Source organism: Peromyscus californicus, unplaced genomic scaffold (assembly GCF_007827085.1).
Source record: "Peromyscus californicus insignis strain IS unplaced genomic scaffold, ASM782708v3 Scaffold_4__1_contigs__length_199733344, whole genome shotgun sequence".
NCBI classification, from domain to species: domain Eukaryota; kingdom Metazoa; phylum Chordata; class Mammalia; order Rodentia; family Cricetidae; genus Peromyscus; species Peromyscus californicus.
In genome coordinates this window covers 123,080,759-123,151,395 of record NW_026294562.1, presented here as the reverse complement: position 1 = coordinate 123,151,395, position 70,637 = coordinate 123,080,759, and the positions used below count along the sequence as shown (strand labels likewise).

Genomic DNA, 70,637 nt, shown 5'->3' with positions numbered 1-70,637 from the left:
ATCCGGCCACCTTATCTAATGGTTGGAATGTTTGGGATGTCAGGTACTTCCTCACCCCTTGGGTGGATCCCTGGGTGGTATCAGCTTAAGGCTTTTCCTGGATTACCTGCCAGTAAGCCTGTCACAGAAGCTGTGTCTAGGCCCCTAAGCCTGTCATGGCTGCTGTGTGGTCAAGCTATTTTGGGGCCCTCCACACCCATGCCTGGTCTAGGAGCCCCTAGAGCCTGGACCTGTCTTGGGGGCAGGAGGCTAACTAGAGTGGCTAGGCTAGAACTAACATCCTTTCCATGTGTAGGCTGCAGGACACCAGAGGCCCTGGGAGGAACCAGGAGACACTATGACATTTCCTCCTGATCTGTCTGTTTGGGTGGGAGCTCCACCCCAACCCCTGGCACCCTGGCATCCTATACCCAAAGAGTCTGGAATGTTCTGGTGGAAGATCCACCTCAACTCCCCTCCCCCATCTCTTTCCCCAAACCCACCCCTTCAAAGCCCTCCAAACACAGCTCCTCCCCCAGAAAGGCTCAAGACCACTCCCACAGGGTATATAAGCTGCATCCCAGAAAACAGACACATGGTTTTCAGGTCTCCTCTCTGTGGGGCCAGAGAACTGCCCAGGAACACTTCACCCATTAAACCAGGGCTTTTCTGATTCGGTCTGATTTGGTCTGATTTGGATTGCTGTGTTGGCGGAGGGGCTTATCGGAGTGCAAAACACTTATCTTCTTTTTCTCTTACTGAACATATAGTCGTGAGTAACTGACACCATAAAACAGATGGAAATACAGAGAGTGTCAGTTAAGAAGCACAGGGCGGTGTGAGCATGCATCTGACACCATAAAACAGATGGAAATACAAAGAGTGTGTGTCAGTTAAGAAGCACAGGGCAGTGTGAGCATGCAGCAGGGACAGCTCATCCATGCGGTCCTCAGCTGTGGCAAGTGTTCAAGAAGAGAGGTCTCAAGTCGGGTCTGATGTGCACTTTGTGTGTGGGATAACGAGGGGGCCCTTAAGCGGGAAAGCACAAGATACGAGACACCTTCTAGAAAATGTAGCAGACTCTGAGGGGCAGATTTGGAAAGACATTGCTGAAGCGACACGGAATCAGCTTGAGGAAAGGCATCACCGACTGTCTAGAATCACAGGTTCGATTCTAAGTGGGTGGAACTATGGGTGCCAAATTTAGAGTATAAACCAAACGTCTTACAGCAGGAAAAGGCACATCCAAGACCCAGCAAAGCCAATGACGCCGAATTTTATTTTAAGTGTTAATGGTATACACACTGGGTCTAAAATGCTTTAACAGAAAATGTATAGGAAGGTCTGTCATGGTGCCATATGCCTATAATCTAAGCACTGGGAATATAGAAGCAGGAAGAAGATCAGGAGTTCAAGGTCATCCTTGACTACATAGCAAATTGGAGGCCAGCCTGGGCTACATGAGACCCTGTCTCTAAAAACAGTAATAACAAAGCTGTATACGAAGTGTTAATCCCACCATTTGGGAATAAGTAAGACCACTACCACAGTTTAAAGTCAAATTTGAAACAAGCTTTAATTAAATATTGGCCAGGTTGATGGACTCTCTGGCCAGGTCCATCTCTGGTTTCCCAGAAAATGGCCCCAAATCAAGTTTTGCAGGGGCTTAAGAAGGCAAAACCAACAGTTCACTGCATTTCCCATGAAGTCCAATCAGGAGCATGCATGCATCCTGATGTACTTCCTGCCTGCATACCTCCCGCCTACACCCAATCAGGGGCAAGGGTACATCCTGATGCATTTCCTGCCCAAGTACCTCCTGCCCACATGTGATCAAGCACATCTGGTGCAGATGCGTCAAACAAACTTGTTTAGGGGAGTGAAAACATGTGGCTTGTCATCTCCCATAAGCCATAGCCTCCAGGATTTCAGGAACTATCTGTCCTTGGGCAAGTGGCTTGCAGATCAGAGGCACTTTTGTTTCATGGATCTCTTAGGCATAGTGATTAAAACTTAAAATGTAACTTTGCCTCTCAGAAGAAAACAAATTAATTTAAAAGTGTAACTGGATGTGGTGGAAGCAGGAATAGGGAATGTTGGCTCTCTGAAGTCTTTCTCCTTTCCAGCTTTTATTCTCTCTGGGCCTCTAGCCCACAGAATGGTGCTGCCCACATTCAAGGTGAGTCTTCCCCTCTAAAAACGGAAAAGACACAGCCAGAGTCACGTCTCACCAGTGAAAGGGTTCTGTAGCACAAGAGTATCTTGGCAATTAGGGCTAAGGAATACCACACAAATCGTACCATGCCGCAGACTTCACGCAAGAGATTTATTTGGGGCGGGAGGGCACACAATGGCCCCCGCTGAGAGGGGATGGAGACAACAGGCGGAGCAGGTCCTGATGGCGGGCTGTATAGGGGGTACGGAGCATAGGGGAAATGCGGAGGAACCGTGGTGCATTGGCGCCAGCGCTGGCACTGAGTCACTGAGGGTGGGGTGGGGGAGCACCTGGTTCTGGAATGTGGGGGAGCACCTGGTTCTGGAATGTGGGGGAGCACCTGGTTCTGGAATGTGGGGGAGCACCTGGTTCTGGAATGTGGGGGAGCACCTGGTTCTGGAATGTGGGCAGTTGACTTAACAGCCAGTCTCCTCAGGGTTTTTTAACCTGGTTGACAATGAGAGGAAAACACCACAAGTCAAATGAAGAAGGCAGTACATGGAGTGTGTGGGGTAGAATCCACTGATGGTCTTAGTGAACTTTCTACAAGATAAAATAGGCAAGGTAGTAGCTTAAACTTATTATTTTTTTAAAAAAGATTTATTTATTTATTATGTATACAGCACGTATGAATGCAGGCCAGAAGAGGGCATCAGATCTCGTTACAGATAGTTGTGAGCCACCATGTGGTTGCTGGGAATTGAACTCAGAACCTCTGGAAGAGCAGTCAGTGCTCTTAACCTCTGAGCCATCTCTCCAGCCCCTTAAACTTATTTTTTTTAATGATTTATTTATTTATTATGTATACAACATTAGAAGAGGGCATCAGATCCCACTATAGATGGTTGTGAGCCACCATGTGGTTGCTGGGAATTGAACTCAGGACCTCTGGAAAATCAAGCAATGCTTTTAACCACTGAACCATCTCCCCAACCTCTCAAACTTATTTCCTATAGTTTATTAACTTTTATTTCTCATAGTTTTGGAGACTAGGAAGACTGAAATCAAAATCAAGGCCAAGGTCCTGTTTGTGGTAGGGATCTGTGAGAGACAAAGTTACATATTAAGCTTTAATTACTATGCCTAAGAGATCCATGAAACAAAAATGCCTCTGATCTGCAAGCCCCATGCCCAAGAACAGATGGTTCCTGAAATTTGAAAAGCTATTATTGATGGGAGATGACAAGTCACATGTTTTCACTCACCTAAACAAGTTAGTTTGACCCATCTGCACCGGATGTGCTTGATCACATGTGGGCAGGAGGCTCACAGGCAGAAAATACGTCAGGATGTACACTTGCCCCTGATTGGATGTAGGCTAGAGGTATATCAGGATGTATGCTTGCCCCTAATTGGACCTGATGGAAAATGCAATGAATTATGGATTTTCCTTCTTAAGCCATTGCAAACTGATTCTGGGACACTTCCCAAGAACCTGGGTATGGACGTGGCTAGAGCCCATCCACCTGGCCAATATTTAATTAAAGCTTGCTTTAAATTTGGCTTTAAACTGTGGTAGTGGTCTTATTCTCTATCAGTGGGATTAATATATCCTCCTTCTGATTATTGTTACATTATTTTTTAAGTTAACTGTAGAGAGAGGATGGAAAAAAAGAGGCTTGGTCTGACCTTAGGTGGGACCATGTTTATTCACAGCAAAGGGACATCTTTGTCATCCATGTGTGTGGAGGCCAATGGGCCGGAATAACTTCCGTAGTCCACAAGGGAAGCTAGGAAGTGTAGTCATTTAGCTGAAAATTATCAGTTATGGCTTAGCATCACTAGGGCAGGGAGGGGATTGGAGTGTTCCTGTCTCTACTTACAAGGGTACCGCTACGATCCTGCAGGCACTGCCTTTGTGGCCTGATTACCTCCAACCACCAGTGTATTGGACATTAAGGTCTAAGCAAATAGAGTTGAGAGGTCATACAAATATTGCTACCCAGCACACGGGTCATAAAATGTCAGCACGCTTAGACTAGACACAGTTCTGTTGACTGGTTATGGCTGGTGGGTAGAGGAGTGAGAGTCACTTCCCTTGACAGATAGCTCTGTCTTTTCAGGTGCACATGTGCACAGATGCGTGTGTGTTTGTGAGGAGGGTACATGTGTGCACCTGTGTGGACAGCCTCAGGTGTCCTTCCTCAGGAGCCACCCACCTTATTTTTTGAGGCAGAGCCCCACACTGGTCTGGAGCTCTCTGATTAGGCTAGGCTTGCCGCCAGAGAGCCCTTGGTATCTTCCTGCTTCTGCCTTCCTAGCACTGGGATTATAAACGTGAGCCACCATGCTCAGTGTTGATATGGCTTATGGGGATCATGCTTGCATGGCAAGTATGTGCTGACTGAGCCATCTCCCTGATTGCAGATCTCTCTGTCTAAGAAAGAAAGAAAGAAGGAAGGAAAGAAAGAAAGCGAGAGAGAATCAGCTGGGTGTGGTGGCACACACCTCTAATCCCAGCATTTGGGAGGCAGAGGCAGGCAGATCTCTGTGAGTTCAAGGCCAGCCTGGCCTGCAGAGTGAGTTCCAGGACAGCTAGGACTATATAGAGCAATGATTCTCAACCTTCCTAGTGCTGTGACCTTTTAATATAGTTTATCATGTTGTGGTGACCCTCCCCAACCATAAAATTATTTCATTGTTACTTCGTAACTGCAATTTTGCTACTGTTATAAATTGTAATGTAACTATCTGAAATATGGGATATATGATATGTGACCCCTATGAAAGGGTTGTTCAACACCCAAGGGGGTTGTGACCCACAGGTTAAGAATTGCTGACGTAGAGAGACACTGTCTCAAAAATAATTTAATTGGGGGCTGGAGAGATGGCTCAGAGGTTAAGAGCACTGACTGCTCTTCCAGAGGTCCTGAGTTCAATTCCCAGCAACCACATGGTGGCTCACAACCATCTGTAACGAGATCTGGTGCCCTCTTCTGGCCTGCAGGCCTACATGCAGACAGAACACTGTATACATAATAAATAAATAAATGTTTAAAAAAATAAATAATTTGGCTGGAGAGATGGCTCAGTAGTTAAGAGCACTGGTTGCTCTTCCAGAGGACCAGGGTTCAATTCCCCGTACCCACATGGCAGCTCACAACTGTCTATAACTCCAGTTTCAGGAGATCTGACACCTTTTCACCAATGCTCATAAAATAAAGTTAAATAATTTTTTTTTTTTTGGTTTTTTTTTCGAGACAGGGTTTCTCTGTGTAGCTTTGCGCCTTTCCTGGAACTAGCTTTGGAGACCAGGCTGGCCTCGAACTCACAGAGATCCGCCTGGCTCTGCCTCCCGAGTGCTGGGATTAAAGGCGTGCGCCACCACCGCCCGGCTAAATAATATTTTAAAAATTAAAAATTAATTAATTAATCAAAAAATTTTACGTGTATTTATTTAATTTTTATGTGTATGAGTTCTTTTTTCTGAAATATATGTGTGTGCCTGGTGCCTGTGGAAATTGGTCAAAAGAGGACACTGGATTCCCCAGAACTGGAGTTACATATGGTTGTGAGCCACCATGTGGATGCCGGAAAACAAACCCAAGTCGTCTATGGCAAGTGCTCTTAATCACGGAGCCATCTCTCCAACCTCCATATATCTATATATATCTTAGGGTCGGGGAGACATGAGCATGTTTGATTTCAATAATCAGTAAAATGATTACAGATATTCTTAGAATGCTTTTAAACAGGAAAAGGCTGTATATTTGGAGAAACCCTGAGCTGACTCCACATTTATTTTCTCTTTTCTCTTTAGGACAATGCCAGTCATGGACACAGTGTCTCAGCAAGGACAGATCTTTGCTTTCACTCTGTAATCCAGGAACATTGTGCTAGGCTAAGCACCGAGTCATCTGGTTGGATATGACTACAGAGGTGGGAATGGGGAGGGGGTACTGTACAACCAAGAGGGTCCCACATCCAGTTGAACTGACATACAGGATAGGGAGGGGAATTTGGTTATAAAAAACATGTGAGCATGGCAGAAGATTGTCCTTGCTAGGATTTGGACTGCAGGCAATGAAGGGACCTGAGTGGTAGGATCAGAGCTGGTCCTCCGGAAGAGTATGGGGTGTTGGCGGGGTGGGGAGATTCGGGGTCCCTGGAGAAACACTAAAATATCCAGTACATGTACTTCTTCTTCTCCCTCAGGACAGCACTGTTCATGGAGAGGAGGGAGCCAAGGGTGTCCTTCATCCTAGCCCACGTTGGAGGCAGGGGGGTTTGGGAGGGAGGTATCCTAGCAACCTCCACGATTACCTAGGAGGCTTCCCTTAGGGCATCAGGCAGGGAGCTGGCTGATTCATCCCATTCCTGGGTGCTGGCAAGAAGAATTTGTGCGAGGGTGGTACTTCCCAATCTTGGCTGACCAAAGGACTCAACAGAAGAATTTTAAAAAATACTGAGTCCTAGCTGGAACTGTAACGCAGTGGTAAAGGGCCTGCTTAACATGCATGAATCATCAGGTTAGATACCTAGCACAGAATAAAATCAGGCATGGTGGCAAATGCCTGTAATCCCAGCACTCAGGAGGTGGAGGCAGGAGGATCATGCTCAGCTGCATACTGAATTGAAGAGCAGCCTGGTATACGTGTGACTCCAGCTCAAAAAGAAAAACACAAATAAATGAGGGAAAGATAAGCAGCCCAAGTTCTAGCCCCCACCCCAGGCCAGGGCACATTGAAGACCTTTCCACGTTTTCCATGGCTTCTCATGGGCAGCTTTTGAGCCACTGCCTCAGTAGACTGTCAGACACACCAGGATCCCACGGTTTTGTCTCAGATGAGCTCCTCCACCTCTTCATGGAGTAGACACCAGGTCGTGGGATGCTCTTTAAGCTGACCCCGAGTTTGGAACATTTTAGGGGAAGTGACAAGGCTCAGTGCCGCATTCACAGGGCTCAGCTGCTTCTGCCCAGTATTGCCCTGTACTTTCTGCCTTCTCTTCCTGTTCCCCCCTCCCCACCTCACCACATCTACCTTTTGCATGCTTCTCCCTTTACAATAGGACTGGAGTGGGGAAGGGGAAAACATGTATGTTCACAGGGCTGCCTAACTAGTTTGTGGAAGTTGGGGCGCTGGGAAGGATTGCAACCCTGGGATCCAGGTGAATGTCTGCATATGTAAAAAAGACATCATTTTTGGTATATCTGCCAAGAAGCTGGGCTCTGTCCCAACACTGTTGGGTAAGTGTGAACCATAGAGAGCCGATATTTGTGATACGTATCCAGTAGCTACAATAATTAATTGGACATAAAACACGGTCCCCCTCCTAAAAGTGAGGCCACCTACGATTGCTCTCCTTTCCACCCCACTCAACACCTTCGAGTGACAAAGGAAAAGTCAGAGGCCCTGTCTAGCACACGAGAACAGAGAAGTGAAAGGACAGAAGTTTGAGCGTGCTAAAGCCATACAGTGTGACCTTAATGAGACCAGTCACTCCGAAGACCCAAACAGGATTCTGTCATTTCTCCCCAGCCTCGTTTTCCTGCCAGTTTGTGAGTGGCGAGTTTAGGAGACCACCAAAGTTCTTCTAGGGACCAAGGAGGGATGAGGAAAGGGTGACAGCAAAGAGTTGAGAACCACCTGGATGGCCCCCTGCTCAGCACTGAGCTGGTTGAAGAGCCAGGAGGAGGGGAGGGAGGAGGGGATGCTTTCCCCCTTCACAAATCAGGATTGCGTGTGGGGGCTGGGTCCTGCATGCATCTGATAAGATTGTTATGTCAGCAGGCACACCTGCCTGGCCATCTGGCACTTCCATTCTGCAGACAAACTACCCTGGGCCTCCTTTGCCCACCTTCTCAAAGGTCAGGGCTACAGGGGTCCCCAAACACCTGCTGGGGAAAAGAGAGGGGGCCTCTCTAAGCCCCAGTTTGCAAGGCAACCTTCTAGGTCCCCAGGTAACACTTTGGGATGACTTTGCTTTGTCATATGCATGTCCCTAGCTGTGACGTCTTAGGGCAGAGCCTTTGTAAGGCACCCTCCCCGCCCCCCCCAATAGTTTAAATGTAGATTGATTCTGGCCTTGCTGAGATAACAGTGTGAGCCTGGAACAGGGATAGTTTAAACAAGACTCCCCTCTCTTCTCTCCATATCAGACCGAATCAGAGCAGCAGCCCAAGGACCATTAATCATCTCGAAAGCTGGGCTTCTGAGGCTTATCTATGGTACAATCACCACATCCCCTCTTCTGGGCTCTGGAAACCATAGCATTTAGGAAGAGAGCATGGCACCTATGTTAGCAAATCATGTTAAGTTCTGTCCAGCTGCACATGAGCCGTTAATGTATACTTTTAACTGTTTCAGTAAAGATCTGATTTGTGTTACAAAAAAACCCAGAGGGTCTGCTGTATATGTGCCATGTCCCAGCACAGATAATGGCTCTGTAGATTTGTGGGTAGAGAGCTTAGGAGGCAGCCAAGTCATCAGTGAGCAGCTGAGAACATCACAAACATCACTACACTATATGTTGTATGTAATTTATTATTATTTTTTCAGTACTGGGGATCAAACCTAAAGGCTTCATACATGTTAGGCAAGCACTCTACCACTGAGCTACATCCTCAGTCATTTGAACTATATGCTTAAGAATCATTTTGAGATAGGGTCATACGTAGCCTAGGCTGGCCTCAAACTTGCTAGGTAGCCAAGAATAAGCCAAGTAGGGAAACTCCTTCCTCTACTTCTCAAGTGCTGGGATTATGGATGTGTGCCACCATGGACAGTTTTACATGGTGCTGCAGACAGAATCCACCGTTTCTAGTATGCAAGGCAAGCATCCTATCAGTCGAGCTACATCGAAGTCCCAGGCCAGACAGAGCTAGCTCACTCGACCCCTCTGCCATATAAGGATACTGTGATGGAGGAAGCTGCCTAAGAACCAGGAAGCAGATCTCACCAGACACCAGGGCAGCCAGCCCTTGCTTGGATCATGGATTCCCCTGCCTGGAGAACTGTGAGAAACAAGTTTCTACTGTTGCTCAGTCACCTAGTTTCGGGGTATTTTATCATAGCTGCCCAAAGAAACTGGGAGAATGGGGGAGATCCTGTGCTCCCACACTGACTTATTCATGCCCATTCAGGAATGGAGGCCCGTCAGAAGTGGGGTATCCCAGAGCCTGCTCGCACTTGATGGATGCATCAAAAGCATCGGGCCCATCAACGGCCACTCTTCTCAGGCTCATAGGCCTGTGCTGTGTGGACTCCATAAGCTCCCCAAGACAGACACTTCCATTAGGAGCCATCTGCATTTCCACACACCCGTGGGCTGGGGATGAAGCTCACTTGGTTGAGCTCTTGCCTGGTACGCACGAGGCCCTTGAGTTCAATCTCCAGCTGTAGTGGGTAGCCATTCCAGCTTTGATCTGGAAGTTCCAACCCCCATTAAGGCTTCGGTAACTGTCACGCCTACAAGGCGGGGCCAAGAGAGGACCCTGAAGACCCGAGATCGGGATGCGCTGGCATTCTTGGTTCCTGGACCCAGGACATTGGAGGTAGACCGAGCAGAGTTCTCCAGAGAACACCGCCGGACTGCGACACACCTTTCCCAGACCCTGCAACCTATCCCTTCACTTGTAAGTTACCCCACAAAATAAACCTCCCTTTTAACTACATGGAGTGAGTGACCTTAATAATTTCACCAATATCCAGCAACATGTAAACTGAGTGTTATGACACATGTTGGTAATCCCAGTGCTCAGGGGGGTGGCAGGAGGCTCAGAAGTTCAAGGTTATCCTCAAGTGCATATGAAGTCCAAGGCCATTGTTGCCGTGGCCGAAGAAACCTTTTGTAAAAATAGAACACCATCCCTCCTTCTGAGCCTGCATTTCCTTCCCCCCAGTTCTCCATGTTGCGCTTTTAACTTCCAAACATTTGAAGCCAATCATGGCTCCCAACCTCACCAGGAGCCTTGTCCAGGTTACAGACCCTATATCCTTTTCATGGCAATTCAGCCGTGAGCCTCAAAAGCTCCCCCCCACCCCCACTTGCTGGGGCCCTGCACTACGATAGTTCTATCATGGAGGCAGTATGAAGAGAATTCCGATTTTATCTGTGGGTGATTCTATGCACAGACCCTTAAAAAATCATGGCCATTATCATGCCAGCTCCCAAGTGCCCATCTCAGGACCTTCTTCTGTGCTCTTCACACCTTTGTCGAGATCCTGCATCCCTCCCTCCCTCAGCATTGATTCTGGTTCACACTAATTAGGCCCTTCTTGGACTGTAACAGGAAGGAGAGCTTTGCCATACTCTTTAAAGAAACCTTGTGAGAGCCAGACCTGCTGGTGGTTGCCAGGCAACCTTGATGATCCTACAGTAAAGACAAACTCTTGAGTCAGTGTGACAGGGCCAGAAAGCCTAGATAACAGCGATTGAATATGAGTCTCTACTCCACTAAGAGGTTCGAGAAAGTTCTGCATGGTATTGGCTCCCACTGCTCCACTGTCTTTTCTTTTTTTGTTGTTTTTTGTTTTAAAGATAGGGTCACGCAGCTCTAGCTGGACTTGAACTTCAAATCTAAGATTACAGGGTGTACAACACATTCAGAATTCCACTGTCTTTTTATGTTACTTTTCCTTTGTGGTGTGTGTGTGTGTGTGTGTGTGTGTGTGTGTGTGTGTGTGTGTGTGTGTGTACAAGTACCCTCAGAGACCAGAAGGGGGTGTTGGATCCCCTGGAACTGGAGTTACAGGCAGTTGTGAAATGCCCAGTGTGGGTGCTGGGAGCCAAACTCGGGCTCTGTGGAAGAGCAGCGGGCACTGGTAACAGCCGAGCATCTCCTCAGCCCCGTGTCCTGAAATTCTTTACTGCAGTGTAGGGAAGGGTCAGTGTTGTCTGACTGAAGGTATCAGGGTCAGGAAAACTGCTCAGGCTGCTTCTAGCAGTGCTGGGCTGCATCTTCCTAACATTAGCATTTCTAACTCCAGGAATTTACCACAAAAATAAGATGTGTAAGCTAGGCATGTATACACACACACACACACACACACACACACACACACACACACACACACCCCTGTAATCCCTACATTCAAGAAGTTGGGGCAGGAGAGTCATGACTTGGAGGCAGCCTGGGTGGAATAGTGAGATTTTTGGGGGGGACAGGGTTTCTCTGTGTAGCCCTGGCTGTCCTGGAACTCACCTGTAGACCAGGCCGGCCTCGAACTCACAGAGATCCTCCGACCTTCGCCTCCTGAGTGCTGGGATTAAAGGCATGTGCCACCATCACCTACCATCAAAATAACACTCTCATTGGTAGTAGCACTTGCACTTCTATGAGCAGAGACTGCCATCTACCATGATGGTCATGTGTCTAATGTTTTCCTTTAGGAGGATACAAGAAGGATAGCCATTCAACAGAAACCACACTTCAACCCCCTGAGTGTGGTCATGCATGTGAATAATCCCAGTTCCTGGGAGGTGGAGGCTCAGGAGTTCAAAGTCATCCTCAGCTATGCTGTGAGGGTGAAGCCAACCTGAGCTTTGTGAAATTCTGCCCACCCCCACCCCAAGACATCAGACTCTGAGTTTTAGATTTTGATCTTTCCCTAGGCTGGTAACATGAAATATGATAATCTCCTGTGATGCTGAGAAGCTGCAGGAAGCCACATGCAGTCAGGCACAGGGAACCACAGTGAGTCCTCCTATTTGCTGTTCCACTGAGCTTAGGTGCTTTTTTGACCTCTAACATTTTCAACTTAAAGATGGTTTTATCAGAACGTAATCTATCATAGCCCAGGAAATCTGTGTAATGTATTACCACACCACTGACACCAAAAGATTGAAAGCTAAGTAAACACCTTCCAAGAGGAAACTAATAACTGTTCCAGCGGGGTCTGTAGGGAAAGGGGGCTGGCTAGAGAAACCCACCCTGACCCTAGAGCCCAGAATTAGGGAAGGATGGCTCAGATAAAGCTAATGAGAGAAACACAGTTTAACTCAGATCAGAGCCATCTCTGCCCCTGTCCAACTGACTTGTGAAATCAACCAATCACGGAGCAGGACAGCAGAATCCTGGCCCTAGGGCCCAGGACCAGGGAAAGAAACACAGCCTGTGTTTGGGACCTGGGCCAGAGAAATGAACCAAGGAAACATGCTCTGACTCTGAAACCAGTACCAAAGAAACACTCTTGGCCCCTAGAATCAGTCAGTGAATGAAATGTGCCCTGGCCTTAGAGGTAGTGACAGAAAGCTAAGTAAGGCCAGTGAGAGAAACACAGTTTAGCTCAGATCAGAGCCATCTCTGCCCCTGTCCAACTGACTTGTGAAATCAACCAATCACAGAGCAGGACAGTAGAATCCTGGCCCTAGGGCCCAGGACCAGGGAAAGAAACACAGCCTGTGTTTGGGACCTGAGCCAGAGAAGTGAACACTTTATCACCAAAACCAGAACCAAGGAAACATGCCCTGACTCTGAGACTAGTACCAAAATATCACTCTTGGCCCCTAGAATCAGAGTCAGTGAAAGAAATGTGCGCTGGCCTTAGAGGTAGTGTCAAAAAGCCAAGAAAGGCCAGTGAAAGAAACACAGTTTGGCCCTGAAATCAGGGCTATCTCTGCCCCTTGCTCGCAAAACTGGCCAATCCCTGGGCAGAAAATAAACTAACCAATCACAGTTGACTCCGCCCCCTAGACATCCTATATAAACCACCCTGCCGGGTCAGTTGTGAGCTGTTCTCTCCACCCTGGTAGAGGCAGTTACTCTCCTGGACTCCTCCTTCCCAAATAAACCTCTTTCTCAAAAGAGTATTGGGTGAAGACCTTCATTGACTGCTGAACAGAAGAGCCTTGCTGGGAAGTCCCATAGTGGACTGAGCAAGGGGGAGCTGAACAGAAAAACCTTGCTGGGACGTCCTATAGTGGACTGAGCAAGGGGGAGCTGAACAGAAGAACCTTACTGGGATGTCCCATAGTGGACTGAGCGAGAAAGAGTTGGTAACACTGAGCCAGAGATTGTGGCTCTCCAGGAGAGGAGCAGGATTGCTGTGTCCTGCAGGGAAACCATCCCCCATCATACCATCATACCAGGTATATCCTGACCTTCCCGAAGAGTCAGGATACCCTTCCTTGCTGAAGCAGTTCCAGGCCTGACACTCCCAAGAAGTCAGAAAACCTTCCTTCCCAAGGTTGGGCTGTTTCTTTACAGTCTCAGCCATCAGAGCTGTGCTAAACAGCTTCAGGTGTTCAGGACACCTTCAGGGCAGAGCTCTTGTCCTAAGTAGCTCTGCGGTGGCTGGGATACCTCGCCCTCAAGGGCTGAACTGTCTCCTCGCAGTTTCAGCCATCAATTTACTAACATTTTGGTGCCAAAACCCAGGACACCAAACCCAGAGTTTTTGCATTTTACTAACATTTGGTGCCGAAACCCGGGACACCAAACCCAGAGCTTTTGCAGTTTACTTACAGGGTCCTTACTAGAAAAGGCTCTGCCACCATTAGCTTCCATGAGGACATGCCCCATGTAACACAGAATGATTTCCAAGGTGTACTTTATACAAAAGCATAAATTATAGAAATAGATGTAAGTCATACTACCAGTGACATAAAAAGGAAAATATCAACACTGGTTATAGGTGCCATAAATATTCCTGAATAATAGAATGTATTCTGTTGTCTACGGAGAGAACAAGTGACCTCTGAGGAACAGGAACTGGATGGAGACTTCCTGATATATATAGAAATCATGCTGGAGCGACACCATTGAGCAGATGGTGCCTCTGCGCTGGAAGTGATCCTGTGTGGCAAGAGTAAAAAGGACTTCACAGTTGTCCTCTGCAAACTGAGCCTGAGATTATATTTATACAGTACCTATAACTTAAAAACTAATTAATTAAAAAGATTTAAAAAACCTTAAGAACTCAGATGTCTCCTATAGAGCTTGTCTTATAGACAATAGCGTAGGTAAAATCAGGAGACAGAAGTCTGATGAGAATTCAGGATAGTATAACCTCAGAGTATCTCTCCAAGGGGCTGGTGAGATGGCTCAGCAGTTAGAGGGTGCTTGCCACTACATCTGAAGACCTAAGTTTGGTCTCTCCTTCCATTTCCCCATTCCCTACCCCAAGATACACATGGTAGGAGAAAACCAACCCCAGCAAATTGTCTCCTGACCTCCATACATGCACCAGAGTCCAGAAACATAAACGCCCCCCACCACAAACAAATAAATAAATGAAATTTTTAAGAGTATCTACCCAACATATTTATCAACCACAAAGGTGGCAATGATTTTCTAGCAAAGAAACATGTAAGGGCCACCTTAACTCAAGTGTTCAAGGTAAACAATATCCAGACTAAGAAGATATCAAAATGATAGAGTCTCTGAAATGATGGGCTGAAGAGGACACACTATCTTGTGTAGGACCCACACGTCCTCTGTAGGACACACCATCTCTTCCTGATAGTATTTGTCACCAGCTTCATCGATGAGAGGACATCAACTCAAACTAAGAGATGCTGCACAAACAACTGACCAACCCTTTCTTCTCCTTCGAACTCCAACTGGAAGATAAGGAAAGAAAGAACTGCCATAGATTAGAGACTAGTGTGAGATCATGGAATAAATAAATGGGCTAGAGATGGAACAGGAGGAAAAATGGTGAGAGGGTTCTGGCCATGAATATTGACATGTGGTTATGTTGACAATCTGGGAAGAGAAATAGACACTAATTCTTTATACTATTCTTTTTTGTTTGTTTGTTTGTTTGTTTTGTTTTTTTGAGACAGGGTTTCTCTGTATAGCTTTGTGCCTTTCCTGGAACTCACTTGATAGCCCAGGCTGGCCTCGAACTCACAGAGACCTGCCTGGCTCTGCCTCCCGAGTGCTGGGATTTTATACTATTCTTGCAATAATTCTTTAAATATAAAATTGTTTTGAAATAAAGGAGGAATGGACCAAGATAGAGTCAGCAGAAGAGAAGTTGATCAAAAAAAATTTAAAGCAAGTAGAGTCAGAAAAGCCAAATTTGATAGTGCCTTGGGTAACCCTTGTTTGCTGAGCAGTATCCTCACTCTAGGAAATGACTCAGCCACTTCAAAGTCTTATCCTATTGAGGAGATAGATGTCCAGGCTACCTGGTGTTGACTTCTTTAAGAAAAGCTACAGATCTCTCTTAAAACTTGTTAAACAACCACATGGGGCTGTATATAGGAAGAAAGCATACTAACTGGACCTCCACATCCAATCTTTTTGGAAGAGTTTTTGTTCATAAATATTCATTTTCTTTCTTTCATATGGTTTTTTAGTGTGTGTGTGTGTGTGTGTGTGTGTGTGTGTGTGTGTGTGTGTGAGAGAGAGAGAGAGAGAGAGAGAGAGAGAGAGAGAGAGAGAGAGAGAGAGAGAGAGTCATGTAGCCCAGGCTGGCCTCAGATTTGCTCTATGCTTGAGGATGACCTTGAATTCCTGCTCCTCCTGCCTCCATCTCCCAAGTGCTGGGATCACAGGCATGCACCACCATGCCTGGTTCACAAGCATACATTTACAACAGCATCTAGGAGCTCAGTCATTGTGTGACGGCACCTGAGATCTGTGTGGTTCTGACTCCACCATCACCAACACCATGGCTGTGTTTCCGGGAAGGACTTGACAGAGCTCCCTGCCCTGCTCATCCAGCAGTAAACAAACATCTGTCAACAGGAATGCATACCAGGTATGGTCATGGGCTGGTAATGCATCGAACAAAGAAGACGGAGTTCCCAGATCAGCTGGGGGCACAGACAGTGAACTAGAAATTAAACACCATGTGACCCACTTGAGGAAAAGACCATGGCACCATGGACATAGGTGACTAGAAGACCTAACTTTGACAGAGGGCAAGTCAACCTTACTACAAACTTTCCTCCTTCCCTCCCTCCCTCCCTTCCTTCCTTCCATTCTTTCTTTCTTTTTTCTTTCTTTCTTCCCTCCTTCCTTCCTTCCTTCCTTCCTTCCTTCCTTCCTTCCTTCTTTCCTTCCTTCCTTTCTTTGTTTTTTGTGTATGTTTCTCAACCTCCATATCAGATATTTACATTATGATTCATAACAATAGCAAAATTACAGTCATGAAGTAGCAACAAAATAATTTTATGGTTGGGAGTCACCACCACACGAGAACCTGTATTTAAGGGTTGCAGCATTAGGAAGGTTGGGAACACAGTGTATGTGTGTTTATGTGTACATACATACTGGCGAATATGTACATGTGTGTTTGGAGGTCAGAGGTTATGTCCAATGTCTTCCATTATTTCTCTTCACTTTATTTTTTGACTCAGGGTCTTTCGTTGAAGCCAAAGCTCACCAACTGATAGTGTGGCTGGCCAGCAAGTTCTGAGGATGTTTCTCAGACTTATAGTGTAAAGTCTACTGATTACATGGGTCTCTGTTTTGGTGGGTTGTCTGTTCAAGTCTTTGTCCTGGTTTTAAAGGAGTTTTAATGCAGGTGTATGTGTGTATGCCACGTGTGTTTACATTTCTTTGGAAGCTAGAAATGGGTGTTAGATACCCTAGAGCTAGAGTTACAGACAGGTGTGAGCCACTCAACATGGGTGCTGGGAATCAAACCTGGGTCCTCTGGAAGAGTAGTCCATGCTCTCAGTTAACTGCTGAGCCATCTCTTCAGCCTCTTTTCTGAGTTTTAAGTTAAGTTGTTTGACATATAAGTTGATTTAAAAGCTGGAATTCCAGCTGGGCACGGATGCACGCATCTGTGGTTCACAACTGCTTGGGAAGCTAAGACCAGAGAATGGCTTTGGCTCAGGAGCTCAAGGCCAGCTTGGACAACACAGACTTCATCTCCAGAATTAATAGAAGTCCCCCTTTGCTAGCTCTCTTTCTCTCTCCTTCCTTCTCTTCCTCCTGTGTCTCTCTTTCTTCCTCTTTCCCTTCCTAATCCTTCTTTTTTTCTCTCTCCCTTGGTCTTCAAAACTTCTTGACATAGCCCAGGGTGTCCTGGTGTTCTCAATCCTCTTCCATCAGCTTCCTGAGTGCTGAGATTACAAGTGCGGACTGCCATGCCTAGCTGATAGAGAATGAATTATAAATAAGACACAAACAAAAACATAAATTCAATAACCATCACCGCCCGGCCAGAATATTGATTTTTTAAAAAAGTTTTATTACATATATTGGGAGGGTGGGGTACGTGTACGTGAGTGCAGGTGCCCATAGAGTTCAGCATAGAGTGTTGTATCCTCTGGAGCTGAAGTTATAGACAGTTGAGAGCTGCCTGACATGGGTTCTAGGAACCAAATCTGGGTCCTGACAATCAGAGTAATAGACACTTTTAATTGCTAATTCATCTTTCCAGCCCCAAGAGTATTGAAAATTCAATAAAGGTTACAACCAATCAGTTCATAGCAGAAGGTACTCAAAAGGACAACAAAAGTATAAGAGTCCCAGGGCACCTAAAGATGTAGCTCATTTGGTAAAGTACTTGCCTAGTATGCACAAAGCCCTGGGTTCGATCCCTAACATCACATAAAAACAGGCTTGGAGATGAATATCTGTAATCCCCGTACTTGGGAGGAAAAGGTAGGAGGATCAGGAGCTCAAGGTCATCCTCTGCTACATAGTATGATTGAGGATATATGACCCCGTCTCATAAATAAATAAATAAATAAATAAATAAATAAATAAATAAATAAATAAATAATAAAAAGTAACTAGTACCCAGACTGACTCATCATGGAGGCAATGCAAGTTAAAACATTGTAACGGGCTGGAAGGATGGTTCTGCAGTTCAGAGCAGTGTGTTCAGTTCTCAGCATCCACACAGCAGCTCACAACAGTAACTCCAGCTCCAGGTGATCCAACTTCTTCTGACCTCCAAGGGCACCAGGTACACCAAATGGTACACAGGCATGCGTTCAGGCAAAACACCTATGTACATAAAATAAAAAATAAAAGCAATTACAACAAATTACGCTCATCAACTTTGAAAAATGAACAGGAATGATGCTTGCAAATGTTTGTGAAAACGTAGTGGGATGTTTTAGACGTTGTTCTTGGAAGTATAAATTTTCACAATTACTCTGGTGACTAATGTGGCAACATCTAATTAATGTGGAGCTGTGTATACCCTTCAGTCCTGCAGCTCCCCTTATTGGTACATACACTAACGAAGCTCATGTATGAACATTGACACCTGGAATAATGTTTCCCTCAGTAGAACATTCTAGAAGCAAGGTGTCCAATGTGGTACTGCTTATAAACAATAAGACATGGAAAACACTTACATTTCTACTTAGGCAACAAAATTCTCAGTGGGGAAAAATAGAGTGATCAATGAACTTACAGATCTGTGGAAGTTAATTTAGACATGCAGGAAATACCACACTGATATATTTCTGTGAGTAAAAGATGTGACAGGCCGGGCGGTGGTGGCGCACGCCTTTAATCCCAGCACTCGGGAGGCAGAGCCAGGCGGATCTCTGTGAGTTCGAGGCCAGCCTGGACTACCAAGTGAGTTCCAGGAAAGGCGCAAAGCTACACAGAGAAACCCTGTCTCGAAAAACCAAAAAAAAAAAAAAAAAAAAAAAAAAAAAAAAAAAAAAAAAGATGTGACAGAAAGCCAAAAGCTGTAATGTTAAAATAAAAAGTAAAGCCAAATCCAGGCATGAAGGCACACATCTGTGATCCCAGCACTGGGGAGGCAGGGGCAAGAGGATTGAGAATTTCAGGGCAGCTTGGGAAACACAGCCAGATCCTGTCTCAAATAAATAAATAAATAAGCACACAATATTAATGTGGACCACTCTAGGTAAGTACCAATGTAATAACTGCTTACTAACATGGACAGCAAGACGGATCACCTTCAGGATAGTATTTTATCTGACATGAAAGAGAAAATGGGATGGAGGCATCTATACTTGTATACTTTTTTCTCATGTTTAAAAGTACCTGGAGCAAATGTGTTAACAATCATCAGAACAGAAAGGTAGAGTTGTTTTCCTGGGACATCCTAGGTGGTCCGCGCCATCAAAATGAACATCTGCCTCCCAGCCACCAGTTGTCAGAAACTCACCGAAGTGGATGATGGGTTCAATGCCAACTTGGTATTTTGTATGAGGAGTGCAACAGCCACAGGAGTTGCTGCTGATGCCCTGGCTGAAGAGTGGAAGGGTTGTGCGATCTGACCCAATGCTGGGAATGACAAGGTTTTCCCATAAAGCAAAGTGTTTGACCCACAGCAGAGCACATGGGCTTTTGAGTAAGGGGATTTCTTATTATAGACCAAAGAGAACTGGGGAGAGGAATTGCAAGTCTGTTTGAGGATGTAGTGTGGATGCCAGAGTGTTCTCAACTTGGTTATTGTAAGAGAGAGAGAGAGAGAGAGAGAGAGAGAGAGAGAGAGAGAGAGAGAGAGAGAGAGAGAGAGAAGAATCTTCCTGGACTCACAGATACTACTGTGTCTCAGCATTCGGGTCCCAAAAGAGCTGCAGAATCTGAAAACCTTTCAATCTCTCTAAAGAAGATGACATGTGCCACTATGTTGTCAGAAAACCCTTAAACGAAGAAGCTAAGAAGCCCAGGACCAAAGCACCCAAAACTCAGGGTCTTGTGACTCCTCCATGTGTCCTGCAACATAAACACTGATGTATTGCTCTGAAGAAACAATACAATAAGAAAAATGAGGAGGCTGCTGAGCGTGCTAAACTGTTGGCCAAGAGGATCAAGGAAGCCACAGAAAATCTCAAGGAAACAGATTAACAAGAGACGTAGGCTGTCCTCACTGAGACCTTCTACTTCTAAGTCTGAATCCAGCCAACAAGAGTCTTTGAGAGTAACAGATAACTCTTACTTGTGTGGTAGCATCTAATCCCAGCACTGGGGAGGCAGGGGCAGGTGGATCTCTATAAGTTCAAGCCCAGCCTGGTCTACACATTGAGTTCCAGGACAGCCAGGGCTACAGAGAGAGATCCTGTCTCAGGAAAACAAAGCAAGTAAACAAGCAAACAAAAATGAAAAACCAAATAAATGATTGAAACTTTTCTTTAAAAAAAAATAACATTTCATTTCAGAATAGTCTCTTTACTTCCTGTCTTCCATTGTCCAGTTATGAGGAAAATTTGCTTATAACCAAATCAATGAAGCTAAGCTGCATTCTGTACTGAGATATGGACAACCAGGAGACTATATTGTGCTCAAGTCACATTATTATGGTAAGTGTTTAAGGAGAAACCAGTTAGCGTGATACATGCCCCTACTTTGTCCTAATGATGTATATGAAGAAGTCATCATAATACTTTATACAAACATATATTTGGTTGGAAACTGTAAAAATAATTCTTAAAAATACCTATACACATATATTAAACAAACATACCACCATAGTATGCTTAAAACAACACGAAATACTAAGGATGTCAAATGTTTTCTTATAAACATATTGCTTTTAGTCATACAGTGAGTGGGAAGAGCCTTTGTTCCTCTCCCCCATCCCCTTCGATGTTAAGAAAATGTAACTTCATAGGAAAACATGGTGCCTGTTAACTCTAACAGTACTTACACTTGGTATTGAAAATGAAATGACTCTTTCTTTGTTTGACGTGCTTTGCCTTCGTGTGTTCAGGTCTTGATGATTCCAGAGCGTAACAGTGCCATGTTTAGATGCATATGATCCTCAGGCAAGCAATAAGTCTGAAAGCTTGTTGGGGATCAGTTTTCTCCACGTGGTAACTGGTGGGACTTACTATAAGGAAAATGCTCATACTAGCAGCAGCGCCTAAGCAGATGCAATTTCCCTTGTCCTTCCCTTGTCCGTGTGAGGAAAACCCTGATCCCTCAGCGTATCACGTCCATCAAAACAGGCAGAGAATGAGCCACTCGGTACCATTTCCTGGCTTGCTGGAAAGCTGTTTGGGGATTTTTTTTTTAAATAACAAATCCTTTATATTTAAAAAATATTTAATTTAAAGCAATATAATTTAAGTTTATCTCTCCAGGTGTTTTTGCCTGAGTTCGTGTCTGCACACCATGTGTGTGCCTGATACCTTCAGGCCAGAAGAGGGCAAAATGGGCAAATCTTGATTAGACCCTGAAAAAAATGAAGGAAGAAAGGACAGAATGGTAGATAGGTGCCTTGCTGGGTTCTGCTTTTTTTTTTCTTTTGAGACAGTGTCTCAGTTATTTAAGACTGTCCTGAACTCATTACGTAGCTGAGAATGACCTTAGATTTTGGATCCTCTTTGTCTGCGTCTCTCAAGTGCTGGGATTAGAGTCCCCTACCTAGTCCATGCTTGCTAGATAAGTCCTGTTCCAATTGAGTCACAGTCTCAGCACTTATTTTATGCATTTTAAATATCTTCAAAAGACTTAACAATTTATTTTAATTTTTATGTGTGTGTGTGTGTGTGTGTGTGTGTGTGTGCGTGTGTGTGTGTGCGTGTGTGTATGTGCGTGTGTGTATGTGTGTGTGTGTGTGTGTGTGTGTGTGTGTGTGTGTGTGCGTGTGTGTGGTTTGCACTTGCCATGATATACATGCAGAGGTCAGAAGACAGCTTGTGGGACTCCCAGGTCTCTCCCTCCACCGTGTGGGTCCCAGGGATCAAACTCAGGTCAGGCTTGGTGGCAGGTTCATCTCACCAGCCCTAATAACTCATCTTTAAAAGGAAGATGCAATCTCCGCACACGATTGTTTGGTGGTGGAAACCGGTGTTTGGTCCTGGGGAGCCCTTTCTCTTTGGTCTTATAGGTTCTCTTCCCTCTAAAGGGAATGGTGACCCTTCACTTTCTGTGCAGCAGGGCTTTGGTGACAATCAAATACATGCAGAGAGGGGGAGGAGTGGGGAGAGAGCAGCACACATTTGGAAGACCATAATTCTGCCTAATGCGTGATGCTATTGTTATCACATGAAATGAAATGGCAAAACCATAATGAGCAGACAACTCAATCTGAGATTTATAACCACAATCATCCTAATTTTGAATTAGATTATAGAGAAAAGAAAGAACTTAATTTTCCTTTGTGTTCCCCAGGGGTGTTCCAATGGTGCAGATAAAAGCTGCCTGCCCGGGGGTGAGTGCCAGCATCAATCAGTCCCAGCAGCCCACGGCACTGTCCATCATGACAGCCTTTTCCTAGAAGCTGACAGAGGCAGCACCCAACGCAGCTTGTAGGAATTGTGCTGAGGTAAATCAATCCACAAGGGATGAGGGTGAGTTGTTGACATCCCTGAAACAGGGAGGCCGCAGGACTCCCCTCTCAGTAGTTTGGTGTTGCCTGCCCTTCAGAAGGTAACTGAGGGGTCCCATTCCCACACCCCGTCATTGCCTCAGGTCCTAAGTGTTCATCAGGTGGCCTCAGCCCGTCTGGAAGAAATTGGTTCCTGGGTGTGGAAAATCTCAGTAAAACCAATGTTTTCCCCTATCCAGGGGCAAATCTAGCTGAGTGCTCCAAGAACCTTTCTCTTTATATAGGGTGGTATCCCACCACTCCCATAGCCTTGGCCAGGACTTCATTCTGAAATAACATTTCCTTTCTGTAAAAAAATGACTCGTTGCTCCAAGCTCTGAGGCTGTGATCTTTGTGCATTTGCTAAGCAGCTTATTAAGTCTGCTATAAACATGTGTATAGACTCTGTGTGGACGCAGGGACATGACGACTGGCTCATGCGCTAAGTGTGATGGACACAGGCTTGTCAGTTTGACTGGATTTTAGGATCGCCATGGAAGCACGCCTCCGGATACATCTGTGAGGGTGATTCCAGAAAGATACAACTGAGTAGGGAAGACCCACTGTGAACGTGGAAAACATTATCCCACAGGCTGGGATCCTGGGCTGAAGAGAAACAAGAAAGCTCCCTGATCAGCGACATCCATCTCACGTGTCTCCTGACTGCAAAAGCAATGTGACCAACGGCCTCCCACTCCTGCCACCATGAGGGACTGTCCCCTCGATCTATAAGCCAAGATCAGCTCTTCCTGCCTTAGGTTGCTTTCCTCAGTTACATGTCACAGCAAGGAAGCTTCTTCCAAACTGTAACATTCTGCATTTTTACCAGCAACAGGTTGCTTCTGCTCCACATCTCACCAATACATGGTGTTACCAGTGTTCCAGATGTTGGTCACTTAAATAGGCACACTGTGGTATCTTGTTGCTTTAATTGATGTTTGCCAAGTCTCTGGTATGAAGCCTATTGATTTTATGGATCTCTGCTTCGGTGAGGTGTCTCTTGTGACCCTGTCTCAGTGTTAAATTCGGCTGTTTTCTTCTTGTTGAGTATTAAGAGTTCATTGTATGTTTTTTATACAATGGGTCTTTGTCAAACACATCTTTTGTGTGTATGTCTCCCAGTTTGTGGCTGTCCGCTCAGTCTCTGCCATGAATTAAATACTGCAGAAATTAAGCCGGGCGGCGGTGACGCACGCCTTTAATCCCAGTACTCGGGAGGCAGAGCCAGGTGGATCTCTGTGAGTTTGAGGCCAGCCTGGTCTACAGAGTGAGATCCAGGACAGGTACCAAAACTACACAGAGAAACCCTGTCTCGAAAAACAAAAAACAAAACAAAACAAAAAGATAGTGCAGAAATTTATAATTTTGGTTAAGTCTAGTTTATCAGCGATTTTTCCACCGTGAATTGTTCCTTTGATATTGTATTAGCTCAGCGGGTAAAGACACATCCCGAGCAAGTCTGGTAGCCTGAATTTCATCCCCAGATCTCACCAGCGCCTGGAGGTTGTTCTCCAGCTTCCATATGCACACCATAACACTCTTGCACCCACACCATGCACACATATCACACACACACACACACACACACACACACACACACACACACACACACACACACACTTAATTTTTAAAAAGTCATTACCATGTCCGAGCCCATCTAGGTTTTCTCTTGTGCTCTCTTCCTTAAGCCACTTTTGTGAGGTATTTTGTCACAGACATGAATAAAGTAACTGTGATGCCCTGTTTCCAACACCAGCAAGGGACACACTGCTGTCACCCCCGTCCTTATCACTTCAGGTCTGGAGGGAAGTGTGGTCAGAAACAGAAACAAGCTTAATGGAGAGGAGGCTGAGGCCAGCTGGGCTGACGGTGTAGCGGAGTCAACCAACAACCAAATGTCCCTTATCAGCCTTTTCGCTGATAAAGCCAAGCTATGTCATGGTCACTGACTATCCCAGGCAAGATCTGAAGCAACCTACCCAGGTCTCTCCACCTGTCCCAATTGTGCCCATCTGGAACAGGGCTAGATAAGTGATGGCTAGCTACATAGCAACGATTACTCCCTCCCCTGTTTCTGTCAGAGTACATTTTAACTACAGAAACTACACAATCCTGCTTCAGAAAATTTGGGAAACATGATAAAAAGAAAAATAAATTTAAAGTCCCCACGATCTCTTTACTGTAGTCCAGATGGCCACGTGTGATGTGTCGCCTCCTTTCTATTGTTTTCTGTGTGCATGCTGTTTTTGCTGTTTTGAAAAGCTGCAGGTAGAACCCAGAGCCCTGCACTTTGCTACGCTGAACAAACATGGAACAGCTCTATGTGTGCCATTTAGTGTCATTATTTTCATTATGCCTAGGGCTCGGCATGCAGACCGGAGGTAGAAAATTCTAGCTCGCAAGGCTCTGGGTTCAATATTCCCAGCACCGCACCCACAAAATGGAAGAACTTGAATTAGTGTTGAGCAAGCAAGTCTACATTTTACTCACTTCCTTCTACAACGTTCTAGCATGAATATTTTATTTAGTTATTTTCAACATAAACCTAGGTATATATTAATGTTATAACATTTATTTTTATCGACTGGGTGGGGTACTGGGGAAGGGAAATGTGTTTGTGCCACAGCACAAACGTTAAGATCAGAGGACAACTTAGGAGTTGGTTCTCTCCTTCCACCACATGGGTTCTGGGGATAAAACTCAGGTTACCAGGCTTGGCAGCAACTGCCTTTACCCACTGAGCCTCTTGCCAGCCCTAGACTTAGATCTTAGAGTTGGTGAATTACTCCATGTATTCAACCACTGATGTCGTATTACTTCATGTGCGATACATATGCTGCTTCCACTTTTAAAACCATTAAGCAATGCCACAAGGCACACTGTGATGGTTAATATTGATTTTCAACTTAGCAAGATCCAACATCACCAAGGAGGCTGATCTCTGGGCCTATCTGTGGCGGAGTTTATAGACTGGGTTAATTGAGGTGGGCAGATCCATCCTGAATGTTGGTGGCACCATTCCACGGACTGTGGTTCTGAGCTGCATGAGAAGAGAGTGACCTGAGACCCATAGTCACCTCTCTCTCTCTCTCTGCTTCCTGGCTGTGCATGCAAGATGACCAGCTGCCTCAAGTTCCTGCCACCATGATGGATTGTACCCTCAAATGGTAGGCCAAAATAAATTCCTCCTCCTTAAGATGCTGTTGTCAAGCCTATTTTCTTGAAGCAACTAATACACATACTTTCGTGTATTTAGCATTTCCTGCATTTAACATTGCACTATTAGAATATTCAAAACTAGCCCAAAAAGTGTAAATGAATTTATAGTTTTTGATACAAAATGTAAAATTATTTTCCAATGAATTCAACTAACCAATTTACAACCTCCACAAGGTATGAAGCTTCATTTCCCCATGCCCTCTCCAGCATAGGAGGTAAATTAAAAATAAAGCAGGAAATGAAAATGTTCATGTATCAGGAGTTTGGTGAGTTGCCTGTTTCATAGTCTATCAATTGAGCTAAATCCTAGCCTACATTTAGTAAATGATTCGACAACTCATATAGAGGAGACAAGTGGTCTTTTCAGTATAAATAGCTGTAGTAACCATAGGTGAAACAGTCTATGATCTGCCTCTTCATATACAGAACAAACAGCCAGATACTCTGTGAAATGTTGGTAAACTATCCACCAGATGCTCTATGGAAATATGGTGAACTGTCCACTGGACACACTGTGGAAATGTTGGTGACCCATCTAACCAGACACACTGTCAAAATGTGGCTGAACTATCTAGTCAGAAACTGTGAAAATGCGACTGAACTACCCAGGGCTCCAGGAAGATACTAAAGTGGATTAACATGAGTGTCCTTAGACTCCCAAGTGCAGTAGCTTCAAGAGCCTGGTGCTGTGCTAAGGGACAAACCAAACAAAAGAAAAAGAGCTGGAAGATTCTACTTATTACCAGAGAACTAGAACAATCCAGCTGAGAGGGACGAGTGACGAAGAATCTACACTGGAACTGATCTAGTGTAAACGTACCTTGATGTGCATCCAAAATGTACAGATATTTACATAGGAGACAAGTTCAGATAAATAAAAGCCTGCTTGTCCTTAGGGTAATTATTCTGCTAGGGGAAGAAGGTAAGTTTCTCCCACACCAGCACATTTATTTAAAATGTCCATTCAAACCAATGTGTAAAGGCTGGAGAGAGGGCTCAGTGGTTGAGAGCCAATGTCCTTAACTAGTTAATAAATGGTTTAATAACTCATACAAAAGAGACAACTGGGTCTTTTCAGTTGTCACCTGGATGTGCCCTGAATTTGGTTCTTAACATTCACATAGTGAGATTCACAATGGCCTGTAACTCCAGCTCCAGGAGATCCAACACCCTCTTCTGACCTCCTTGGGCACCTGCCCACACATAGCATTCACTCACACAGACACACACACACTTTCACGTGAATAAAAATGATAAAAATAAATCTTTTTTTTTAAAAAAAAAAAGAACAAAAACAATGTCCTGGAGCCCAGCAACATCCCAACACATTGGGGAGGGGCTCACGAGGCCCCACCCCTGGCTGCTGTCCGTTAATAGCTGCTAGGGAAGGAGGATTATTTTTCTCCAGTGATCTCATCACTGATAAAGTGGCCATGCCTCAGTAAATAACCCCACACTTGTGTTCACGTAAGTAAATTCAGTGGGTCATAAAGAGAAAGTGCATAGAGGTAGGAGAGATGGGGACTTGGTTAGAAGAGGAGACCCAGAGGGAGTGGGGGATGGGGCGTGATGATCTCAAGCACTTGGGAAGCTGAGACAGGCATTTGCAGCCCGCCTAGACCACGTGGCTAGACTCTGTCTCCAACAGAAATCTTATGAATGACTGCTTGAGAGAGGGCATGATGTGCACGGTGGCCTTTGTCATTGGGAGGCTGTTGGTTTATTTGTATGTATAGTGATGGGTTGCAATCATGAGAATGGTGTTTACGGATGCATTTTATCTGCCAGGCAGAAAATGTAAAATATTGCTAGGCTTGTGTAATGATAAGCGAGACTGGGAGGTCTGGCACTTTCTTTTTCCTATTTTTTTCATTTATTTGGGAATGAGATATTATTATTCCTTAAACAATGTAAAGTATGACTTGGGTTTCAATCCCCAGCACTACAAAAGAATGTTCTATGTGACCAAATATCTCAGTGACAGATGAAAAACCACAATTCTTAAGTATTTCCAAGCACCTGAAATTTGACCTTGAATTTATGGTCCTACCCTCTTTGCACCCTGAGTGCTGGGATAATAGGCAGACACAACCATGCCTGGTTTACAATATTTTTAATTAATAATTTTTTTTTGTGTGTGTGCATTGGTGTGAGGTTGTCATATCCCCTGAAACTAGAGTTACAGTTGTGAGCTGCCATATGGGTGCTGGGAATTGAATCTGGGTCCTCGGGAAGAGCAGTCAGTGCTCTTAACTGCTGAGCCTTTTCTCCAGCCTCGGTTTACAATATTTTAAAATGTGAAAACAGAAAAAGGAAAGGACCCTTCACACACACACACACACACACACACACACACACACACACACACACACACCTAGCAGGAAATGCCCCACCGTTTGTACTGTGGGCATGGAGACGGTGCCTTGGTGTCTAGTTGGGTCTGCAGGGCACTTCCCAGTGTGAAACCAGACTTGCTTCTGGGGGAAGCTACCACTGGTTTCTGAGCAGTGTGGGGCAGAAAAATCCACATGCCTCCAAGACCCCACCAGTAACATTAATGAAGTGAGACAAATAAGGGGGAATATATATGAACGACAGGGCAATGGCAAAATAGCCTTGGTATCACTGACACAAAAAGAGAGACAGGCCCCCCCAGTCCTTTCAACAAGGGAAGCACGCAGTACATCTAGCCTCCACTGATGAGGAAAACCCAGATTCTCATAGGAAATTCTCCAGTCTTTTTTTATTCTTTCTTTCTTTTTTTCTTTTCTTTTTACGAGGGAGAGGGTTAGTAAATGCTTCTGTGTCTACGGAGTTGCCACGAGTTGGATCCTAGGATCCACGAGCCCAAGATCCTAGGAGGGCTTGCTATTTCCTGGTTTGGTTGGCTGCTTCTGGAGCCCTGAGCGAGCATCCAGGCCAGGTATGAGGAACAAGACAGGTGTCTCTGCGTGGGCGCCGCCTCGTGCGGGGAGCTCAGGGGCACCGCTCGGTGGAGAGTAAGTGGGAACCTTGAGCTTTAGAGTCCTTGAATTAAAGAAAATCACTGTGTGTGGTCCGGTGAACCAGATCTCACCGGCTGGGTGGGGATGGGGTAGGAAGCTAGAAGTGCCCTTATGAAAGGCAGGATTCTGCTAGGTCGCCTCTGGGAGCCTAAGGGCAGCTGATCTTAGGCTCTTAACAGCCTGGGCAAGAACGGCGAGGAGGACCCTACACTGATTGCCTCGCCAGGTGAGAGCAAGGTTAGATTCAGGACTCCTGAAGCCACACGCGGGTGCTCTTAGGAAAAGAGAGAGGCTCCGGGCGGGCGGGCGGGCGGGCAGGCGCTGGACCTCTTCGCTTCTCCTAGGAAGCTGTTGCCATGGCCACAGGGGACTTTTGATGTGAAGCGCGATGACCCCCTCCCCTTCCTCCCCCCACCCCCACCCCGCTCGCCTTCAAGATGACGTCACAGACGTCCGCCTCCCTGACAGGCCACCTGTAGGCTGGTCTCGGCTTTAAAGCAGCGGTGCCCCTGTTCCGCCGAAGTCCAGCGGGCGGCCACCATATCCATCGACTCTTGGGAGCATGCTGCGACTCCAGACCTACCTTCCTCCCCTCAGGGAGAACACTGCAGCGGACAGGACAGACGACCGGAGACAGGCAAGTACCCACCGAAGGCTCCATGGCAGAGCATCCTCCGCACCCACCCGGTCTCCGCGACTCCGGGGTGAAGGGAGTTTCTTCCAGAAGGAAGCAAAGGGCAGAGGCTTTCCCCTACGACTATCTCAACCCCAGCCAGTGCTCCCGTCCAGTCCCTTCCCCTAGTCAAGGGCTCGGATTTGAGAAGCAGCCAACCAACCCCAAGTCCCAGTCGCGAGGTCGAGCTCCCGGGGCTGCCCTGGAGGGGAGGGAAGGGGGCGGCTCGGCCCGGAGGTGAGGTGTCTTCCTTCCTCCAAACCCCAGGGCTGGGAAAGCGGCTCCGGAGCTCGCACTGAGCTCTCCTGCCACCTGGAGTAAAAGGGTTGTGTGAGGGCGAAGCCCCGCGCTGCCGTCGGGTCTTCCGCGCCTTGCGCCCAGACTCCAGGACTAGCCAACCTGTTGCCTGCAGGAAAGCGTCCCATAAGATCGGAGCGCCGGGAGTCCACGCAGAAGTCAGCTGTGATTCTGCTGGCGAACATCCCGAGAGTCCAGCGCCCGCAGAAGGAAAACGTATACGATGCCGGGAAAAGCGGCGGGTAACCATCCCAATGCAACCAACACTCTTCCTACCCTTTGCGACATCAGCTGGTGGCCCCACTAGCCCAGGGAAGGGGAGGGAGAGGCTCAGGGACTGTGGGGGCCGCGGAAGCACCTGCTGAAAAGGTGAAAACAGGGCAAATAAACCCCAATCTCGACTTTCCACCCGCCAGGTCCCTGTCGGGAAGTCAGGATCCCGCTACTTAAGGTCCCTGCAGCCCCTCCCTGAGAAATCCAGCTTCAGCACATTCGTTCAGCACCAGAAGCTGGACAGCACTCCGCTGAGTCCCAGGGGTCGGTTCCCACATGCTGCTCAACCTGCCAGACCCGTGCCCACACTCCCACAGAGAACCTTCAGACGAGGCCAGGAGGTGAGACGCAGTTTGTAGAGGAAGCGGGCGGGGGGCGGTCGGCGTTCTCATTTCTCCAGGGGTTCCAGTGTCTAGGGAATTCTATGTCGACTTCACTACCTAAACCAGAGGAGAAACAGAGCTAAGCTCTGGAGACGCACCCACAGGATCTGGTAGGGTCCCCGGGCACTAGTGTTCTGTGAAAAATCACCACATTTGAGTCTGTCTTCTCTCTAAACCTTACTTGGAGTAAATGAAGGGGGGGGGGGGAAACCATGGAGTTGGAGAGAAAAGATACCGAGGCTATGGTAGAAAGTAGTACATCGTGTCTGGGTGCCAACCTTTGGGTATAGATGATGTCTGCCCAAAATGAACATCCAGGTACACATTTTTTTTTTTATCTGAAGAAGCCCTAAGAGCCTTTGTAGAGAAGCACAGATGATTGTTTTGCCAGGGAGGAAAAAGCCAGGGAGGGGGAGAAGCTGTCACAAAAGGGCTAATGGAGGTGGGGGAGGAGGCGAGCAGAGCGGACAGGACGCCAGCTCTAGTGTGGTTACCAAGCAACCACCCGCAGCCCCTGCTTCCTGTTGCCTTGGTAACAGTGAATGGAGGGGCTTTGGCTACTGTTTATCTGTGAGCACCTTGATTCTCTAAATGAAACATCTCTTGGTAGCCCCTGCCTCGTGGGCTGCGTGGGAGTCACCACCATTCCCATGTACTGCTCTAATGACCAGCGAGGGCGCCCTAGAAGGTGATTTTCCCCCTTTAAGTCAAGGAGGTAAGACCCCCGAAATCCTTCCCACCTGTACCCCAGCCCACTTCAGAGATGTAATCATAACCTGCCCAGCCATTTTCTTGGGACTTGCGGTTTCGGGTCCTCTCATTTATCCCTTTATACTGAGGAGCTGATTGCTCATAACCTGCCCCCCTCCACACACACACACCCCCTTCCCCCTTTAAATGACAACAAGAGGAATACAAGGATATTGTTTAAGTGTGTCTGCTGTAGGTACAATTGGTTTGGCAGCCCCCTCCCATTCTTTACCTGGGAGATGGGTCCGGATTCTGGCTTGCCTTACCCCTGAACTTTGCAGAGAGTGAAGCTTAGGTAGATATGTGTCTCCCTTAACAATTAGTCTCTAGTACAGCAGCACTGGATTCAAAAGTCTTACCTAGTTTTTCTCCTTGGCATTGGCTTCCTTTCAGATTCTGTCCTCTGGCCTTTTCCCCTGTCCCTGGATTGGCAAAGCCTGACTCTAGTTCCCACTCGCCGACATCCCTTGCCTGCATTCATTTGTAACACGTGGGTGGGGAACCATCGTACCCACACATTTTCAAAGGTGACTGTAGCCTTCTGGGGGGGGGTGTGGTGTGGTGAAGGGGAAAGGGAAATGCCTCGGAAGTTACCAGAGCAACCTGTTTCGTGCATTGATTCATCTAGAATAGTTCTCTCTGAGAGGCAAGAACTTGCTGCTTCCAAAAGCAGGCGCATTTCACACACGGCTGTCACCTGCTAACACAGATAGAGGAAAGCTTCCCATCTCAGGCAGTAACTACCAGGATGCCTCATATCAACAAATGCAATCACATTTCAATTCGGTCATCTTCCCCCCCCCCCCATGGTGCTAATACAATCTTATGAAGACCCATTCTAAGTTCAGTCTATATTTTAGTCCTTATTTCTCAAAAAGTCCATTTAGATATAGTATGGGGGGGGCATTTATATCAAAATGCCTTTCTCTTCCATGTTACTATAGAAACTTCCTTTTATACCAAACCAGACAGCTGGTCTGCTTTTTGTAGTTTTCTGCTCAGAGTACTGCCTTTCCTTTACCAGTTCTCTGGGCCAGCTATCACTGTTCACATCAGTAATGCCCCATAGCAACAACAGTCTTTTTACTTAAAAATTATTCTTTTTTTTTTTCTCATTTCCTTATGGACAAAGGGTTTACTTTCCTTTCAAGAAGATAACTTAGACCTTATTGGCTAGAAAGGAAGAGCCAGTCTCTCATTGGTTGGTATGTATCACCTTGTCAACCAATAAGAGGATGCCATTTATCCTTTACTGACTAGCTGAGAAAGCAGGGTACCCAGAATGATTGACTCTGCCTTAGTTTTATCCAGTAGCAAAGGACAGGTTCGGAACCCAGGATCAGGGTTTTGCTTTACCTGATTCAGATTGCACTTGATTTACCTGAATTAAATTTTCTGCTTAGCCATTTGTAGCTCACTTGAACATACTCACAGAATACATTGTTCTGGATTTTTCCATTTTATGATGTTTCATAAATATATTTCCAAGCCGGTACAGGTTATTTCTAGTATCAGTACACCAGGGGTGCAAGGATCTGAAATCTCTAGGAATACAGATTTGGTCCTTACGTGTGAGGGATTAATGAACATTTGGAGGACACAGGATGGAGAACAGGCAGGAAATGGTGCCTCACCTGTGGTGGGCAGGCATCTCTGCGTTTTGGACTCGCTCTGCTCGGCCTTGGTGCTCTGGGACGGTTTTGCTTTTGTACTTTGGCAGCTTGACAGCTGCCCGTTTGGTGTGGGAACCAGGGTGGATGGAGACAGCGACTCTAACACAGTAGAGGAGCAGACTGCCCACTGCCCAGGAAGCCTCCTGGCAGGTAGGTGGTGAGGGTCCCTGGAACTGTACTTGGGTAGGCCAGCTTTTCTGTCACTGTTTGTTTTCTTCTTCTCTGCTCCAAGCCCTGAAATGCTGGTGTGGATTTCCACGTCTCAGGAAAAGAGGTGGGTCAGGGGAGTCCATTGAAGATCCTCTTCCTCTTGGACAAGCACACCAATGACAGCCTGGAGGATGCCTGAATGTGAGTACAGACTCAGTTTGTCTCTCCCTGATTCTTAGGAGTAGACAGACGCCTGACCAGGATTTTGCCATCAAGGGACACCTCTTTCGCCCCCTCCCCATGCTGTGCTGAATTTAGTTGGGACCATGTGCTCCAGTGCGAGGCTGTACTACACTCCCATATTAGGGACTCTGATTCCTCAGAGGTTAGCCATGCTTGCAGCAGATTTAGCTCAAGACTAAATCTTTCAGGACAGTGTCAAGAAAAGCCCCCTAACTTCTCTGTGAGAATGGTAGTTCAAATCCTGTACCCACCCCCCACCTCGAGCTCTTCCTCCATATCTAAAGCTTCATAGTTTCCAGCCTGCTTCACAAAAGATACATGAAGGCTCAATTAATTGTTACCATGGTTACATGGAGTGGCCACACTGAGGATTCCTATCACCCATTACTGTCATGAGGTAAAAGAGAGGAGGGGTTTGGGGATCGTTGTCATGGAGGAAACCATGGAAACCAGGGTTGCTAAGGGGACAGCTCTAAATTCAGAGGGAAGAAATGAGAAGTGGGGAGTGACACTTAGTGGGCTCAAGGGCAGGTCACTTTTCCAAGATGGAATCCTCTGAGACTATAGCAAGGGTCTGGGTACCTGGCATCTCCCTCCAACTCAGAGAGAGGCTGGAGTTCAAGAATTTCAGAGAACACGAACCACCATCAGGCCCAAACCATCCTCACGGGACCTACCAGGAGAAAGGCAATAGAAATGCATCGGTCCCACTCACACCATGCAGTACGGCTGCCTCTGGACTCTGCTGCTTTGCCACTGTTATGCCAGGCTGTTTAGTAAGAGCCCCCCCTCGCCACTCCCTTGGGGGAGCTTAGTGTAGGGCAGTGACTCAGTTCGTGGCTTTTGAGTCAAGGGTATTCAAATCCAGGACTGCAAAGGGGTATACAGATCACTTCTGAGTTCCGGAAGTTTTCTGTCATGTCCTTTAGCATGTCTCTTATCACCTGAAGGTTGTACAGAGGTCTCCAAGAAAGTTCTGTGTCCTCCAGAAATCCTGTAAGTATCCACCTTTCTGGTTACCTGCTCATGGCTCAGCAGCCCAGTTACACCTCTTCTTTGGTGTGCACTGAGGTCTCCAAACCTCAGAGTGGTCCTGGGTGAGGACTGGGGACACGTTTTGCAACCTCTGCAAAGAACTCCTTGGAGTTCAGTTGGGCCTGTGTAGAACTGTGCCCCGTCCCATCCCATGGGCTCCGAAGTGGACCCAGAGGCCTTCTCCAAGCATCCCCATCCCATCTGTCGCCGACTCTTTCCATGTCCAGGCAAGCCCTTTCCCAGTCTAGATGAACAGAACAAATCAAAGGATGGAGGAGGGGTGGGGCAAAAAGGGAGAGCTGGCAATTAAAAGGCAAAAGAATTAAAAAGCGCCAATTGGGAAGGGGAATAATCCTTCAGCTGCTGCAGACATACAATTAGGGCCATGGGCTCTTGGAGTTGCCAGGATATTGTGGCTTTTCCTAATTAAGGAGCGGATGTGCCCTGCCCATGCAATTAGAGGCTAGCTCAGGCAGGAGAGGCCTTGCCTACCTCCTATCAACGCACTGCAAGGGAAATTAACCAACCATACAGCCCACATCCCCTGCCCACTAGTCCCACTTGAGTCTGGGTTGTGGCGCATGAGCCTTGGGAGGATGTTCACCTTGGGCTCTGGGGACCCTTGGGAAGGGGAGCAGAGGCCTGGGGTAGGCACTACTTGAAGCTCTTTCTTGTGTCCTTTCTCTGTGACAGTACAGGGTCTTATGATACCTGAGGAGAATAGAGAGACAGGAGCTGCCCACCTGCTTCCCCGTGAGAAATAAGATTTCCCTATGATTAAAGGAAGTGTCTTCGCTGTGGAAAATAGGGCACTCCAGGGGAGGAAAAAATAGTAGGGAAATGATTTCTCCACCATTTGGAGCTAGAGACGCTAGGGAGTCCTGGGGTGTGCGTGGGATGTGTGTGTCGGGGTGCGTGGAAGGGGGGTTGGAGAACATAGGGGAAGTAAGAGGGAGTGAGGATTAAAGCTGGCCTTTCTCACAGGAGTGCCCAGCTGACGACAGGTGGTGGGCCCAGAGGCGGTGGTTAGCAAGGCCACGGACAGGCCAGCCCCATCTGGAAGACTAGTGATTTTGTTGTTGTTGCTCTGTACCCAACAACAAGTCCCAGTCTACCACACGGTGCTGGTCCTCTCGGCAGCTGCGGGGAGGCGTGGGGGCCCCACTTCCGGATGTATTTTCTCTGCCTTCAACACCTCCAGAAAAACTTCCAAAACCTTCCTCTCATGCCTCGGCTGAGGACACCCCAGGGGGACTCCTCCAGAAACACGGACATTGAGTCTAGAGTGGGCCAGAGGACAGGATGCATGTCCTCGGGGAATGGTGAGCTGCTCTGTGCCCACACACCCTCCTATGGGCTTACTTCATTCCCCCTACAAGCTCCTCCTTGGTGAGGGGCACCACGGGGCCAAGACACAGGCTCACGGAGGGCAGATGACAGTATGGACCAGCTCAGGCGCGGGTGCTCCTCACCTAGGGGTCCAGGTGATTATTACCTTGTGGACAGTGGGTCACCCATTCCTGGCTGGTCTGGAACGTCTGTGCCTGCCCGTGGGACTGATGGCACAGAAAGAACCTCCTCAATGCCAACACACGCAATTTTGGAAGCCCCGTCCCCTGCCAGCGCTGGGAGGCCGCCTCAATGGCAAAAGTAGTCATTTCCCCACACATGTGATGGTGGCACATGCCTTTAATTCCAGCACTCAGAAAGGCAGAGACAGGCCAGCCTGGTCTACACAGTAAACCTCTTTCTCAAAAGGAAAATAAAAAAAATGGAGGAAGGGAAGAAGGAAGCCCTTCCCAGCCCTCCATCCTCTTTCTGGGTATCATGTAGCCCAGGCTGGCCTTCAATGACCTATGTAGCTAAGGGTGATCTTGAACTCCTGATCCTCCTGCTTCTGCCCCGAGTGCTGGAATTACAGGCATGTGCAACCGTATTTGGCTTATGCAGTGCTGGGGGCAAAAGCCCAAGGCTTCTCACGAGAGAAGCAAACACCTTATCACTTGAATCCTTCATCCCCTTTGCTTTCTCTTCCTTTCCTCCTCTCCCACTCTCTGTCCTCCTTCCTGACATTCATTCATTCACTCATTCATTCATTCATTCTTCTGCAGTACTAGAGATAGAACTTAGGGTCCTGTGCAAGTTAAGCAAGTGCTGTACCCTGTGTTACACCCAGCCCCCCCCTTTCTTGATGCCCCTGTCTGGAGGTCACCTTGCCCTAAGGTGGGCACCAAGTCCTGAGGTTGACACCTCAGGTTGGTGGAAATAAGTTTCTCAGCAACAGCTCACGTCCCTTCTCCGGTCCCTTCCATGCTGGGTCGTACTGTAGTGCTCAACCCACAAAGCAGAGCACGCTACAGCACCTTACACTGAGATTGGCCCAGGAGCCACGCACCTCTAGAAATCATGAAAATGTAACCTTTGGCTCAGCTCAGCTCAGCAGGACAGTAACTAACACGTGGAAGCTGTGTGACCTTCGGAAAAGGCACTTAGCCTCTCTGAACCCTGCCACTTCACCCCGTTGTCAGCTCCCTCCTCCAAAGGGCTCCTTCCAGTTCCCAGCCTCTTGAGTTTCTCCTTGCTCCAGCCCTGCCAGGAGGCAGCCAGTCCTATTGAAAATCTCATTCACACTTGAGAAGGCTACAAATTGGGTCACTCAGCAGGCGTTCCATCCTGCAAACAGAGGCGGAGGGTACCTGCAGGCGCGGAGTGTGTTACAAGCGAGAATGTGTGGAGCTGACGAGAAGGGGATGGAATCTCTCCCCAGATGCCCTCAGCATCCAGGGGTGACACGGGGGGGGGGTGAAAGGACCTCGATCTTGTGTTCATGAAGCAACACTTGAGGAAGGGGAAGGAAGTGAGGCATCTCTCTGATCTGAGAGCCGGATGAGACCACCTGTGTGGGTGTGGAGCAGAGTCCAGGGCTCTGAAACCAAACTCCTCACTCTCAAGCCTCCTTCCCCTGCTTTCACACTGTGTGACTTCAAGACAGGTCCTTGTCACCTCTGAGCTGCATATGTTACTGATCCCATCTACCTAGCTAGGTGGTCATGATAATTGGGCGAGGGGCATGTGGGTCTCTTTTGCCTCTTGTCCATTTTCCTTCTCATCAGCCTCAGTCACATCTTTCACTTTGGAGCCACAATAAGTGAGAACCACATCTTTCTACTATCCTCCCTTCTCATGTGGTTTTATCAGCCTATTTAACATTAACCTTTCCCTTTCCCAGGGCAGCGTTTTGTCTATTTCAAGCCAATCAATAAATACATACTAAAAAATGGAGTTTTATCAAACCCCTCTTCATTTCAGAGACACATATCAAGGCTTAGACAGCTGACAGCTTGGCAAAATAGACAATTCTTTCACTTTCTAAGGTAAGGTGATGTTTTAGGAGCCTTTTTCTTTGTTTATTTTTGGTTTTGTTTTGTTTTTGGAGACAGGGTTTCTCTGTGTAGCTTTGCGCTTTTCCTGGATCTCATTCTGTAGACCAGGCTGGCCTTGAACTCATAAAGATACGCCTGCCTCTGCTTCCCAAGTGCTGGGATTAAAGATGTGCGCCACCACTGCCCGGCCTTTAAGAGCTTTACAACACGAAGGGGTCATTGACTCAAGGGTCAGATCATCAGGGTTAAAAATCAACACCCTAACTGTCATCCTAGAGCCTTTCTCCAGTAACTGGTGGAAGCAGATGCAGAGATCCACAGCCAAGCACCAGGCCAAGCTCCAGGAGTCCAGTCGAAGAGAGAAAAGAGGGATTCCATAAGCAAGAGGCATCAAGATCTTGATGGGGAAACCCACAGAGACAACCAAACCAAACTAGTGGGAACTCATGAACTTTAGACCAACAGCTGTGGAGCCTCCATGGAACTGGACTAGGCTCTCTGCATAAGCCAGACAGTTGTGTAGCTTGATCTGCTTAAGAGGCCCCCTGGCAGTAGGATCAGAATCCATTCCTGGTACATGAGCAGGCTCTTTGGAGCCCACTACCTATGGTGGAACACCTTGCACAGCCTTGAGGCACGGGGAGGGGCATGGACTCGCCTCAGCTGAATGTACCAGGATCTGCTGACTCCCCATGGGAGGCCTTACCTTCTCATAGGAGGGAATGGGGGGTGGATCGGGGGTGTGTGGAGGGGCGGGAGGAGGGAAGAGAAGGATCTGTGATTGGCATGTAAAATGAATAAAAAAAATTTCTTAATAAAAAAAAATCAAAACCCTTAAAAAAATCAACACGTGTGGTAAGATCACCATACTCTTGTCTCCTTTAATACGCAGGGCCGCAGCGCCCTCTGCTGGTATCTGGGTACCTGGTTTTTTGCGGCCGTTCTCGGTGGGCCAGGTCAAAGAACCATGATGGCACCACAAATGTCTAGGTCCAAAGTCCAGCTCAGCCACCGTTGAGTTTGGAGTGCTGTTGGAAGGGGAAGCCGTGTGAGTAAAGTAAGTAAATGATTTACATGTGGTCCCTTCAGACTCTAACAGCAGAGCTTGAACTTGGTCCGGCTTCTGGATCACTGCTAAGCTGCTTGTTAGCTTAGAGACAGATTGCTGGGCTGGGTGTGTGGCTCAATGGTAGAGTGCTTGCCTAGGATGTGTTAAGGCCCTGTGTTCTATCCATCGCAACACAGATCCCACCTCTGTGCTTTTCATTCAGTGAATCCAACCACTTCCCAGGTAATGCCCATGGCTCTGGCATATAAAGAACCACCACTCTGAAAACCGGCCAGATGAGCATCCCTTTTCAGGTCTGCACCCAGTTCAGCATCAAGGGCATCCCCACAGCACCCTCAGCTGTCCTTAGAATGGGTACACATGGCAGGTAGGACTGTAGACGGATTTCTAAACAGTCTTATTAAATAAGAAAGACAGAGCCAAATACAGAGGTAATAGCCAAAGAGATCAGAGGAGAGCCACGACTACCTTATCTTACCACCTCGCCGTGAAATTTGTCTACATAGGACAGCACATTGTGCATAATAATTTGCAAAAGCAAAGTATCAATTCTTGCCAGGTGGTGGTGGTGGCGGCGGCGGCGGCAGCGGCGGTGGCAGTGGCGGCGGTGGCGGAGGCGGAGGCGGAGGCGCATGCCTTTAATCCCAGCACTCGGGAGGCAGAGACAGGCAGATCTCTGAGTTCAAGGCCAGCCTAGTCTACAGAACTAGTTCCAGGACAGTCAGGGCTACACAGAGAAACCCTGTTTCAAAAAACCAAAAAACAAAAAACAAAAAAAAAACAACCCAAGACATCAGTCTTATGTTCCAAATGCTTCTCTTCTCCTACTCACACCTGCCCTGTAGCTAAAGGTAACCTTGAACTGCTGATCCTCCTGCCTCCACCTTCCAAGTGCTGTGATAGCAGAGGTGCACTACATGGTGGTTTATGTGGTGCTGAGTTCAAACTGTGCTTCCTGATGGAAAAGATGGAGAGGAAGGAGCCCCTCGAGGTGGGGCATGAGCAGGGACCAGCTCACAAAGTGTCTGTTATGGAAAAGCTCCAAACCTCCTGGAAGGAGGCCAGGGAAAGTGAGCTCAATGACTTAAGAAGTGAAGACTGGCTTGCTATCCACAGTCAAAATGCCAACTGTTCTGAATGCCTGGGACTTCCATTTTTTTGTTTGCTAATATTTCTGTCATAAATCTAAGTAGTCATAAAGGATGTATCAGAAACATGGACATCTTAAAAAAATGTTTAGGTCAGTATGATTGCTCAGCTGGTAAATGAGCTTGCTGCCATACCTGACGACCCGAGTTCAACACCCCAGGTCCCTCATGGTAGAAGGAGAGAAACATGGTAACAAGGAGTGTTAGAGTTATCTGCCCCCGCCACACACACACCATAAAATATATGCATGCTGGAGATAAATTGGGTTGGCAGAGTGCTTACATACAGGAAGCCATGGGTCCCATCCCCTGCACCTTATATACTGTATGGCAGCACATGTCCATAATTTAGTGCATTTGGAAGGTGGAGATAAATTCAAGGTCGGCCAGGCCATGGTGTCGCAGGCCTTTAATCCCAGCACTTGGGAGACAGAGACAGGTGGACCTACGTGAGTTCGAGGATAGCCTGGTCTATAGAACAAGTTCCAGGAACAGGCTCCAAAGCTACAGAGAAAAAATGTTCAAGGTTATCCTTAGCTACATAGCAAGTTGGAGGCCAACCTGGGTTATGCAAGACCCTTAAAAAAATGGGCTGGTGAGACAGTTCAGGAGGTAAAGGTGCTTGTTGCCATGACTGACGGCGTGAGTTGGATTCCCAGAACCCACCTGCAGGAAGGAGAGAATCAACTCTCACAGGTTGTCCTCTGACCTCCACACCCACTCCATGGCATGTGCATACCTACACAAATACAAAATAAATGTATTGAAAAACAAAAGGCCAACAAATTCCCAATCAACAAAACCCAGCGTTGGCAAATAAATGCAACCAAACCTCCATAGTATAGCCATTTTGATTTTAACTTTGCCAATCATTTTTTATTTTGTTTTTGAGATGGGTCCCTTAAGCAACCCAGGTGGTTTCCACCTTGCTGTGTAGCCAGGGATGACCTTGTGCCCCTTAACCTTTGCCCTCACCTTCCAAGTGTTGGGGTTACAGGCATGAGCCGCCACTCCCCAGTACATTATCTTTAAAGACAGTGTCTCACTATGTAGCCCTAGCTGGTTATCATGTCCATCACATTATCAGTTTTTAAAAACACACAGAGAGACTCTCGGCCCGGCGGTGGTGGTGCACGCCTTTAATCCCAGCACTTGGGGAGGCAGAGGCAGATGGATCTCTGTGAGTTCGAGGTCAGCCTGGGCTACAGAGCAAGTTCCAGGAAAGGCGCAAAGCTACACAGAGAAACCCTGTCTCAGAAAACTCCCCCCCCCCAAAAAAAAGACTCTTGGAACTGACTATCTTGACTTTTACCCCAGCACCATGCTCCAAGAAAACTACAATGGTTAAGAATTTCTCCCACCATTCTGAGTTCTGGAAATGGTTTTCCATAAAGAAACACCTCTTCCCATAGAATGAGCTAAAATTCATGAGTGCAGCAGTTTTTCCATGTCTAGACACTGGTTTTGCTCTATCTAGTCCTCGTCAACCAGAGGACATTAAGTCAACTGGACGCAAGGAAAAAAGAAAACGTGGGGGCAGACTGGGCTACATGAGACCCTGTCTCAAAAAAATCAAATCAAATAAATATTGAAATTAAAAAATGAATTCAAAAATCAGTGCAGAAGAAGCAAATCTGATTTTTCGAGTTTCTCATAATACTGCATATTATTATTATTATTATTATTTTATTTTTTATTTGGGGGAACCAAGCCAGGGCTTCTCTGTGTGGACCTGGCAGTCCTGGAACTCACTTTGTAGACCAGGCTGGCCTGGAACTCACAGAGATCCTCCTGCCTCTGCCTCCTGAGTGCTGGGATTAAAGGCGTGTACCACCACGCCCTGCGTACACTGTTAATATTTCACCGGATTCTCCGAACCATGAGGCGGGAGGGGCTGCAGTCCTGACTAGGCAGATGTGGGTGTGCTACCTCTGTCATGAGCTCTTTGAAGGTTGAATTTCACTGGGCATCAGCTCAGAAACCGGCCGCCTTCCCGGGCGTCAGGGACAGAAGAGCGCATGTGTCATTCGGCCCCTTACTAACCTAACACCGCCCTCTCCCCGCACAAGCCACGCCCCCGCCGGTAGCCCCTCCCTTCCTGGTCTGACACACCTACTCGAGGCAGACCAATCAGAAGAGGCCTTAGGCGGGCGTACGACCCAGCGAACCAATAGACGGGCAGCCGAAGCCGGGCTTGTCCGGGCAAGTAGCGGCGGCGGCCGGCAAGGGCTCCACGTGTAGGCCGGGAAAGCGCGGCAGGGTCTTCAGGTGAGCTGGGGTTCGGCCGTGGGGAGTCCCGGGCCGCCGGTTCCTGCCGCCAGCCGCTCGCCTCTCTTGGGGCGGGCCGGTGTGCACCCAGGCCCGGGGTGCGGCCTCACGCAGTCCCGGCCCGGCTTGGGGGCTGTGGGCCTGAGGGGGCGGTTCCGGCGAGAAGCCGGACGCCGCAACCGGTGGGGAGCGCGGGGCTCTCCTAGTACTTTTCTTTCTTTCTTTTTTTTTTTCTTGGTCTGGAAAGCTTTTGGGTAACATCGGGAACCTTATTGCACCAGGCTTTCCCAAACTTGAGGGTGGGGTCTCGGGTCCTGTCCCCAGACTTTGCCTTCTGCCTAGAACTACCTATTGAAAGCTCGCGGTTAAGGGACAGTGACTTTTCCGGGGTCATCTGGTTATTTCGTGCTAGAACTGGTCTAGACCGGCCCTCTGGTAGAGACCTGGTCTGCCAGCAGGCAGATGGCCCTTGGGCCACTGATGATCCTGGCTTTGCAGTTTCTTGGGAGCCTTCTCATCTGGAATCCTCTTGGGCCAGGGACCCTCACCTGAAAGCCGAGTGCCTACCATACTGACCAGAGTTAAGATGAGAAAATTGTGTACGTGCCGTTGCTGAAAGGGCTGTGTCCTCCGAATACTTCTCTTCAGCTAAATTGAGCTCCATTCAGGGCTGCAAACTGTAGAAGTGGGTCCCCTTGGTAATTGGTGGTCCTGACATGTCCATAAGGCCAGGGACTATAGGAAATGACCACTTTTATCTCTTCAAATACAAGGCCACAGAGACTTTTTCTCAAGGGAACCTAATTTTAGCTTCTTTCAAACCTTGCCAGCAGGGAACGTCTGCCCTCCCCACCCCCACCCTCAAAGTCCACGATCAGCAGGGCCAGCACGGGTCCTCTAGGCCACTTTCTTTCCTATTGCTGGGCGAAGGCAAATTGAGATTCTGAATTTGTCAGTTCTGAGGCGGGTATGAGGAAGTTGCTGACAAGCTCTTTTTAGAGGGTACTATTTGGAGACCGGATAAGCAAGCTGAGAGCAGGTGAGTCAGCAAGGGTCACTGAGTCTCCCCCCTGGCTAAGTGGCTCAGTACTCCTCATGCAGATGCTGGCATCAGCAAACACAGGGCTTTTCCTCTTTCCTCCCTTCTACTTTTGCTACCTATTCCTGTGCTACTACTGCCCAGGCTCCTGGTCTAACCTCATCCTCCAGTGAGGTAGCTGTGATGTCCCCAGAAGCCCTCCGTTCTGTCCCTCTCCTTGCCGTATTGAGCTCAACCTTGGGTCCCTTCCAGTGGCTCACCATTCCCACTCTACCTGTTTCCACGCCCCCTGCTGCCTAGCTGTTTACAGGCTGCACCACACTCTTGCCTCTCTCCCCCTGGCTCTTGGCTTTGTGTTTTCTGAGTGCCCTTCCCTCCCTGGGCTGCCTGGGAAATCCATCTGCAGCATCCTCTCTATGGCCAGGCCCTCCTGAACTCAGCGTTTCTTCTGTTTTGGTGTCTGCCCCGGTTCTCAGGTTCCCTTCCTGTTAGTCCCATTGCTCTGTGGTTCCAAGGACATTGAGCTCTGTATACCCCCAGGCCCAATAAATACTGGGCGGCCCAGCTTGGGCTTCAGAAGAGAGTCTGCCATGAGAGGGATAGCAGACCCAGTAGGGCGCTGCAGCTTGCTGACTTGAGGGAGCCCTGCAGAAGACTACCTGTTGACTGAGGAGTGTACAATCCAGTGTCTTGCAGTGCAGAGGGTAAATTTCTCTGCTCTTCTGATAGACAGTTTGTGCCCACTGGTCCACATTTTACTGGCCCACCTGGGTGTCTCCGGCCTCCCTCACTTGACCAATAGACTGAGGACCCTGGAGTAAGAGTGGCTTGTGGAAGGACCACCAAAGTCAGTGGCAGAAGATGGAGTGGTATAAAGGAAGAAGCAGTCTTCCTGGCTGTAATCCATCTTATATTTTATAGTGTAATCTGGTGACCGACCGCAGGTGGCCCCTCTGCCTCAGCCCCAGGTTATTTCTTTGTCAGGCCTTTGTCCTGAGTGTCTCTGCTCCCGCTCCCTCTTCCCTGCAGGGTTACTGTTCCCTGTTTCCACAGAAGTGACTTCTAGGCTCTTGATTTTGTTTTGCCTCCTCGTACCTCTAACCAGCTCTCAGCTCACCAGCTGCTGCGTTTCCATGTCTCTGGTTAAACCAAGCTCCTCGGCCCAGCATCTGGCACAGCTGGGACCCCAGAGAACTCCTTGCAACATTGGGGAGATGCAGGGGTTCCTGATCAGCATTTGGTGATACAGAGCTGCAGCTGGGTCTGCAGGCCTTGGGTGTATTTTGGGAAGAGCAGTGAGTCCAGCTGGAGGCATCTCTGGCCTAAGGATAGCTGACTACCCAATGTAGGAAAGAGAATCAGCCTCGCTGGAGGAGAGGACAGAGACCTGGCTATTGAGCCTTACTGTGTGTGAGGTATAGGTCAGCCACGGGGGCACAGCCGTTTATAAAGACCTAGGTTAAACCTCACTCTGCAGAGTTCAGATTTGGGGATCTTAGATGGGTGATGTTCAGCTGCAATCTGTTTCTGTGACCTTGGCTTCCCTGTATCCGTACTCCTAACAGTCTGGTAAACTACCGCTTTTAGAGGTGAGCTTGACTCCAGAGCACGGACTCTGGATTCCTATCAGCTTTTAACCAAGTTACTCAGCCTCTGGGCCTCACTTCTTTCTGTAAGACAAGGGTGATGATACTCTGGTGTCAGTAGGGAGGTAGAAGATTCCATGTAACACTTGTAGAGGGAGTTTGCGGGAGGCACGTGTGGCATGTGTGGTGTTCGAGTGCAGTTCTTCGTAAAGGTGTCTGAGGTTCAGTCAGGTACTTGAGCTGCAAATCCCACGGGATAAGAGGCAGCGTGGCCCGGCATCCTCCTCCCATCCCCTCCCCCTGTGTGATCTCTCTCCAGCACACTGCCCCATTGGAAGACAGCCTCCAGGGCTCCTCTCACCCCCAGCTGCTAGCTGCCTGGCATGGTGCTGGGAGAAGCCCCTGAGTCTACTCAGTGTCCACCCTTCTCCGGCCTGAATTCCAAGGATGTGGTTCGGAAGAGACACAAGAGGAGAAGCCGGCAGCACCAGCGGTTCATGGCCCGCAAAGCCTTGCTACGGGAGCAGGAGCTGTTGAGCATGGCTCCAGGGCCAGGCTCCTGCCCTCTGGCCTCCCCGTCACAGACACCAGCAGACACAGAGGCTTCAGGCAGCAGAAGGCAGCGTCCCAAGGCCAGGTCCGGCCGTGGTGGCCCATGCAGCAAAAGGCCTGTCCCCAGAGAAGCCCCAAGGCCTGGGCCCAGCAAGTGTGTCGCCATTGACTGTGAGATGGTGGGTACAGGCCCCTGTGGGCGGGTGAGTGAGCTGGCCCGCTGCTCTGTGGTGAGTTACAACGGAGATGTTCTCTACGACAAGTACGTCCGGCCTGAGATGCCCATTGTGGACTATCGCACCCGCTGGAGCGGCATTACCCGCCAGCACATGCGCAAGGCCATCCCCTTCCAGGTGGCTCAGAAAGAGGTGAGGACTCCGAGGTCTTGTTTTGACCTGAATGACAGGTTGGGGAGGGAAACCCTGGTTTAAGTCACTGGGGGGTGTGGGTCCTTGAGAAGTCACTTCACTTCACCCCACATGCAGTTCCTTTTCCAGAGAATGGGATCATATAAATCCAGGTGCTGCTCTTCTGCAGGGCTGCCAGGCTGCTAGGCAGGGGCTGCTGCTAGAAGGGCTATGTGAGAGGTAAAGGCACAACTTACAAAAGGTTTGAAGTCTATACAGTTCGCCTGCGGTCCTGTCACAGTCAAGGGCCGCTGTTCTAGCCCATCTCCTTATGGTTTCTCAGTGCTTGGAAAAATGATTAGTAGTTGAGATCCGCTAATATACTAGGAGTCTGCAAAAGCATTTGACCATCGGAAACAGTGAAAGCCTTGTAAGTAGACTAGGATCCTTGCACTGGGGTCTTCTGTGAAGATTCCATCCCACAGCCCAGCTCTAGGGCTCTGACATGGTTGTCTGAAAATCGTGGCTAAGATGGGCATGGTGGCACATGCTTTTAGTCCCAGCACTGGGGAGGCAGAGGCAGGTTGATCTCTGTGAGTTCAAGGCCAGCCTGGTCTACAAAGTGACTTTTAGGACAGCTAGGGCTACACAGAGAAACCCTGTCTTGAAACCCCCCCCCAAAAAAAAATGCTAAGCAAGCTTGCCCCCACAAATTAACCACAGAGTTAATTAATCAATAGAACCATGCCTAGCCCTGTACTGGTAAGGGAAAGCTCTTATTAGTATCAAAGGCTGCAGTCCCTATCTTCAGGACTCTGCCCCCCAGCTTATCTGCATGCTGACTCCAGGCCCTCCACACCTGCCCTATGCCATGGAAATAAGGCACAACACTGAATTTGTTGGTATGTATATATATATATGTGTGTGTGTGTTTATAAGGATTATATTAAAAGAATATATCTTAATATAATAAAGATATATTTATAAGGAAATGGTGTTCGGGCACAATGCTCAAAAGACTTGGTGCTACCACAGAAACAGGGAGACCTAATTAAAATGGCACTGCAGTTTTGCCTAGGGTTCGGAAATGCAAGAGACACCAGTAATCGTTTGTGGAAGCAGGGGCAGGAGGAGGATGCTGGGCTGTGTGAAGAGGGGCGGAGTGTCTGAGTCTGACACTGTGTTAGGCGGCTGTGGCTCAGCACCCAGGCAAACACAGTTGCTGGCAGATGTTCGAGACGTGTGGTGTTGCGTGCTTTGGGTTCTGCTCAGCGGGCAGCAGTTTCTGCATTCGTGTAGTGTTTCTTCGGGAGTAAAATTATGCAGAGACGACGGTGAAATTCACATCCTAAGTTGTACCGTGTCACAGTTGTATTAGAACAAATACACGTTTTCAAAACGAGCACTAGAACAGAACTGCCTTTTTTTTGCGGGGGGGGTTGGTTTTTTCAAGACAGGGTTTCTCTGTGTAGCTTTGCGCCTTTCCTGGAACTCGCTTTGGAGACCAGGCTGGCCTCGAACTCACAGAGATCCGCCTGGCTCTGCCTCCCGAGTGCTGGGATTAAAGGCGTGCGCCACCACTGCCCGGCGCAGAACTGCTTTTTAACGTCTCTGGGTTATTGGGATTAGGAAGGTTTTGGAAATACTGATAAACCACATCTTGTGACCTTTGTCACAGTGGGCAGGTTAGTTTTGTCAGAAGCCAAAGTCATTTGGGAAGCAGGAACTGAAAGTGAGAAAATGCCCCCACTGGATTGACCTGTGTGCAAGCCTGTGATGCATTTTCTTAATTGATGATTGATGTGGGAGGGCCCAGCCCACTGTGGGCAGAACTACACCTAGGCTTATGGTCCTGGGTGTATAAAAAAGCAGGCTAAGCAAGCCAATAAGCAGCACTCCTCCATGGCCTCTGCATCATCTCCTGCTTCCAGCTTCCCGAGTTCCTTTCCTGACATTCCTCAGTGATGGACTATGGTGTGGAGCTGAAAGAGGAAACAAACCCTTTCCTCCTCAAGTTGTTTATGGTCGTGGTGTTTTATCACAGCAATAGAAATCCTAAGTAAGACACATTCCATGATGCCCTAAGCATTGCTTTGGAAAGACTTGATCATGAGTAGAAGCAGTAGGAAGGTGAGTCTGTGTGAGCCCTCCAACTCTGATCCCTCCCATCCATGTTTGTGGTTGGTGGTGATCACCCTGGAGCAGGCTCACTTGGGCTAGTGGGGGGGTAGGTTTGATCTCTCTCCTACTTGATGGCAGGTGGGGTAGGAGACTAGGGGTGATCCCAATATAAAGCTTAAATGTGTCTTACCATCTGCCACAAAAACTGGGTCCCATACTACTAATAGGGAAGGCTGTGGAAGGCCAACAGCTGATGATCAGGAGTTAGCAGGCCTTTAGCCCTGTTTCCCTGAGCATGAGGAAGGGAAGGAACAGGTTGTGCCTCTAAGGCTGCAGAACAGGTTTAGAAGATAAGTAGGAGGAGTCAGTACACACAGGAGCAAGGAACTGTGTCCTTGAATACCAAGAAGGGCTTCCACTTAATTGTGTATCTACCAGCACCAGGCATGGTTCTCTTGGTTTCATTCAACAGGTCTTTATTGATCAGAAAATGGGAGACTGAGGCAGGAGGATTGATGTTAGTTCTAGCCTGGACTGCAGAGTGAGCCTTGTCCCAAAAGGACCAGCCCAACAAACAAAAGCAAGTCAGTATATGCTGTGCTCTGGGTGAGCGTCACTGGTCAAGTCAATGGAACTTACTGTGCAGGAGAGGAGACTAGGTCATCCCAAGAGCTAAGTGTGTAAAATGTGTAAAATCCGTACTTAGAAAGTGTGGACAGCTTGAAGGACCAGGGTCCCTAGGTAGATGAGGATATGGGAGGTCCTCCAAGGAAGGCTGATGAGCTGAGCCCTGAGTGGGTGAGAAGGTCTTGTAGCTAAGAAGTGCCTGTGCCAGCGCAAACTGCTTGGCTCTCTCAACTTGAATGCATGGCTTCCATCCATGGATTCCTTTGACCTTCACAGCTGTTCCCTGGAATGCTGAGATGGTATCCCTTTTGCAGGTGCTGAGATGGGTTTGTATTCAAACTTGGGGCATCATGGTTGACCGGAGCTCATAGACTCTCCCTTCCCCACTGCTGTCTCCCTCTGGAGTGGTTCATGCACCCATGCTAAGGGAGCTCAGGTCGTCTCCTTCCTGACATGGGCCTTCCTGCCTCCTCTCCCCTCACAGATCCTGAAGCTCCTGAAGGGCAAGGTGGTGGTGGGGCATGCACTCCACAATGACTTCCAGGCCCTCAAGTATGTTCATCCTCGGAGCCAGACTCGGGATACCACTTACGTCCCAAACCTGCTCAGCCAGCCCAGCTTCCACACCCGAACTCGGGTCTCTCTTAAGGACTTGGCCCTGCACCTGCTGCACAAGAAGATCCAGGTATGTGGTGCAGAATCTCTTGGTGGAGGGGTTGCAGGGAAGGCTCTTCTGACTTTCATAGCTGCTGAACTGCTGAACTGTGGATAGGACTGTGGACTGTTGTAGCCCCTCCTTCCCTGTGTGAATTCCCCAGTAATAGTCAAATTCCACCAGGTTCATCTCTTTCAGTCTTTGCCCACCTAACTCCTGGCTCTATCCTGTATCCCCATAGGATGTGTTCTGACTCTTGCTCTGTTGTGTTTTGATATCCATCTTCCAACTTTTGGAGCAGGAATTTTTTTTTTGCATGTGTGTCTGTGCACTGCATGCATGATGTGCTCTTGGGGGCCAGAAGAGGGCATCAGATCCTCTGGACCTGGAGTTATGGACAGTTGGGAGCCGACATGTAGGTCCTAGTAATTGAGCCTAGGTCCTGGGGGAGAGCAGCCAGTGCTCTTAACCACTGTGCATTCTCTCCAGCACCAACATAAAGGGAGGATTATATTGGCTCATGGTTTAATAGGGTCCATGTGCTAAGGCAGAATATCGTGGTGGGAGCATGTGGAGCTCTGTACCCCACAGTGAATAGGAAGCAGAGAAAGGACAGACAGAAGACTCCCAAGGTCTTTTCTGGTACTCTGTTTCCTTAAGCCCCCTCAGTTTCTAGTAGCTTGCAAAGTAGCACTGTCCGCCAGGGAAGAAGCCCACAACACAGCAGCCCTTGGATATATTTCGTTTCTAAATCATAGCAGCCTGTATTCTGGGGTGTGTGCTCTCGCCCCCTGGAGGCCAGCTTGGCCTCTGGGTTGATGGTCAGGCCCATTTCACCACACAGTGATGGGTTTGCTCTTGTCTGCAGGTAGGTCATCAGGGACACTCGTCTGTGGAAGATGCCATGACAGCCATGGAGCTCTACCAGCTGGTGGAGGTGCAGTGGGAACAAGAAGAGGCCAATAACGCCAAGGCCCCTCCTGAGGACAGGGGACCCGACAGCAGCACTGACGTGGAGCAGTACATGGAGGACCAGTACTGGCCTGATGAGCTGACCCAGAGCACCAGTGGAGAAACACAGGAGTGAGAGGAAGGAGCAGGCCATGGCAGATGGGGCAGGGAGCCGGGAGGGGTCCTCCCTAGGCAGACAGGGCAGGCAGCAGCCTGGTAGACAGGGTCAGAGCACTCACCTGTCCACATGCTGGTTCACAGCCCCGCCTCCTGCATCTAAGGGATGCTTCTCCCCAGTTTCTGTGGTTTTGCTAATGACACTAGGCAGACCTTGTCCTAGTGCCCAGCGGGTACAGGGAAAGTATTTAAGGACCTTCCAAGGCTATCACTGGCTCCCTGAGCCACGACTTCCGGGGTCAGTGCTGTGCTGCTCTGGGGTAAAGTGTCTCCCCCAGGAGTGGTGGGTGCAGTCTGTCCTGGAGCTCCGTCTCCCCCTCTGGCAGGGTGAAGTTCAGTTGTTCTTGCCACCTCTGTTCTTCCACAGATGTGTTCAGGATCACAGTAACCTGGAGTTAGGTCCTATAAAGAAGACGTGTTCCCTGTCTGCAATAGAATATTATTTTAAGGCGTGTTACTGTTGTTTATGTTGCATTTGTTTAACTCTGTGAGGCTGTGTTACTGAGCCTGTCTAAAACACCTGATGGTCTAATAAAGAACTGAACGGCCACTAGCAAGGCAGGAGAAAGGACAGGTGGGGCTGGCACAGAGAATATATAATAGGAGGAAAAAATAGATGGAGGAATAAAGAGAAGAGGTAGCCCGAGAAGGAGGAAGACTCCAGGGGCCAGCCATAAGCTACACAGCAAGCCACGGAATGAGAGTAAGATTGACAGAAGTAAGAGAAAGGAAAAGCCCAGAGGCGAAAGGTAGTCGGGATGATTTAAAGATAAGAATAGCTGGATACGACTTTTAAGAAAAGGAGGTCTGACTAAACCTCCATGTGTGATTTATTTGGGAGCTGGTGGTGGGCCCCCCACAAAAGAGCAGAAACAACCAACACCACCTGTTAACTTAGCTGTCCTATGTCCCAAGGGTAACTTTAGGGGACTAAGTCACTAAGCAAGGGCTCAGATCACACCATCCTCTCATAAAGCCTCATCCTTACTGCTCCGTAACATTGAGACATTAGGCAAGCCTGTGGCTTCCCCGTGGAGCCTGTTTCCCTCTCTGTAAAGTGAGGAGAGTGATAGACCTACCTCAAGGAACGCTTAGGTGCTTTGCATGCGTCCTAGTGATGAAAGAGAATGGGTTCTATTCAGGCCAGTGCCTGACTTCTGAGCTGTTATGGCCCGGGAAGTCCTCTGGTTTGGGCCAGGGCATTGCAGGGGAATTCAGAGTTCTCTGCAGGTCTTGTTACCAGCTTTTGGCTTCACATCAGCTTCCAGCCACTGTATTTGGAAAAGTGACAGCAGTAACCCAGATAGGGTCAGAAAGGAAGGGACACTCCTGAGTCCATACTTTCCACTGTCAGCCGAGGTCCTGATGCACAAAACCTTAGTCACCGATTGCTTGCTTGCTGGCTCCTCCCTGCCAGGGGAAGAGAGCTGGCCAAATCATCACCACTTCTGGCCTGGCGCCAGGGGTAAGCTCTTGTTTCCTTAAAAAGCAACAGCTTGTGCCAACCTCGCTGCTGGGTAGTAGCTTGAAGGCTTCATTTGTGGCTTGAAGGGTGGTGGAACTGATAGCCTGTGGAAGTGTACTGTGGGAAATCAGCTTGCTCGTGGTACTGGGCCATTAATGCAGAAATAAAGCTCAATTGGAAAAGTAGGTGGAGTGATCCTTTCTGAATAGTCAAGCTGGGCTGAAGGGTGGTTGGTTGAGGGTTGGGGAGGGCTAGAGCACCGAGCTTTGCTGGGTGCTGGTCTAGAGGTGGCATCTTTAAGATGGTACACGTTAGGTCTGGGTCAAGTTCTGACTTCCTTTGGGAGTTGCCCTATTACACAGCACACAATTTAATTTGGTCTCCCTGGTGCTATGTTCTCATATTAAAAATGGTTTGAGGGATTTTTGTTTGCTGTTGAAAAGGGATCTCATGATAGAGCCTGAGCTGTCTATAACTCCTCATGGAGTTCAGGCAGTCCTGCCACAGCCCACTCAGTGCTGGCGTTGTAAGCGTGTGCTGCCATTCCTGTTAGATTTTGTCCTTTAGGAATAAGATTCCTTGGTGTGTGTATAATGTTAGTCACCTGTCCTTGCACAACATCTGCTCAATCGCTTCCCCTCTTGGCTATTGTGAACAAAGTATTCATAAGCATGGCATGCAGAGATCACTGATATCCTGCTTTCAAATAATTGGATAGATTCCCAGTAGGGGAATTGCTGTGTCATGTGATAATACTGTGTTTAAGAGTTTGGGCAACTCACCTTTCCACAGCAGCTGCATCATTTTACATTCCCATCAACACTTCACAAGCATTTCAGTTGCTTTGCTTTGAGGAATGGTCTCACTGTGTGACCTAGGTTGACTTGGAACCTGTAGAGATCCTCTTGCCTCAGCCCTGATTCAAGGTAGCTGAACTTATAGGGCAGGGTTCTGCTAGGGAGAGCCGCCTCTGATGCCCTTAGTTGTCTTAGTCAGTTTCATATACAACGAAACACCTGGGGCTGGTACTTGAGGAAGACAGAAAGGCTTGGTCTGCAGGGCTCTGTGAAGGCCCTGTGCTGGCTGATGACAGTGGAAACACTTGGGGAAAGGACCACACGGCAAGACAGGAAGTGGGAGAGGCCGTACACGGTGAAACCATTGTAAGCTCTCTTTCACAATACCAAATACAATTCACAAAGGCCTAGAACTTCCAAGAGACCCAGTTAATCTACTCATGAAAGTGGTATGTGTATCATTCACCCTCACATTCATGATTCATCCACACTGGGAACTAAGCCCCTAGACCAGGGATCTCTGGGAAATACTAAGTCATACCAGAGCCATATCATGAGTGTCCATTCAGTGCATGTCTGGGGATTAGGAAGAGCTGTCCAGTAGCTGCTACATGTCATGACAGGTGAGCAACTGATGGGATGTGTCCTTGGAAGGCTGACAGGTTTGCCAGGAGTGACTCCTGTCACATGATCAACAAGGCTTGTGGGCTTGGCTTGCTGTTTGATGCCGTCAGGTGAAACTGGAAGATCAGGAAACTCCCTAGCTGAGGTCAGGGCTTCCTTCTACAGTACCTGGGTCCAACAGAACACACTGTACACTTGGATAAAAGTTAAGCATAATCCAGGCAGGTTCTGGGAAGTGGTTCCAGCTCTGCGGGAGAGCCACAAGAGAGCAAATAGAAAGCACAGCATTTATGACTGCTCCTTCTATAGAAAAGGGTAAGGCTGGGGACGGCCTCATCAATGAATGAGTGAATGAATGAATGAATGAATGAATGAATGTAGAAGAGGACAAGAGGTGCACTTACATAGAGAGGCCCGAAGAGGGAGCTGTTAGGCAGATTATGATGTGGGAAAGGAGCTTTCCAGAATGTTGAGCAGGTGTAGTAGAACCCTGTCCTTTAAGCAAAATAGATCAGCTGCACCTGCTCACAATGATGCTCGCTGACTATTGATAGTCCCTCATAGCGAGGGGCTGGAGAGGGTCTGAGATTTCAGGTCATCTGAGATTTCAGCTGCTCCCCCAAACCGTCAGGATGCACTTTGGTTCTAATTGCGTGGGGCCTGGGGTCTCAGGCAGTGGTAAAGTCTATGAGCTGGGGAAGATTGGAGCTCCAGCAACGCCTCTACGGGGAAGCCATTGTCCACACGGTGAAGACTTAGCAGTGTGTTTGTTTTGACGTCCTCCCAGGCTCCTGTGAGTCGCTCTTACCCATGCTCCATAAGGAAGCCCAATAAATGCATTGGTTCCCCAAGTTGTCCTTTGGTGGAATTGTTCTTTGGCTTGTTGGGAGCTATTGAAGAAATGGTAGTGTATTGTTTTATTTCTCCCAGAAAAGCAAGTGCCAAACCCTGAGACGTGCATGTAGGAAGGAAGGTACCTTCATAGTTTTGCCACAGGACTCCCATCTAGAGTGGGGCCTCTAGCCCAGAGTTTCTCAACACGTGGGTCGTGACCCTCTTGGGGGTCAAATGACCCTTTCACAGGAGTCACAGACATCTGGCATATCAGATATTTACATTATGATTCATAATAGTAGCAAAATTACAGTTACAAAGTAGCGACAAAAGTAAGTTTATGGTTGGGGGTCACCACACCATGAGGAACTACATTAAAGGGTGGCAGCATTAGGAAGGTTACTGGAGTTTAGTCACTGGTCCCGGCACTGGGGAGATGATTGACATCGTCTGAAGGAGGCATGGGAGACCTGTGGGCCCTGGAAGATTCACTGCACAAAGCCCTGGAGCTCAGGTTTGAACTGAGACGGGAAGGGCAGTGGGGCAGATGAAGGAACATCACATGGGGGATTTGTTTTATTAAGACAAGGTCTCAAAGCAGTCCAGATTGGGCTTGAACTTGAACATCACATGGGGGATTTGTTTTATTAAGACGAAGTCTCAAAGCAGTCCAGATCAGTCTTGAACTTGGTCTGTAACTGATGATGACTTTGAATTCTTGATCTTCCCACCCCAATCTGCCAAGTGTTGGGATTACGTGCTATACCGCTACACTTGGCTAATGCTGAACATCGAACCCCGGGCTTCTTGCATGCTAAGCAAACACTCTACCAAGCTGAACATTTGATTTGTGAAGTCTGGTTTGGCAAAGAAACCACAGATCTGGGCAACTTCCCTTTCCAAAACCACAAATGGTTGTGATATCACATCAGGCTGAAGACTGTTATTCTGTACAGACCTGGGCAGGGAGGAAAGGCCTGGCTCTCCCCTTGCTGGACTCTCCCCACGGCACACAATGCGAGAGTGCTCCTCTCAGCCCGCCAGGTCTATTTCTGACCCAGGTGTACCTTGTTTGTTTACCAAAAGAATACTGAACATTCCCTCCGTGGAAAATGTAAGCAAAGAGCTCAGTAAAGAAAGCACTGAGGCCAGGACCCCGTGATTAAGGGAGGATTTTTACTGTAACCGTGAGAGAAAAGCCAGAGGCATCCAGAAGCATCCAGAGCAGAGAAGAAAAGCCACAGACAGGCCATGGCCAGGGCCATCTCTTGGGAGCAGAGAAAAAAAGAGGGAGGAAGTGAGGAGAGAATAGCGAGAGAATTGGGACTGAGGCTTATTGCTGCTTTTAAAGAAAGCAGGGAGGAGGGGTGAGAGCTGGGACCGTCTGGGAGGAGTCCGGGAGGTGAGAAGGGCCAGAAGGCTAGCATGGACTTTAAAATGCTGAAATGTGTAACAGGTGCACGATCTTGTATAGATCCAAGGGTATGATGGTGCGTTCTGTTGGTCCGAAGAAGGAAGCCGACATCAGCTTGAGCTGAGCCTCGGCTGTCACTGTGGACAAAGTCAGTGAACCTGTCCTCTTTGGGGAGTCCTTGAGCTTTCTCCCCTTGGACCTAATAATAGGTACCACTCTAAGAATTCTAAGTTCCAGCCGGGGAGACTATAGTTACTTTGGAAGAACAGCCTGGCTTGAGGTCGTCTCGGGGTCTGCTGCTGCTGGTCCAACTATCCCAGGTAGAGACTCAGCCCCCCCTGCCCCCGCAAGGCACTGCTGAACTGGTAGAAACCACCAACGGTCCCCCATAACCTCCTTTGCCTTCACTGGGGCAGAGGCCAGGGGCCTGCCCCCCTCCTCTCCAACCCTCCTCCTGCCCGTCCCCGTTAATAGCCTCAGTGTCTCACTTGAAGGCTTGCTCTGCCCTCAGAAGACCTCACAGCACTGACAGCAGATCCCAGAAGTTGTGGGACATTCCCCAGGCTCCAATCCCGGAGATGTTTATTCTCTGGGTGGAGGGTGAAAAAGCAAAGAGAGATGTTGCAATTCACTCCATCCACCACGTCAGAAGGGAGGAGGGCAGGGCCAGAGGAGGGACACCCTGCCGGCAGCCAGCCCTGACCCAGCCTGCCAGGCCCCCCACCGGCTAGCCTTGAGGTGATGGAGTAGCCCAGCCTCCACGGCCGGTCCCCACTCCCCACCTTTCCGTGATGACAAACCAGAAACTGAAACTGAAACAGGCTCTCGTTAGAGATGAGTCACCCTGGCACAGCCGGCCCTGACTCAGTCCGGTCCCCCACCTGCTGGCCTTGAGATGGAGTAGCCCAGCCTCCACGGCCTGCCCCTCTCCCCAACTTCCCCTGATAACAAACCAGAAACTGAAACTAAAACAAGCTCAAGTTAGAGATGAGTCACTTCCCAAAGTGACGGCAGTCAGTCGCTGAGAAGTGACACCAGACAGACAGACAAGAACCCGGGGCACTGAAGCAGACAGGTAAGAGCAGGATCCGCACAGCAGCCCAGCCTGGGAGGCGGAGGGAGGGGGCTCCTTGTTGGTGGGACAGACGGGACCAGCAGGCTCTGGGACCTAAGCCTAGAGAAGCTGCAAGCTGGCAAGAGGCCAGCTTCCCCTGTGGCCAGGTGGCATCGAGGACCAAGGTTAGGGCTGAGGGTGTAGTCTGGCGGGGGTGGTGGCCCAGGATGCCTGGAGGCTTGTTGGTGCTTGAATGACACCCTGATTCCCCCTGGTCCTCCAGGACGTTGAGGGTCGCCAAGGAGCATGGCAGGCAGTCCCGAGGTGGTGGCCATGGACTGCGAGATGGTGGGTATAGGACCTCTAAGGGTGAGCGGCCTTGCCCGCTGCAGCATCGTGAACCTCTATGGCACAGTCCTGTATGACAAGTACATCCGGCCCGAGGGAGAGATCACAGATTATAGAACCCGAGTCAGCGGGATCACACCTCAGCACATGGTGAGGGCGACACCATTTGGCGAAGCCAGGCTAGAGGTAAGTGAAGGACCAGGAGTTAAGCCAACAGGTGTTGTGGGGATCCTGTCTTTCCTCCTCAGCTCCTTCCCTTGGGTCTGTGGTCTGTGAATCTACCCGGGAGAAATTCCTCACATTGCTGAGAGAGGAACTCTGGGCCTTGCTATCACAGCCCCCAATGAGATATCTTCCCGCCAACAGAGAACCTTAGGCTCCCACCTGGAGCTGCTTCCGGAGCATCTATCTGGTCCAATTTGCAGGTCTTGGGATAGGGAAATTGAATTCTGCCCAATGGCCCCTCTCTTTTATACCACACTGCTCTGGTGAGCCTGGGAAATGAGCTGCTTCTGGCTCAGAGACCAGAGACTCCTAGGCTGAAGGAGATCGCGTCACAGCCAAGTGCTCTGGGCCACAGCAGGCTCCCTGCTTGGCTTGAAGCCTAAGGTTTCCATCCTTTAGCTTGTGGCCATGTCTTCGAGATATAAGTTTCTGTTTCTTTGTATGACTGAAGGGAAAGGAAAACTCGAGCAGAAATTTCCCCAGGATTTGTCACCTCTGGGCAGGTTCAACAGGAGCTGGGGGAAGTCCAAGATCACAGGAACTGTGATTGGTCTCCACAGACATGCCCAGTGTGTACCAAGGTACTGGAGGCTGAACACAAAAACCCCAACAGTGCTACTCTTTAATAGGTAGTAGGGTCTCTCTCTCTCTCCCTCCCTCCCTCCTCCCCCCCTTCCTCCCTCCCTTTCTCTCCCTCTTTCCCTCCCCCTCTGGCCCTCTCCTCTCTCCCTCTTTCTGCTCTCCCCCTCCTCCTCTCCCTCTGCCTCTTCCTCCCTCTCTCCTTCCTTACCCCCATGCTCATTCACCCTTCCTGAGCTCATTCCCACCTCAGCCCAGCCTAAGTGGTGCTTAGGAATTATCGGCCTCACTGGGAAGCAGACACTCTTGAGTCCCAGCTCCCTGCTGCTCGTGAAACGGCTCCAACGGGACACTTTGTCCGTATCTACCAAAGACATACTGCTTGGAACCTGGAAGGTGCCCTGGGGATGTCTGTGGGGTAGAAGCAGGGCTGATTTGCAGCAGTGAAGTTGCCTCTGTGTCCCAGCTACCTTTAGCCAACCATCCTTTTGTGAGTTGGAGTGGTACACCGGCAGCCTGGGGAAAGGCTGAGAGCAGGCATGTTGTTCTGGGAACCTTTCCCAGCTCTGTCACCTGCCTGCTCTGTATCCTCAGGCTTGATGCTCGCCCTCTCTGAGCTCCCTCACCAAGGCTCTGTGATTTAAGGTTGATACACCAATGTAAATGTCTCCAGTGCTATGGTCCAGATACTATTCTAAGCAGTATCCCACTATTCTTCACTCCACGGCAGTGGCGAGTATGAGGTGAGTCAGTCTCCTCACTCCCGCTTTCCAGATGGGAAGACCAAGGCGCAAGGGCTGTGGTACAGGGGGAGGTGGAGCTGAGCTCGTGCTGACTCAGGGCTGGAGCTGTAATGTTCTCTTCCATCACTCGGCATCAGTGCCCAGTGTAAGGGACAGTGGCCGGCGCAGCACACTCCATCCACAGAAGCCCAGGCTACTTGACTTCAGCTCTTGACTGAAGCTAACCCTCACCCCGACCTTGACCTTTCCCAGCCACCTAGAACAGGAGCCGAGTACCCCGTTGCATGTCCCCTCACCCCAATCCACCCCTTTCCAGTGGAGTGACCCTGCCAGAACCTGGCCCCTGCCCCATCCAAGGCCTTTAGGAGGCTGCCTATATACTAGGTGCCCAAGCACCAAGCTGTCTTTGGCTTTCAGGAACATGGGATCAGCCAAGGTCCCTGAAGTGGCTGTGCCATGACCTGGGTGGCTTTGGGATTGACCGGGCTGGAGAAATGAGGAATTACACATAGAGGAGACGTGGGATGGGGTGGACCCTGTACCCTGATGATGGGAGATGCACCGTCAGCTCAGAAATGGAGGAGTCGGGCTAGCTAATCTGGGTAGGGTGTCTGTGTAGGGGCTCTGTCTCAGGCTACAGTTGCCGAGGAGGAGGAAGCTGTGCTTGGTCATTTCTGTGCATCCTGCTTTTTAGCTAAAGGTTAACCATTCGCCAACATCTGTCGGTCCAGGGGAAGCCTTGCCGTTCTTCTGAGCCAGACCTGGGGAAAGAAAGCCTCTCTGTCTCCATGAGTCTGAAGCATTTTGACCCCTGATGTGGCTATGCTCATGTCATGAATGCTATAAGGGAGGGCGCAGCGAAACCACCAAACTGAACTGCTCCGTGGGTGCAAAATAAAAATTTGTTTAAACCACCACAGCTATCTCTGGGGTGCAGGCAGAAAGAAACTTGGCAGGGCGGCTTTGGGATGTACCATAGGTACGTGTTGATAGAGACTGGTGGAGCTTGAGGATTAGCATTGGTTTTGGTGTGTAACTACAGGTCTATGTCAATTCTAATTCTAATTCTCCTTCCCAGAGGCAAGGGGAATAATGGAAGTGGCTCCCTTTGGCAGACAGAAACCCTTTTCCCGGGTTCCTGAAGGATGCTGTGTGGGAGCTCCCATCTAGTCACCTGCAATCCTTTGGTTTATCCTCCGGCTAAAGTCTTCACCATCATCTTGGACCTAGTCCATGGGCCTGCCCTTTGGTGGGGGGAGTTTGGGTGTTCCTTTTGGACCTGACAAGCACTCATTCACACAGAGTGCGCTGGTTCCCCACACAGCCGGGTCTTACTCATTAGCCATGGTGTGTTGTTATTTGTTTTTGTGATGCTGGGGATTGAACCGGGTCCTTGCACGTGCCAGGAAAGCATTGCACCAATTGAGCTACATCCCCAGCTCTCTTCGTACCTTTTGAGATACAGTCTCACTAAGTTTCCCAGGCCGACCTTGAACTCACCCTAACCAGGTGGGCTTTGAATTTTCAGTCCTTCTGCCTCAGTTTCCTGAGTAGCTGGGGGAGGGGTGTACAGACATGTGCTTGCAAACCTAGTCTCCATAATTTTGCGTGTATAGTCTGTGTGTACACATGTGTGTACGGGTGTTCATGTGTGTGGAGGCCAAGATCAATCGATGTAAGGTGTCCGTCTCAATTTCCTCCCACCTTACTTTTGAATCTGAAGCACATGGTTTTGGAAAGGATGGCTGACCAGCCAATGAATTCTAGGGATCCCCTTGTCTCCTCTGGCCCCCAGTACTAGGTTTATATACATGTGCCTACGCACCCAGTTTTTAAGGGGTGCTGGGGATCCGAACTCAGGTCTTTATGATGTGTATCGGGTCCTTTACTAACTGAGCTGTTTCCCCAGCCCTGTCTATAATAATGTTTTAATCCTAAAGACAGATAACTCGTGGGCCTCAAAATGTACTGGAGACCCCCAGAAAAGAGAAACTGCTAGCCTTTTCTCAGACCCACAGGCAGGGACACCTTCCAGGTACATCTAGAGCCTGCTAGAAGTGGGTTCTGGGCAGGTTTTCTGTTCAAAGCTCTTCAGCTCCAGGTTTCTAGCAGGGACAGCAAGTAGGCCCAACTCACAGCAAGCAGTAAGCCAGCCTGTGGTAGCCAGGAGTGCTGTGTGCTATCCTGGGTCCCCTGGCTCTGCCCAGGAACACTATAGGGCACTGAGAGCCGATCCATTCTCTTTTTTTGCAAGACAGGGCCTCAACTCACTATGTAGGCCAGGGTAGCCTTGAACTTCTGCTCCTCCTGGGCTTCCAGATGTGCCCTTGACTGGCTTTTCTCAATTTATTAGTTTGTAACGTGATGTGACTGCTTCTACAGTGTAAAGCCATTGTCCTGTACCTTCCCACATCGCTAGATCTGTCAATCATCCAGAACACTGGTTCTGAAGGAGATGGGATTTCGCGCATACACATCCCTCCCCTGCCAGAGACATTTCTGCTTGTCACTGTGGCTTGAGCAGGGCTGCCGCTAGCAGCATGTAAACAAAGGCTGGACATGCTGTTCAATAGCCTCCTCCCCTATCCTATTATGTAGATGTAATTCTAAACGGTCTTATTAAATAAGAAACACAGAGCCAAATAAAGAGTTAAAAGCCCAGAGATCGAGCAGTAGCCAAGAGCTAAGACCACCTTATCTTACCACTTGCTGCGAGACCTTCTTCCTATGTCCTGTCTTTTTATTGACTTTCTGTTCTGCCTTCTCATTGGTTCTAAACCCAACCACATGACTTCCTCGTCACTGCCTGTCTATACAGACCTCCAGATCTCTGTGGTTGGTACTGGGATTAAAGGCGTGTGTCTCCATGCTGGCTGTGTCCTTGAACACACAGAGACTTTGCCTGCCATGTGATCGGGATTAAGGGCATGTGCTACCACTGCCTGACTTCTGCTAAATGGCTTGCTATTAGCTCTGACCCCCAGGCAACTTTATTTACTAATATACAAATAAAATCACATTTCAGCAGAAATAAAATATCACCATACTATTACACAGCACAGACAGTGGGTGGGTGTGGGCGTTGGCCTCAAATGCCTATAGAGCTCTAGTGGAGAAACCCTGGTCTGTGGAGACTCTGACACATCAGAAACAAGGAACCAAGAAGGGCAGGGACTCGACTAAAGACACGAGCAGGTGGGCTGCACGTCAACCATCGGGTTCGGGGCTCCTTGCTGGCAGCTTCGTGTCGTTCTGCTTCTGGGGAATCGAAGATCGACTCGTGTTGATCGCTGGCTTTCGCCAGTTACCACAGAGGAGGAAGGAGGTAGTCTGTGGTCAGGCAGTGGTGTCAGCTGGAACCTGCCTTCCATTGGCATTGCTGGGGGCCACGGTGTGCTGCTGGGGCTCTGCCGCCTGGCAGGTCCCTAAGGCGCTCAGCCAGGTGGGGGAAGCAACTTCACTCTTCTGTGGATCCAGGATAGCAGGGTGAGCCAGGGCCAGAGTGACCCGTGAGCCTGGGAGGAGGGAAGGGGAGAGTGTGGCCACTTCTGAAGATGGCAGGAAGGTACTTGGTCCTCTGGGCGGACAAGAGTCCTCTCCAGTCCCCCACTTACAGCCACCTCTGCTGGTCACCCGCAGTGAGTGGCTAGATACAGGAAGCAGTGGAGGGTTGAGTGTGTGTAAGAGAGAGAGAAAGCAACAGGCTCCCAGAAGTCTGCCAGGGTTGAGGCAGACTTCCCAAACTGATCAGCGAAGGGGAACCAGGGCCAGGGTTGCCAGGAGCCCACTCCGGGCACTTTGATCCTGTGCCCCTGCCGTAGGTCCCAGTTCTCTGAATCAGACTCATCTGGGGAATGCTAGGACATAAGACCTGTACAGAAAGGAGCACATGGATGGGGGGTTGGGGGTGGGCAGCTGGACTACCCTCAAGATGTGGGTCACCTTCTGCATCCAAGCACCAGGTAGCCAGATAATGGGACAAGCCCTCACCTCATGCTTCTTCTCTGAGTGACAGCACAAGCCCAGAGATGCCCTCTGATGTCCCCAGGAGAAGCAAGTGGAGCAGTGTTAGCCAGGCAGTAGGCTCTGTCCTGTGATGCAGGTCAAGGTGCTGGTTGTCTACAGAGAAAGCCGAAGGCAGGCAGAGCTCTCTTGTAACCCCAGCCAGGGACAGACACTTAATTTTGTTTCCAGATACCTCTTTCCAGTCAAATTAAAGAATGGTGATGTGCTGTGTGCCAGGATGTGGGACACAGGCCAAGCAGGAGGCTTATAAGTCCACGTACGACATGAGGCTGAGTGCTCTAATGGCTGCCCATCCTCCCAGTGGGCTGGCTGCCAGATGTCTGGCTCAAGCTTGCTCATCCAGCTGTGTGACAAGCAGGTGCTCTGAAGCCAGGCTCTGCCACTACCCCCTGTGTGGGGATCCCAGTATTCTGGTGGTGCCGAGCCAACCACCCCCCAAATGGCCTAAACTCTTGTAGCATGGGTCGTACTTGTGCATCGGTGATCTGACGGTTAGGGGCAGTGTGGCAGGGCCAGTGGGAGGAGCTATGTGTAAGTTACTTGTCTGCTGTACTAGATTTTCTCAGCTTATCTCTATGTACGACCCTTCTCCAGAGTTTCCCCAGCCAGGGGGATTCCATTCCTCCTTCTTTGTTTGCTTGGGGTCCCAGGTAGCTCAGGCTAACTTTGATCTTGCTATGAATTGATCCTCTTGCCTCTACCTCTCAAATTCTGGGATTACAGGTGTGGGGTAGAACCTAGGTTCTCCAATGCTAGGCAAACACGCTACCAGTTGACCCACACCCCAGCCCTATTTTTTTTTTAAAGAGGACTATAGGAAAGAACTAGCAAACATTTAAAATGGTCAGAGACACGTTGGGAAAATTATTTCACTCCTCTGTATTTCCTGGGTTTTTTTTTTGTAGAATTCTGGTAAGCCTGGGCCTCTCTCCTAACTGGGCTAGTTTTTGTAGCTGCTGAACAGAGCCAGCAACTTAAAGCTTTAAGACAATATGAGTTTATTATCTTAATGTTCTTCGTTTCAGAAGTCCAACCTAGTGTTGGTCATGCCGATGGAGGAGAGTGCTGGATGTATCGGTGACGGAAGAGTCATGAGCCATGGTTACCTTTCTAGAGCTTTATTGGGAGAGAAAGGGAGAGAGAGAGAGAGAGAGAGAGAGAGAGAGAGAGAGAGAGAGAGAGAGAGAGAGAGAGGAGAGGACACAGAGCACGCCTACTTTTTAGGCTGGGACACCGTCGCAGGCTGGTGATGTAATTAAGGACATAATCCTTACACCTAGGCCTTATGGAACTAAAGTCAAGGAGTCTGAAAGGCAGGCTCCTCAGGTACCTTTGACAGCTTCTGGAGGCAGCTCGAACACCTTGGCCTTGGCCCTTCCTTCCTATTCAAAACTATCAACAGTCCATAAATTCTCATTAAAAAAAAAATCCCTGGCCTTCAAAAATGAGGGTCCTTGGTAATGGGGATCTATTCTGGAACTCTCACTCTCTCTGTCAAGGGTTAGGACTTGGATCTAATAACTTTCCCACGGAGCCACAGTCCCAACCAAAAACTCTCTTTTGAGATCATTATCTGGCTAACAGTTTAAATTCCATAGGCACTTAGGGCCCGCTCTCCAGGTATGTGTGGAGGCCCACAGAGATTCCATAGTGAGGCCTTCTTCTTTCTTGACTCAAGGCCAGAGAGTTCCAGCTTGTTTGTACCCCACAAGGCCACACAACAGGGCAAGGCTGCACAATAGGGTGTTTTGGCCAAAGGCATGGTTACCAGGTGTCTTAAATGCTTCAAGGCCTAATCATAGGATGTTTTGCCTTAAGGCATGGTTACCAGATGTCTTGAATACTAAGGAGGTATTTACACTTATCTGTACTTTGTACATTGAACTGTGATGTCCTTAAAAGGGGGAGGTCTTTCTCCCCCACTTACTTTGGACATATAAAGGCTGTGAGTAATAAACTCAGGCATCTGTGGTATTGACCCAGAGCCTTCCTGAAGCTATCCTGCGTCTCTGTCTTTTTCTTCATTTACATCTATATTTCATATCTATTATTTCTCAATCCTCACTCCTCCATTCGAGGGCCCTTTGACAGGTCGGGCGGGACCCCAACAGGTATGTGTTCCCAGATTCCCCTCAGAGGGGTGCAGACACCTTTGGGAGGTCATTACTTGCCCTGCCACAGCAGAGTTGCTGAGAAGATTAAAGGACATAGTATATGTGCCATGTACCCTTGCAAGCCCTTTCCATGAGCCACGGGGGCAGTCCAGCGTAGGGCTCCTCCCAGACTTAGGCTTCCTTGAGAAGGGCTCTGGACCTCATTTCTCTCCAGTGAGGGAAGGTGATTTGCCCAAGGTCACATAGCAACTCCAGGAGTGGCTACTCCCCAACTAGCTCCATGACTGTGGGGAAGGGGGGTACCCCACCTGGAGCACCCAGGGTGAGCATATGTGAGGCCACCTGTCTTCCTGGACAGATCCTGCAGCTCCTGAAAGGCAAGCTGGTGGTGGGCCACGACCTGAAACATGACTTCGACGCCTTGAAGGAGGACATGAGCAAGTACACCATCTATGACACCTCCACAGACAGGCTGCTCTGGCATGAGGCCAGGCTGGACCATTACGAGCGCGTGTCCCTGCGGGTGCTGACTGAGCGCCTGCTACACAAGACCATCCAGGTGAGGAGCCTCCCCCTCCTCCATTACCCTCCTGTCTCTCTCTTCTTCCTCCTCCCTGTCTGTCTCCCTCCTCCCCGTCAAGTGAAGAGTAACCTGTTCTTCCCCTTCCTCCCCTCCAAGCAAGGAGTCCTCCCTGCCCCACTTTCTCCCTTAGTCTTCTCTCTCCTTTAGTGCTCCTCAAAGTGAGGCTCCTCCTCCTTTTCTTACTCCCCCCTCCTCCCAAGGCAGGCCAGTCCCACCCACCTAAGCTGGCTCCAGGTAAGGAGCCTCTGCAGCTAGCCTGGTCCTCCAGGACTCTCCACCACCACTTCAGGAGCTCTAGTGCAGACACGTGACCCCAAGAGTCTTTCCTCCACTCCTGAGAGGCCGTCTGCTTGTGTGTGTGATGTGTCTTTAGCTTCAGGAGACCAGAGTCGAGGAAGGGAAGGCAGAGAGCCTCTTTGTGAGGTGATCCAGGAGCACCGTTAGGGAAGGAGAGGGGAAGCCCCTAGTACAGGCATCTGGGTGTCAATCCTGTGCATCATGAGGCTTGTGTCACTGCAGTCCCAAATGGTGGAAAGTCTGCACCTCTGATGGGCCCTAGTGGGACCTGAGAGCTGGGGTCCCTACGCACTAGTTCCTGTCACGAATAATCAGTGCTGTGCTCCAAGGTACTGCCTCCTCAGTATGTGGGGGTAGGACTCCCTGATGGTTATGATAAATGGCACTGGTGGCGGCGCTGGTTACCGGTGGAAAAGTCACGGGCCACAGCCACGACTACCAGAGTTACAAAGAGTTTTATTAGAAGGAAGGAGGGGATAGGAGGGAGGAGAGCCAGGCCTGGAGAGAAAGAAAGATGGCGGGGAACAGAGAGTGAGCAGAGAGAGAGGGTGGGGCTTTTTTAAGGCACAGATTGTCACCAGCGGTGCAACCCCCCCCCCCCATGACGCAAGACCCCAGGCTGCGCATGTGCCGGAGTGAGGGCAGCATCCTAACACTCACCCTCATCCAAGTGGGACGAGCTGTAGGTAGGGGGCATACCTTAACAGCCAAACACTACCCAAGGGCCCTCCTGGTCAACAATTTTGTTTTGTTTTTTGAGACAAGGTTTCTCTGTGTAGCCCGGGCTATCCTAGAACTCTCTGTAGACCAGGCTAGCCTCAGACTCAGAGATCTTCCTACCAGAGTGCTGGAATTAAAGGCATGCACCACCACTGCTCAGCTGGGGTTTTTTGTTTTGTTTTGTTTTGTTTTTTTAACTTTTCAGAACTAGGCATCAGACCCAGGGCCTTGAACATAATAATGTCCTGAGCAAGCACTCTACTGTGAGCTACATCTCCAGTCAACCTTTGTTTTCTTAAAGCGGGGTCTGGCTATGTAGCTTATATTCACAATCCTGCCTCGGCCTTCTGAACGCTGGTATTGTAGGTATATGAGCAGCTTCAATAGCTCTTCATGGAGCATCTACTCTGTGTCCCACGCTGGAAGCGGGCATGGCAGGCCCCTGTCTGGGAGGAGCTATGGGTTGAATGGGAGGTAGCCCAGGATAGACCATCAGCATTGTTAGGTAGAAGGGAGGGCAGAGGGGATGTAGTTCAGTTGGTAGAATGCTTCCATAACGTTCGTGAAACCCACGTTGTTTCAATCCCCAGCACCACATATACCAAGCATGGCACACACCTGCAGTTCCAGCACTTGGGAGGTAGAACAGGAAGGGCAGAAGTTTAAGGTCATCCTCAGCTACATAATAAGTTCGAGGCTAACCTAGACTATAGGAGCAGGGGAGGGCAGTGTCCTGGGGTGGGGAGAATGGTGGTTTTGCAGGCTTGGAGGGCAAATCCCAGTACGGTTTGCAGGGCCAGAGTCACAGAGGTCTGGAGGGAGGAGATGGTTGGTTGGAGAGGGTATGTGAGCCAGGGCCAGTAGTGTGTGGATGACTTGGCTGGGTGAGTGCTAATGGTATGGAACCCCCTCCCACACCTCTGGGAATTCTTTTGGAAGCAGGAGTGGGCCTGAATCTGCCTGGCCTCTGTTGGTCTCCTGACCCATGAAAATAGTCCTGAATTTTCTTGTACCCTGGGGGCATGCTGTGATTTGGTGTGCCTGATGAGTCAGGAGTCTGACCAAGATCTCTGCACACCTGCCCTTCGCTGCCCTCTGTGTCTCTCAGCTCAGGCCTCGTCCTGGGGGCCTTGAGCCTGGTCTGCAGGACCCTTAGGCTCTGCTCCTCAGCAGTGGCTGTTCCAGGGACTCTCTTCACCCTCCTCACCAGCTCTCACCTGCACGGATGTCCTCAGAACCTGGCCTCCAGCTCCTGCCTGAGGGCAATGACCTGCTGATCAACTCCACAGAGCTGAGCCAGGGTTGTCACAGTCAGAGTTGCTAATCCCTTCCTTCAAGGGCATGAGCCCCACAGGGAAAGTCCCTGGTGTACTCAAACCTTGGGCATGCTGGGAACTGATAATACAGTAATTCCTTGCAAGGCAGTTGTGCCCAGGTCATTTTACAGAAGAGGAAAGAGGCACAAGAAAAAAAGACTTGCCCAAGGCCACGGGTCCTAAGAGGGAACTAGAGTTGGTACCCAGGGCAGAGCTGTCCACTTCTCCAGGCTGACTGGCAGAGGATGCTTCAGCCACCTGCTGCTTCCATCTCAGATGGCAAAGCAGTAGAGTTCGGAGACCATTCCTCAGTTTCCTCTCCTGACAAGCAAGGGTAGTTATAGGCTGAATCTTTGGAGGCACCTAGGACAGCAGCACTTGGATTGTAGGAGACACCATGGCCACCTGCTTATTAACACAGAGCAGGATGCTGCAGCCTGCCTGCAGGTGTCCCTAACACCCAGTCTAGAGAGCAGAAAAGGAGCCCTTGGAAAGGCAGGCCACCCCTAGCAGAGGGACATAAGGGAAAAGGGGAAAACATATCTGAGACACCCCCCACCCCACCCCTCACATCCATTTGCAGACAAGACCTCAGGCTAGACCTGGAAGGCACAGGAGGTGGAAGATGCTGCGGGAGTTGGCCTGACTCTTGGATATAAGCCCCGACTCCATAACTTTCATTGCGTTTGAGCCTCAGTTTCGCCTCCTGTAAAATTGGGGATGATCAGCTCTAGTTCCTGGAGTTAGGGAGGTTCCATGGACCAAGTGATTAGCACAGAGGGTGGCAGATGACAGTCATTTTTTTTCCCGAATGGAAAGTATAGAACTCAGCTCCCCCCCCCCCCCCCCCCCCGCCCCACCCGCCGCCATGCTCTGGCCCCCTCTTCAAAGAACTCCCGGTTTAGTGGTTCACCCTCCTCATGTTTCCCAAGTACTCAAAGCCTCTCAGGGAAGCGGGGGATGCAGAGTGCCAGGCACTGACACCCTCCTCTCCTACCCTGTGTAGGAAATGATGGAGTTCGCTGGTCTCCACTTGCTGGTGCCCTTTCTCTCTGAGCAGTCTTTCTTTCCCGCCCTTCCCTGGAGTTCCCTGTCTCCTTTCGGGTGCTGCTCTGTCCGGCTCCAGCCACCAGCTGATGCCTGCTCAAACCCGAGTCAGGGACCTCAGGGTGCCTCTCGCCTACGGACCCACTCCAGGCCCGGGGAGGCCAGGGCACCCCCCCCCATGCAGCCCCCCCTAACTCCTTCTCTCCCCATGTCTGCAGAACAACCGTCAGGGCCACAGCTCTGTGGAAGATGCCAGGGCCACAATGGAGCTCTACAGAATCTCTCAGCGACTCAGAGCCAGAGCCCAACAAGGGCTGTCCCGCCTGGGGGCGTCATACTGAAGGTCATCCTTGTCCAGGGACCAGAGGCTTCCACTCCTCAAGGACAGTAGTTTTCCACAGATGAGACCCCGCTTCTAACGACAGCAGCCAACAGCAACAAGAAAAGCAAAACCAGACACAACACTCCCCCCATGCCCCGCATTTTTCTAGCTTTTGGGAAAAAAAAAAAAAAGATCTTTGGTAATGAATGGCTCGTTATTTTGTCTTCTAATTCCACTGGAAATTCTTGTCTTTTGTCTTGCTTGGTGACGGAGAATGAAGATTTATGCCCCCCGAAGTTGGGCACGTGCCTCTCCCGCCTCTCCTTTCTCCATCCTCCCCTCCCTCCCTCTCTCTCTGTCCCTCTCCTCCCTTTCCCTCCTCCCCCCACTTCCCCCAGGTCGATTTAGTACATTTAGAGAACAGTGAGCAGAGCAGTAACAGGAAAACTTGCTTTTTTACTCTCCTTGAGCCCAGGCCCACCTTGCACGCATGACTGCCCCGCCTCCGCCTCCTGAGTGCTAGCATTACAGGTGTGTGGTACCACAGCCAGCTTAGATGCCTAGAGACCCTTGCTGCTGTGTTCTTTCTTATACTCCTGGGGATCGAACCTAGGGTCTTACGTATGCTAAGCAAGTACCCTACCATTGAGCCACATCCCCAGCCCTCTCCCCCCCCCCCCACTGACCCCTCCAACCTTTTGCCATTAATTACTTTTTTTTTTTTTTTTTTTTTTTTTTTTTTTTTTGGTTTTTCGAGACAGGGTTTCTCTGTGTAGCTTTGCGCCTTTCCTGGAACTCGCTTTGGAGACCAGGCTGGCCTCGAACTCACAGAGATCCGCCTGGCTCTGCCTCCCAAGTGCTGGGATTAAAGGCGTGCGCCACCACCGCCCGGCCTACTTTTTTTTTTTTAAATTTTAAACTTTATTATGAAAAAGTTGCACAAAAAAAAAAATCACACACCAAAATCAGATTCCAAGACTATACAAATCACCGACCATCCGTATAGTTAGAGTATCCATTTGGAATGAAAGATGTAGAGCATCATATTAGATTTTATACCTCACGATATGTTTTTATGTACTGTCCATCACCCAAACCAAAAAAAAAAAAAAAAAAATCCATGACTGAGTTGGAAACTAGACAAACAATTAGCTTTGTGTCTTCTTTCACGGCATGTCCTCTGGCAGGACTCAGTGCTTCCTCACTCTATGGGAGCTCCCTTTCTCTTCCTCTGTCTGTCTCTTTCCTTCCCTCCTTTCTCTTTCCTTTTCTTTCTCCCCACTCTCTACTACCCCTCCCTTCCTTCTTTCCATCCTTCGTGTGCATACATGCCATGGCCCATGTGTGGGAGTCAGTTCTCCTACCACGTGGGTCCCAAGGATCAAGCTCAGGTCATGAAGCTTAGTGACAAGCCTTTACCTGCTGATCCATCTTGCCCCCACTCTGTCTCCCTCCCTCCTCCTCCTTCCCTCCTTTTTTACTGAGGAGTGACCCCAGGGCTTTGTATATGCTAGGTAATTACTTTAGCAGTGGGCTACATCCCCCCACCCTTTTTTTCTTTTTTACTTTTTACTTTGAAGAGGATTCTCACTAAGTTGCCCAGGTTGGCCTTGAACTTGCAATCCCCATGCCTCACCCTAGCTACTAGTGGAATTATAGGCCTACGCCACTGGCTTTTCTTAGTATCTTGAACCCTGTGCATCCAAGGAAGCCACCTTGAGTAACACGTGTCTTAAGGCCTCTCTGGTCTTGTTGAATTTACACAGAGGGGCATTGTTTCCTAGGCTTCCTGCTCAGGGGTCAGCCCACCCCACCTTGAGCCTGGTGCTTTGAGGCAGAGGTGCGAGGAATGTAACAGAGCCACTGTCCTCCCCTTTTTCTAAGATGAGAAAGTCTAGAGTCTGAGGGAACTCAGTCAGGAGGCTCGCTTTGCCCTTTAGTGGCTGTGTGATGCACAGCAAGCTCCCTGACTTCCCTGTGTCAGTCTGTCTGTGAACCAGGAAGTCCTAACGATGCACTGGATATTTAGGAGCTGTTCTCTGCAGACTGCTAATACCGCTCCTGTCTTGTCTTCACGGGCCAAGTGTCAGTAACTGCCATCTTTTCTTGGGTTGTTGCCCGAATCTCCATCCCACCTCCCGTCTCTAGCCTGTGTGAT

At 49.0% G+C, this 70,637-nt stretch overlaps 2 protein-coding genes across 2 annotated transcripts; both read left to right on the top strand.

Moving 5' to 3' along the window:
* Positions 1–41,823: 41,823 nt before the first annotated feature.
* Aen (apoptosis enhancing nuclease) lies at positions 41,824–51,621 on the top strand. Its single transcript, XM_052712834.1, has 4 exons — positions 41,824–41,916; positions 44,861–45,461; positions 48,673–48,873; positions 49,712–51,621. The coding sequence occupies exons 2-4, from the start codon at positions 44,925–44,927 to the stop codon at positions 49,928–49,930; spliced, it is 957 nt and encodes a 318-aa protein (XP_052568794.1). The 5' UTR covers positions 41,824–41,916; positions 44,861–44,924; the 3' UTR covers positions 49,931–51,621.
* Positions 51,622–55,795: 4,174 nt separating this feature from the next.
* On the top strand, positions 55,796–68,614 carry Isg20 (interferon stimulated exonuclease gene 20). The gene is made up of 4 exons (XM_052713864.1): positions 55,796–56,180; positions 56,443–56,693; positions 64,553–64,753; positions 68,376–68,614. Exons 2-4 carry the CDS (start codon positions 56,466–56,468, stop codon positions 68,496–68,498), a joined length of 552 nt encoding a protein of 183 aa, XP_052569824.1. The 5' UTR covers positions 55,796–56,180; positions 56,443–56,465; the 3' UTR covers positions 68,499–68,614.
* Positions 68,615–70,637: the final 2,023 nt, after the last annotated feature.

Coding starts and splice junctions, on each gene's coding strand:
- Aen (XM_052712834.1), top strand. CDS start 44,925: ATGGTGCTGGGAGAAGCCCCTGAGTCTACTCAGTGTCCACCCTTCTCC. Junction 45,462..48,672: donor TCCAGGTGGCTCAGAAAGAG/GTGAGGACTCCG, acceptor CTCCCCTCACAG/ATCCTGAAGCTCCTGAAGGG. Junction 48,874..49,711: donor TGCTGCACAAGAAGATCCAG/GTATGTGGTGCA, acceptor TCTTGTCTGCAG/GTAGGTCATCAGGGACACTC.
- Isg20 (XM_052713864.1), top strand. CDS start 56,466: ATGGCAGGCAGTCCCGAGGTGGTGGCCATGGACTGCGAGATGGTGGGT. Junction 56,694..64,552: donor TTGGCGAAGCCAGGCTAGAG/GTAAGTGAAGGA, acceptor CTTCCTGGACAG/ATCCTGCAGCTCCTGAAAGG. Junction 64,754..68,375: donor TGCTACACAAGACCATCCAG/GTGAGGAGCCTC, acceptor CCATGTCTGCAG/AACAACCGTCAGGGCCACAG.